Source organism: Lygodium microphyllum, chromosome 1 (assembly GCF_053477565.2).
Source record: "Lygodium microphyllum isolate KBCC chromosome 1, Lygodium_microphyllum_v1.1.10, whole genome shotgun sequence".
NCBI classification, from domain to species: Eukaryota; Viridiplantae; Streptophyta; class Polypodiopsida; order Schizaeales; family Lygodiaceae; genus Lygodium; species Lygodium microphyllum.
The window spans coordinates 3,573,478-3,645,566 of NC_141135.1; the positions used below are offsets into that span (position 1 = coordinate 3,573,478).

A 72,089-nucleotide genomic window follows, 5' to 3' on the forward strand; every position below is an offset into this window, starting at 1 on the left:
ATGACCTACGTGGAGTGTGTAAGGAAATCCGAGCTATAGGGTAGATGGACGGTTTCTTGAGGCAAGCTTGGTAAGGAAAGATAAAATCTCTTGGATCGTTTAAAATATATAAGAGTGAATATTGTTCGTATGTTCTTTATGTTTAGAGCAGCACATCGAGGGGCCAATCCTCTCGGTGTAGGAGAGCTACATTGGGGCCACGGTATTCAACCGGAGGGATGCCTCCTCTATGTTTGTATTACGATGGTATATTATATCAAGATTTATGGGATCTCCCTTTGAGGATTAAGGAAGGGAAATCATTAGAATACATTCCATTACAAACACAATATTTCTAGTAGTGATTAGGGTAGCGTGCCCTTGGATGCTCCTGGCCATCTCAAGGTCGTGTGGGGTTGTCTTGTGAGTGTTATAGAGGCTCGGCTAGTGCCTATAGCCAATGTCAGGCCCATTTTAGGTCTCGACAAATATCCGCATTGGTAAATTACAGCAAGGAAACTATACATCATCTTCATGACAGAATGAAGACAAAAATGAGTGTCTGTTTGTTATGCGGCATATGATGAATGTTGTTACAAGAAAGGGGACACATGATGATGTATGGTATGTCAATTCAGGTGCATCTAATTATATGACCAGTCATGTTGAATGGTTTGAAGAGATGCAAAACTTACAAAATCCAGGTTATATATGCAGATATATGATAATTCATGCAAAATCCAGGTTATATCTGCAAACATATGATAATTCATGCCGCCCAATTCACACATTGAAAAGGCTCCCTTGTTGCATGATGATGAGACAAAGAGTCTAACACATGTATTACATATGCCATCAATCATAAAGAATTTAGTGTTTATTGGCCAAACGGTAGAGCAAGGGTTACATGTTCAATTTAATGCAAAAGGTTGTTTTGTAGAAGACTTTAATAATAAGTGCAAATTGGCCACAAAAGGAAGTAGAGTTGGCCACATGTTCACTTTAGATGCTAGAATTTCTGCAATGAATGCTGCTATGTATGCTAAAGGAAAAGGAGTGGTTGCAGACATTAAAATATGGCATAAACGTATTGGACATGCAAATATACAAAGGCTGAAATTAATGCAATCCAAAGGATTGGTTATAGGGTTGCCTTCTTTTAGAGTTGCATAATTTCATAAAGTATGTGAGCATGTCAATTTGGTAAGCAGGCAAGACAACCCTTTTCGCATGACAAAGATGTGAGAAAAAATATACTTGATGTTGTGCATACAAATGTTTGGGGATCTACACATAATATATCTCTTGGTGGCAGCAAATACTTCGTCACATTTATTGATGATTGTTCAAGGAAGCAATGGGTATATTTCATGAAGGAAAATAGTGATATATTTAAGCACTTCAAATCTCTCAAGGTAGCTGTTGAAACAGAAACATGCTTAGAAGTTAAGTGCTTGAGATCAAATGGAGGGGGAGAGTATCTCTCTAATGATTTTAGTGGCTTCTTGAGGTCTCATGGGATAAAGAGATAGTTTACTTGCAAGTATACCCCACAACAAAATGGGGTTGCAAAAAGAAAAAATAGTCATATTGCAGAAGTTGCACATGCATTGATGGCTGAAAAGAATATGCCAAAACATTTTTGATTTGAAGTTGTTCATACTACTATCTATATTATGAATAGAACTCCCATAAGCTGCAGTTCATGGGATGACCCCCAAAGAATGCTTTGCAAGCAAGAAGCCAGATGTGTCACACTTAAAAGTGTTTGGCTGTATTGCATATGTTCACGTGTCGAATGAGCTATGAAAGAAGCATGATCCGAAGGCTGAAAAATGTATTTTTATTGGATACTCTTTAGAGCAAAAAGGGTATCGCTGCTATAACCCTATCACAGCTAAGTTCATAGTGAGTAGGGACTTATTTTTTATGAGATGGCAAGTTGGTACACATCTACTGGTGATGTATTAGATGATGATAATGATCATGATAGCTATGTGTAGAAAGAAAAGCAAGAATCACGGAGCCTTAGTGAACCAAAAACATCATCTGGTACTCAGCGACAGTTAGCCCTTGGACTAGGAGACTAAGGAGTAGCCCCACATCTTCAAGTGGATCTACAAGTGTTGCAGTAAAGACAAAGGAAAGAAGAAAGTGTTGGATGGTAATGATGCATCTACTAGTCATTTGGGATTTGATGGAGATTCTAGTAGTTCAGAGAGTCTAGATTATGAGCTTGCTATTCCTTCAGTCAAGACACCAGGTGTACAAAGAGCATATAGTAATGTAAAGGCTCCACTAAGTGATCCAGTGATACACAGGTCTAGCGGGTCAAATACCCTACTAAAAGATTTGGTTTTGAAGATTATGCAGCTCACCATTATGCTTATATGGTGAAGGTAGTTGAGGATATTGAGTCCACTTGTTTTTAGGATGTTCTTGGTCATGCTCATTGGGATGCAGCAATGGATGAGAAGATGGCTGCATTAGAAGCCAATAAGACTTGGGATTTGGTACCCTTGCCTAAGGGTAAGAAAGCTATTGGCTATAAGTGGGTTTACAAAGTCAAGCATTATGTAGATGGTTGGGTGAGTAGATATAAGGCTAGGCTGGTTGCAAAAGGCTATGCTCAAACATATGGCATAGATTATGAAGAGACATTCAATCTAGTTGCTAGGATGGCAACTGTTAGATATGTGATTGCCTTGGCAGTGATCAAAGGTTGGAGTTTGCAGCAAATAGATGTTAAGAATGCCTTCTTGCATGGTGAACTACAAGAAGAGGTGTATATGAAGCAGCCAACAGGTTATGAGAATTTAGAGCATCCTACACATGTGTGCATGTTAAAGATGAAGCAAGTACCTAGAGCATGGTCTAACAAGATCAGAGAGTATCTTGTCAATATTGGCTTTTATATTTATGATGTCAATCACTCACTTTATGTGAGAAAGGGAGATGCAGGTTTGGTCATCATAGTCATCTATGTGGATGACTTGATTATTACAGGTGACAGTGTGACAATGGAATTATTGAAGTTAAGGACTCCTTGAAGAAGAACTTCGAGATGAAGGATTTGGGTCAGCTGAGATACTTTCTTGGTATTGAGGTGATCAAATGTGATGATGCTATATGGCTATCCCAAAGGCAGTATGGCTTGGATATGTTATCCAAGTATGGTATGATAGCATGCAAGCCTCTTTCAGTACCATTGGAGCAAAATGTAAAGTCGAGTGCTGACGTTGGGGATGGGATAGAAAACCCTACTATGTTTAGGAGGATACTAGGGAGTTTGGTTTACATGAATATCACAAGACCAAAGACTTGAGCTATATTGTTGGCCTTGGTAGTCAGTTTATGGAGATGCCTAGAAAGCCTCATTTGGATGCAGTTAGACCTATACATTATGGAATTTTTTATGAGGCAAGTAAGGATGTACAAGTGTTTGGATACATAGATGCAGATTGGGCTGGTGCATGTCAGACAAAAGATCTACCAGTGGATTCATGTTTTCCCTTGGTAGTGCAGTAGCTACATGGAGTAGTAAAAAGTAACCTACAGTTGTTTTATCGAGTATAGAGGCTAAGTATAGAAGTGTTGCTATGGCAGCATGTCAGGTGGATTTGGATGTGCAGGGAGATGGTCCAGTTGTCATTCACTATGACAACATGAGCAGCATACAACTAGCTAGGAATCCAGTGTTCCATGTTAGGACAAAACACATTGAGGTGCACTACCACTTTGTAAGAGAAAAAGAACTTGCAAGAGAGATTGACTTGGTATATGTAAGCACACAGGATTAGATAGCTGACATTTTCACAAAGGCATGAAGCTTCGAAAGTTTCGAAGCTTACTTGGAATTGCAGAAATAGAGTTGAGCTTGAGGGAGAGTGTTGAGATGGCAAGCTCAACATGTGCAAACATTGATGGTGGACCGCCTGGCTAGATGGGTCCGTACATCTACACTTAGCATGCCAGTGGTTATTATGATTCTCACATGTCCACTGACTTATCACTTAGTTTGTTACATCTACCAACAACTGACATAGATATAGCACTAGTCGATTAGTATAGTTAATTATGCATTGTTTAACTTAGTAGGCCACTTTCCTTTATGTTATATCTTATCTATATTTTGCATACATTGTATTATGTGTGAAAGAAGAAAAAAAAACCAGCAAGAAAGCATTTTGGCCTCTATCTCTCTTCTTGTGTTCTTGAGTGAGCTTCCTCTTGTGTTTACAATGTGTGGTTGGCGCATCAGCTCAAGCAAGTTCCCCCACCATGTGATTCTTAAAAACTCATACATTTTTCAGCTAAATGATACACCACCTCCTCCTTAAATGGTAATTCTAAGGTTATCGGAATATGTATCTAATATTGCTCATCCTCAAGGAAGGGAATGTACCTAGCCAAAGGTCAAGTGGTTGGAGGGTCGTTAGTGTCTCCTTTTAATAGTGCAGAGATAGTGTTAATAGTCCAATGGGATTGTCTTCTAAGACTCTATCTTATAACAGACTACATCCTTTTGATTACCAAGAAAGACTCAACCATTGTCATATTCTTCAATGAGAAGTGCATTGTGTATCCGAGGTCGACCAAGAAATGGTTCTAGTCAACTCCTCTCATGACAACAAAGTTTACCTTGAACTAGACTCCTACAATCTTGATCGGCCAATCCCTTAAGACTCCTAGAGGTCTAACTTTGAATTCATTGGCTATAGTCAAATTAAACTATACTAGTCCAATCAGTGGATTTCCACATGCTTGAACAATTTTGGTCAACTATAATCACACCATTTGTAGTGTCCATGCTTCCAAAGGTTTCCATAGACAAGTCCACATGTTGCTTAGCTCTTTTCCAAAATGTGTTGATCCCTAAGGCACTTAGGATTGTAGATGCACTAAATCTAGCCTATGGTTTAGGGTAGGATCATTCAAGTTTGTGCCTCAATCCACGCTTTCAATCCTTGCAAACCATTCGACTACCTTTGAGTAGAGTTCCAAGTGGAGTGGTCACTTTAGTTGATACAAGTGTTGTAATTACCTAGATTTTTGTAGACATATCATGAGTGATTTTCATCATGAACTAGAGACACCTCCTACTCTATGAGGCATGTTCTGCTTGGTATCTAGGTTGTGATCTCCTTTTCTAGTCGTGGCCTTGCTTGGAGAGATGCATCAAGTATGTGAGACTGGTACAACTCTTCCTATGTTTCCTTTACCCATTCTTTAACTTTGCCAATAGTAACAAACTACTAAACTAGGTCATGATATGAGTTATCTTTGGCATTATTTAATTTGTGGTTCGATGTGTTCTTACAATACTCTTTGCACTAGAGATGGGAGTAATTTGTGGGATTAATGAGAGGCCATCACTCTTAAGCTTGAGTTCAACTCTCTTCCCTAGATTCTTAGCATTATTTTTACCAATTATTGAGTTATTCATTGTTGTTGGGCCTTTGATACTTACTCCCCCAACCTTGCTTTTGGTGTGGGTAATAGCATGCTCTAGAATGGGAATACTATGTTCATTGTTGATCATTTCTACTATGAATAGGCTTAAGGGTACTAAAGGCATAATGTCGTATTACCACTTGCCTTGCATTGTGGATAATCAAAATACATGTGTATGACTCCGCATCCTTGAAGACATTGGTCAAATTTGTTTCCCTTAGCTTGCTCATGTTTTTATGGACAACTTGAGGAAATATGTCTTAGTTGTCCAACAAGCAATGGGGTCTCTAGTTAAAGGTATACCTTACCCATGGCCTTGTCCCAACATCATAATCAATAGAAGCCTATAATCCATGACAATCAAGTGTTCTTCATCATCATAAGACAAAAGGATTTATGTATTCTTACTCCTCCATTGGTTCTTTGATGAAACAAATAGGGTTGTTCAAAGAGAGGGAGAGTGATAGACACAATATGGATCCATACTCAACAAAGGACAGTGTATCCTCATTTCATCATTATTCCTTGTTGCAAAGTAACACAGCTAAGTCACACACATAATTGAAGCAAGATAGGTCACTAACTGACCACACACCATTAACTATGGTTGAGTCAAACCGACTCACTTATTGAACCACACATGATAGATGACATATAAGCTATAGTTGTCCTAGAGTGTCGATGTATGAGCTTGACTCTTAACACTCCCCCTCAAGCTCAAGTCAACTGTTGCACTTCTCTAAAGTAAATAAACTTATCTCTACCAAGGGATTTGGTAAATATATCAACTACTTGCTCTTTAGTCTTTGCATGAATCACATCTATCTTCCCTACAAGCACCGTCTCCTTGATAAAGTGATAATGTACTTCAATGTGCTTTGGTCTAGCATGGTAAAGTAGATTTCTAGCTAGAATCACACTACTCATGTTTTCACAATGTAATGTGACTGATTTGTCCATCTGCAAGTCATTCATCAATTTCAAGAGCCAAAATATTTCACATACAGCTAGTGTTACACCTCTATACTCTACCTCTATGCTAGAGAGAGTGATTGTAGGCTACTTTTAGCTATTCCAACTATTCATACTACTTGCAAGATTGAAAGTATATCCACTTGTCGACCATCTATAATATGAATAGCCAACCCAATCAACAACAATGTATCGTGTCACCTCAAGAGGCTTTCCAAACTCATAGAATAGCACATGCTCAAATATACCCTTAACATACCACATAATCCTCCTAACTAGATCCAAGTGAGGCTTTTCATGGCTTCTACATAAACTAACTAATCGGCCCCACTGAGTAATTGAGGTTAGGATGTGTAATGGTAAGATAGATAAGGCTACCCAACCATCTGCATGCGCATTGTAACATTATCTATCTCATTGCCAACATCAACTCCAAGCTTTACATTATGGTCTAGCAGGGTTTCCATGGGTTTATAGTCTAGCATTCCATATTTGATTAACATATCATGTGCATATTGATTCTATAGTAGCCAAATCCCTTCAGGTGTAGTCATTACCTCACAAACAAGAAAATATTTTAGCTCTCCCAAGTCTTTCAATTTGAATTTTTGTTGTAGTAGAGACTTAATTTCAGCAATACCAAAATCATCATTCCTAGTGGTGATTAAGTCATCAATATCATGTGCATACTACTTTTTAGCAGTCACCAAATCCCATCAAGTGTAGTCACTACCTCACTGCCAAGAAAATAATCCAACTCTCCCAAGTCTTTCACTTTGAATTTTTCTTGTAGCATAACTTAATTTCAGCAATACCAGAATCATCATCCCCAGTGATGATTAAGTCATCAATGTATGTCCTATATCTATATTTTTAGTGAACAAACTATGATATGTATGTCCCATATAAAATCCAAGTTCCTATAGATAAGAACCAATTTGAGCATTCCATGCTATTGGTGCCTATTTCATGAGAAACTATATGGGCAAAAACTAGATATCACCCATTTAAAATTCTTTGGATGTATTGCCTATGTGCATGTGCTAGATGAGAAAAGGAAGAAACTAAACCCAAAGGTAGTCAAGTTTGTGCTTTTTGGCTATGCACATAATAGGAAAGCATACAAATGCTATAACCCCTCTACATGTGAGACATTGGCTAGCAAAGATATTGTATTTGATGAGTTGGTTTCTTGGTATGGCAATCAAAATGTGGTTATTTCTAATGGACCTACAAATGATACTCATGGTGAAATTTATACCTTGGATAGTACCATTGTTAGTGGGCCTACATGCGAAAACTCTTCTACTATCAGTCCATGGGTAGTGTTGCTTGTGCAGTCATGGTTTTATGCCCACTGACACGGATATGTCTATGAGGGAGAGATTTGATAAAGGAAAAGGAAAAATGTCTTAAGATATTATTAGGCCACTTAGTTCTAGTTATGAAGAGCCCCCACTTGGGAGTGATAGTTTAGATAGTGAGCTTGGTGTACCATTATTGATTACACCTAGAGTTGGGCAAAATAGGTATGTACCGCCTCATGAGAGGGAGTCTCATAGTGCACCCTAGCTAAGGAGATTAGAGAGAGTCAAAAAGCTTGTTGATAGGCTAATCTACAGTGGATATCCAAACATTGTGCTTTTATGACAAAAGTAATGGGTCATAAAGAGCCTACAAAATCCAATGAAGCAATTGTTGATGAAAATTGGTGCACAACTACAGATGAAGAATATATTGTGTTGGCTAAAAATTATACTTGGGATTTGGTCAAATTACATGAAGGTACAACATCCATTGACTACAAATGGGTTTACAAAATAAAATGAAAAGAAAATGGGTCCTTGGAGAGATACAAAGCAAGGCTAGCTACCAAAGTTATGGGTAGCAATATAGACTTGATTATGAGAAGGCTTTCATCTCAGTTGCTAAAATGGCAACTATGGGAATTGTTATTGCTTTGAAAATATTTTTGAAGGTTCTCTACATCCAATGCATTTGTGAAAATGTTAGCTATTTGATCCCATGTGCTAACATATACCAAGTCAATCTCACCTACAAATACCTTCTCTCTCAAAAAGTAGTAATGTATCTCAATGTGTTTTGTCCTAGCATGGAACATTGGGTTCCTAGCTAGCTATATGATGCTCATATTATCATAATGAATAACAAATAGACCATCTCCCTACACATCTAAATCACCCAATAACTTCTACAACCATAGCACCTCACATGCTGCCATAGCAGCACCTCTATACTCAACCTTTGTACTTGATACAGCAATTGTAGGTAGCCATGTAACTATTGCACTAACAAGGGAAAACATGAATCCACTGGTAGATTCTCTGTCAAACATGCTACCTGCCCAATCAGCATATATGTATCCAAATACTTGTATATCCTTACCTACCTCATAAAGAAGTCCATAATTCAAAGTAGACTTCATATACCTCAATATGCATCTAACTACATCCAAATGAGGCTTTATAGGCATCTACACAAATTGATCGACAAGGCCAATAAGATATCTCAAGTCTTCCCTCGAGATAGTCATGTAAATCTGACTCCCTACTATCCTCCTAAATATAGTAGGGTCTTCTATCTCATCTCGAACATCAGCACTCAACTTCAAATTTTTCTCCAATGGTACTGAAAAAGGCTTACATACTGTTGAACCATGCTTGGACAACATTTCCAAGCCATACTGCCTTTGGGAAGGCCATATACTATCATCACATTTGATCACCTCAATACAAAGAAAGTACCTTAGCCAACCCAAATCCTTCATCTCAAACTTCTTTTTCAAAATGTCATTAACTCCAACAATCCCATTGTCACTGTCACCTGTAACAATCTAGTCATCCACATAGATGCCTATGATAATCAAACATCTATCTCCCATTTTCACGTAAAGTGATTAGCATTAAAAATATAAAAACCAATGTTGACAAGATACTCTCTGATCTTGTCAAACCATGCTCTAGGTGCTTGCTTTAATCCATAAAGAGCCTTCTTTAACCTCCACACATATGTGGGATATTGTAAAACCTTGTAACTTACTAGCTACTCTATATAAACCTCTTCTTGCTATTCACCATCATGCAAGAAGGCATTCTTGACATCCATTTCCTACAAACTCCAACCTTTCTTTACTGCCAAAGCAATCACACATCTAACAATTGCCATCCTAACAATTAGACTAAATCTCTCTTCATAATCTATGCCATATGTTTGAGCATTGCCTTTTGCAACCAATATAGTCGTATGCTTGCTAACAGAATCATTTACATTATGCTTAATTGTGTAGATCAACCTAAAGCTAATAGCTTTCTTATCCTTAGGAAATGGTACTAAATCCCAAGTCTTATTAGCCTCTAATGTAGCCATCTCCTCATCCATTGTTGCATCCCAATGAACATGACCAATATGTGCTCGATATACACATGTTGTCCTGACTAAATAAATAGCAAGCTCATCATCCAAAGTCTCTGAACCACTAAAAAATTCATCAAATCTTAAATTACTAGCAGATGCATCATTACTATCTGACACTTTTTTCTTCCCTTTCTCTTTTTCTGCAACACTAGTAGATGCATCTGAAGATGTGGGATTCCTCCTTAGTCTCCCAGATCAAGGACTAATTATAGTTGTAGTACTAGATGATGTTTTCTGGTCTAGTAAGGCTCTGTGATTCTTTCTTTTCTTTATACAAATAACTATCATGATCATCATCATCATCCAATGCATCAACGCTAGATACATACCAATTTCTCATCTCATCAAAAATAACATCCTTGCTCACTTTGAACTCGCCTATGACAAGGTTATAACAATGATACTCTTTTTGCTCTAAAGAGTATCCAATAAAAATACATTTTTCATCATTTGGATCAAGCTTCTTTAGCAACTCATCTAGCATATGAATACATGCAATATAACCAAACACTTTTAAGTGTGACATGTTGTCCTTCTTGTTGAAAAATCATTCTTCAAGGGTCATCCCATGAACTGCAATTGTGGAAGTTATATTCATAATATAGACAATAGTATGAATAACTTCAAATCAAAAATATTTTGGCATACACTTTTCATCCATCAATGTTGTGTAACTTTTTCAATATGTATACTTTTTCTTTTAGCAATCCCATTTTTTTGTGGAGTATATCTGTAATAAGTAAATTGTATCTTTATCCAATGAGACCTCAAGAAGTCATTGAACTCATTAGCGAGGTACTATCTCTCCATGTGACCTTGAGCACTTAACTTTCAAGCATGTTTCTATTTCAGTAGCAACTTCAAAGGTTTTGAAATGCTCAAATACATCACTCTTTTTCTTCACAATATATAGCCATAGTGCTTTCTTGAATAATCATTAATAAACATGATAAAATACTCATTGCTACTAAGAGATATGTTTTGTGTAGGCCCCCAAATATTTGTATGCACAGCATCAATTATATTCCTACTCACATGTCTATCATGCGAAAAAGGTTATCTTTCTTTCTTACCAAATTGACATGCTTCACACACTTTATGAAATTCTACAACTCTAAATGTAAGAAACCCTATAACCAACCCTTTGGATTGCATATTTATGTGTCCAATACATTTGTGTCATATTTCAATGTCTGCAACAAACAATCCTTTTTCTTTAGCATACATAGCAACATTTATAGTAGGAATTTCAACATCTAAAGTGAACATTCAATCAACTCTACTTCCTTTTGTGACCAACATACACTTATCATTAAAATCTTTTAAAAAATAACCTTTTATATTAAATAGAATCTGCAACCCTTGCTCTACCATTTGACCAATAGACACTAAATTCTTTGTGATGGATAGCACATGTGATATATTTGATAGACTCTTTTTCTAACCATCATGCAAAGATAAAGAAAATTTTTCAATGTGTGAGATTGGATGGCGTAAATCATCACCTATCTCCACATAACCTGGATTTTATAAATCTTATATCTCTCCAAACCATTCAACATGACTGCTCATATGATTAGATGCACATGAATCAGCATACCATACATTATCATGTGTCCCCTTTCCTATAACAACATTCATCATATATTCCATAACAAACAAATGCTCATTTTTGTCTTCATTCTATCATGAAGATGATGCATAGTTTCCTTGTTGTGATTTATCACAATGAATATCATCCTTCTTAGCATAACAATGGATTGCAATATGAATTGTTTTACCACAACAATGATAAAGAATACCAAAATTGCTAGAATATCTATTCTTCCATCCACCTCTTCCTTTAGACCTCTAAAGTTTTCATGGGCTTTTGAAACCTGCATTTCACCAAACTGTTGATTTAACCTATTTTGCTAGTTATCACCAACACATCCCATACCATGACAGGTTGAAGAGGATTTTCCACATCTACTTCCTAAACTTGAGTAAAATGCTTGGACATATCCATCACTTATTTCAAATGATTCACCCTACATGTTAATCTCTTCAGATCATGAGAGAGACCAACTCATCGAAAACTGGAAATGGATTTCGTAAATACACAGAAGTGACAAAGGATTTTCAGGTCTTCTCATTATTAAGGATACCAAAAGTCAATGAAATCAAATCATTATCATCAATTATTGCATCAATAGCTACTAACGCATTTGTAATAATTCTCACTTTTAAAACACACTTATTTATAGACATCTTCCCTTTCTTCAAAGTGTTCAACTCTTGCTTGAGTTGAATCTTTATATCTTTGTGTTTATTAAAAATATATTCTCAAATATTATTTAAGTTACATGTGAAGTTTTTGCATTTTTATATGTCTCAACATAGTGCTATCAATGATTGTAGACAACCAATGCATTACCTTTTTGTCTTTTGCATTCCATTATTTTCATGCCTTTAATTCTTTTGTAGTCGCAAGATTACTTAGCTTTGGCTCCTTTTCTTCACCTGAAACAAACTTATAAAGGCATTTTCTAATAAGAAAATTCATCACATGAAACTTCCATTATGGATAATTGTTCTTCTCTAGCTTCTCAATGATGGGGTTTCCACTATTCTCAATCATTTTCACCAAATTGATACAAAAAAGCAAGCAAGTCTTCTACAATCTTTTACAACAAGTGTACAGCAACACATAAAACAGTCTTTTTCACTAACTGATCAACAATACATGCAATTTGCAACTTGTTAGTAGAAAAAACTTATGTTTAGGCAAATAGTTCAAAACTTACAGATTTGAAATCTGTAACCTCTGCACCTTCTTTCGAGATCGACATAATCAAACTTTCAGTATACCCTGAAACTACTATCTACAACCTTAGAGGTCTAAAATGGGACTCGAAATGATCTCAAATGGCCAAAAAAGTAAAAACAAATCTCGAAGGACGTATCTCAGAATTTACAATGCTTTGCTCACATACCAAATCTCACAACAATTTGAAATTTTTGCTTTGCCTTGCTTTTGGTACCTCCACAGGCATTATCCAAGAGAAAGAATGGAAGAATAAGAGAGCTTCTTACCAGTTTCTTGCACTTGAATCCTTGCTTCTTCTCCTTCACTTCGGCTTCAAAACTAGACTCCCTCAATGGCACGACTCTAATACTATGTCAAGAATCACATGGCGAGGGGATTTACTTGAGCTACGACACCAAAAATTCACCATACACACAAAAGAAAGCTCACTCAACCACACAAGAGGAGAGATGGAGGCCAAAATATTTTCTTATTGGTTTCTTCTTTTTCTTTTACACACAATACAATGTACACAAAGTATAGATAAGATACAATATAAAGGAAAGTGGTCAACTAAGTCAAATAATGTATAAGTGAACATACTAATCGAATGGCACTATAACTATGCTAATTGTATGTAGGTGCAACAAACTAAATATAATAAGTCAATGGCAATGTGAGGATCATAATGACCACTGACATGCTAAGTGTAGACGTGTCAATCCATCTAACCCCGAGGTTCATCATCAATGTCTACACATGTTGAGCTTGCAATCTCAACTATCACATTGTTTTTTCTCTCTCCTACGTTCTCTTTGTCTCCTCCTTTTCCTGTGTTTACTTTCCTCTTTTTATTGTGCACTCTCATATGGTATTAGAGCCATGTATGGGAGACAAAGATCTCAAAAAGGAGCATGCTATCTGTAACAAAACTTGCCAAACATCATCCAATATCATATTGGGGAATATGGAACTTTCCCATAAGCTTGGGACACGTGGTCAAATCTTTGGATTAGTCATAACTTGAACACTATAACTCCAAATTGAGCGCTCTATAGCTCAATAGATTCCATTTTTCAAGCGCTTTCCAATGATAGGTCACATCATATGGTTTTGAGAAACTTATGGATATGTTATTCTGGTGCCACCTTTTTAGTATGCAAGAAATGGGAATTGGGAGATTTCCAAACTCACTAATATTGTGTTATCCCCATGTGTTATAGATCTTGCGCTTGGAGTCAAATAAGGCAAAGCAATCTTTTTCCTTAGGCTATGCTTATGAGGGTAGATTTGTGTTTTGCTGGCCTTAACTAGACTAGCTGGCACCATTAGTGTACTCGAGCAACATCAAACAGGCTGGGCAGCCATTCTATTGGCTGGGTAATACCAAAAAAGACTTGCATTTTCTACAAGTAGTCCCCCATACATGTGTTGCAAAACTAGGCCCTATATCACCTATGTTTTTGTGCAAACAGTCCCTAGCACACTTGGTGCAAGAATAGGCCCTAGATTTCTTGTCTTTTCTACCAAGAACCCCCCTTAAATCTATGTTTTGCTATAGGGCAACCTCCTTTCTGCTAAGTGATAGCCTTTAGGATTAACATCAACTTTTTCAACTAGCTGGGCGGTACTGGTTCTCTGTTGGGTAGCCTGGTTACAAGTGAATATCATACTTTCTCTATTGTATTTCAAACTAGCTGGTCTTTTTTCACCAAGAAAACTTCTTTTTGATGTTGCATGGCATCCATAGTAGGCCAACATTAGGACAAATTGATGTTTATTGTAGGGACTCAATTTTCAAGCACTCTTGGTCCTTTACCAGGCCCTGGGTTTCCAAGTTGAAGCCCTATTTTCCTATACATTTATTGGTTCCTCTCTCTACTTAGCATTGTGTGTTCCCTTTGACATCACATACTCCACATCTACCTTTCCCCTATCAGTTTTCTTCTGTAGTATGGCTCAACAAACCCCGATTATCCTAAGGATACCTCTTACTGGTCATCTTTATTCTAGTGGTAGCATCTTCTTTGTTTTCTTACATGTACTTTATTGAAGGACATCTGTGGTTGATGTGTATGCTTGTGTCACCGATATGTGATGTGTTCTATACTAGTTTTCTCACTTCTCATAGCTAGGAGACACTCACTTGGGAGGAGCTAGTTCCATTGATGCTTGAGGAGGATGCGCACCACAATGAGATAGACTCTTGCAAAGCCCATGCACATGGTCATGCTTATGTATTTTTATCTACAAGTACATAACAAACCATGCAAAAGAAAAGGAAGAGGAAGAAGTTGGAGTCATCTTTTGACTTTGATACATATGTAGAGGATATCCCACATGTCCTCATTGTGGGAAGACCTTGCATCTCGAGGAGAAGTGTTGGAGGATATACCCTACCTTTGTTCGGGAGAAAAGGGTGGGATTTACATCAGAGCCTTTTTCTATCTCTACTTCATCATCCACTATTTCCACTAAGTTAGTGTTTCAACACATTTATCAAGTGGAGGAGCCTTCTTTAATTGTCTCAACTTCTGAGAAACCTTGTCTCTTTGATAGTGGTAAATTGAGTCCTATGACTCCCCAAGGTGATTTGTTATCAGATCTCCATATGTTAGAGGGCATTGTCACTACTGGTGACATTTCTTCCATGCCTATTAGTGATGTTGGCACCTTGCCTTTATTGTCTAATTGTCTATTGAGCTCTATTTCTGAGGCCCTACATGTTCCTAAGCCGGGCTTCTCTGTCCTCTCAATTCGTGGCCTTCTTAGACTCAACACCCTTGTCCCCACCGAGCTATCCAACTTTGTTGAGGATTCTTCTACAAAAGCCACTTCTATGACATGTTGGCAAGAGAGAGGGCTATCTATATGGCATAGATTATAAAGAGACATTCAGTCTAGTTGCTAGAATGGCAATTGTTGGATGTGTGATTGCTTTGGTAGCAACCAAAGGTTGGAGTTTTGTTGCAAATGGATGTCAAGAATGCCTTCTTGCATGGTGAATTGCAATGTGTATATGGAGTAACCAGTAGGTTATGAGGATTTAGAGCATTCCACATATGTGTACAAGTTAAAGAAGGCACTCTATGGGCAGAAGCAAGCACCTAGAGGATAGTCTGACAAGATCAAAGAGTATCTTGTCAACATTGGCTTTTATGTTTTTTATGATGATCACCCACTTTATGTGAGATAGATAGATGCATATTATGTCATCATAGTCATCTATGTGTATGACTTGATTATTACAAGTGACAATGACAATGGGATTGCTTAAATTTACGAAATTTTTGAAAAACTTTGAGATGAAGGATTTACGTAAGCTAAGGTACTTTCTTGGTATTGAGATGATTAGATGTGATGATGGTATATGATTGTCCCAAAGGAAATATTGCTTGGATATGTTCTCCAAGTATGGTATGACAACATGTAAGCCTCTTTCAATGCCATTGGAGAAAATGTGAAGTTGAGTGCTAATATTGGAGATAAGATAGAAGACCCTACTATGTTCAAGAGGATAGTAGAAAGTCTGATTTACATAACTATCACAAGGCTAGACTTGAGCTATGTTATTGGCCTTGTCAGTCAATTTAGGCAAATGCCTAGAAAGCCTCTTTTGGATCTAGCTAGATATATATATTGAGGTAGGTGAAGTCCACTTTGCATTATGGACTTTTTTATGAGGTAGATAAGGATATACATGTGTGTGGATACACATATGCAGATTGGGTTGGTAGTATGTCTAACAGAAGATCTACCCGTGGATTCATGTTTTTCCTTAGTAGTATAGTAGTTACGTAGAGCACCAAAAAGAAATCTATAGTTGCTTTATCAAGTACAGAGACTAAGTACAAAGATGTTGCTATGGCAATATGTGAGATGGTATGGCTGCGAAAGTTATTGGGTGATTTGGATGTGCAAGAAGATGATTCAACTGTCATTCACATTGACAACATGAGCAACATACAACTAGCTAGGAACCCAGTGTTTCATGCTAGGATAAAACACATTGAGGTGCATTACCACTTTGTGAGAGAGAAGGTACTTTTGCAAGAGAGGTTGACTTGGTATATGTTGTCAAGAATTGTGTGGTGGGGGGAGTTGCTTGAGTTGTTGCACCAAACACATAAAATACCACAAAAGGAAGTTAGCTCAAAAACACAAGAAGAGATATGGAGGCCAAAACATTTTCTTGTTGGTTTTTTCTTCTTCTTCCTCACACAATACAATGTACACAAGTATAGATAAGATACAACATAAAGAAAAGTGGCCTACTAAGTCAAACAATGCATAACTGACTATACTAAATCAATTGGCATTATAAGTATGTTAGTTGTAGGTAGGTGCAATAAACTAAATATAATAAGTGATAAGTCAGTGGCCATGTGAGGATTGTAATGACCATTGATGTGCCATGTAGACGTGTGAATCCATCTAACCAAGTGATCCATCATCAATGTCCACACATGTTGAGCTTAGCATCTCAACACTCCCCCTTGAGCTCAACTATATATTTGCAACTCCAAGTAAGCTTCAAAATTTTTGAACCTTCTTTACACCCAATACCTTTGTAAAAATGTTAACCATTTAATCTTGCATATTGACATATACCAATTCAATCTCTCCTATAATTATGCTCTCTCTCATAAAGTGATAATGCACCTCAATGTGTTTTATCCTAGCATGGAACACTAGTTTCCTAGCTAACTGTATACTACTCATGTTGTCATAATGAATGATAAGTGGATCATCTCCCGACACATCCAAATCACCCAATAACTTTTACTACCATACCACCTCACATGTTGCCATAGTAGCACCTCTATACTCAGTCTCTGTTAGTATTAGATAAAGCAATTATAGGTTGCTCTTTGCTACTCCAATTAACTACTACACTACCAAGGGAAAACATGAATCCGCTTGTAGATCTTCTGTCTACCAGTCCAATTTGCATTTGTGTTCCAAACACCTATATATCCTTATCTGCCTCATAAAAAAGTCCATAATGCAAAGTGGAGTTCGCATACCTCAATATGCGTCTAATTGCATTCAAGTGAGGTTTTCTAGTCATTTGTATAAAAAAATGACTGACAATACTAACTTGGCCTTGTGATATTAATGTAAATCAAACTTCCTATTATCCTCCTAGACATAGTACGGTCTTCTATCTCATCCCCAACATTAGCATTCAACTTCACATGTTGCTCCAATGATGCTAAAAGAGGCTTACATGCTATTATACCATACTTGGACAGTATATATAAGCCATATTGCCTCTTGGGACAACCATATTGTTATGAAACATGGATCTTAAACACAGTTTAGCCATGGAGGCTTGAACTCGTAAGCAAGAGACATGAAGATTGATGACTAGACACAAACTTTCACTCAAGTGAATTAGGTTCCATGATAGATTAGCTTGGACTCATAAACACAATCTTGAGTGGATGGAATTACAGACTCTAAGTACAAAATATAATTGTATTTCATCGAAAAGTGAACCAAGTGCACGTCTTTGTAGCTTTCCAGCTTCTCCACTCTCCTCACTATGCATATGAGATACAAGACATCTCTTCCTGGAGGAGCATACATCATTTGTTATTTCTCAACACACCCCCCCTCCAATGATGAGTTCCTACACTTGCTGGCTTTTGCCCCCCCTATATGATGACATGGCCCAGGAGACTAGCTCAGGGGCAACCTATTCAAGTTAAAGCTTGAAACTTTACATCTTTGGCAAGAGTTTTTGCAAAGAAAATCCACTAAGGAAAACAAATTCCTTAGAAAAATCTGTCAGAGTTGTTGATGGTAGCGGAAGCATCTACTTCTTCTTCTTCATTCTTCATGAATTGGTTCTAGTGGTGGTCATTCTGCATCTGTTGTGCTCTTTTCTTGTGAAAATATTCACTAGCTATATGACTAGTCTTACCACGATAATGACTTGTCATATGACTTTTGTTGTCGATATTGAATCCTCGACCCCTTCCTTTGGGTCCAACAGCTCCTTTGGTGTATAAGAGATTTTCCCTAGATGATGGAATACCATCTTTTGCATTCTTGTTCTTCTATTTGTTCTCTTCATCAAGAAGAGAGTGCTTAATATCTTTAAGTGAGAGACTAGGAACATTGCTTAGTATTGAAACGAGGTTCTCATATGGTTCATGATTAACACTGGCAAGTAGCATTGCTATTGCCTCATACTCATCAATGGTCTTTTTAAGAGTTACTAGCTGAGTTTTAAGGCTCTTGAACTTATTGATGTGTATAGTCATAGATGAGTTGTCTTTTACATCCAACTTATAAAAATGCATAAGTAATTTTACCTTTGAGTTCTTTGCTTGTGAACCAAAAATCTTGTCAAGTTCTTTCCATGCCTTCTTTGCATCCCTAATGCCAGAGATGTGGTATAATACATCATCTGATAGACCCCAAGCAATAATGCCTAGAGCTTTGTTGTTCATCTTCTTCCATGTTGTTTTAGGCCGGTCTTCTGCAGCATCTTCATCTTTAGCATCTTCTACATCATCTTCTTCAAAGAGATCCCAGAGGTCTTTCCTCATGAGATGATACGTGGTTTTCTCCTTCCATGTGTGAAAGCCTTCACCATTAAACTTTGCTATCTACTCCAATTTAGTCATCTTAGAAGGAGGTCTTACCACGAGAACACTCGGGTAGTGTCTACCCTTTTACACAAAAATTGAAACTTGCAAATGGATTTGATCAATAGGGCTTTGAATTATTACAAGTGTTGAGAATAGGCTTTTGAGAAGCTGAGGTAAAATCAGTGAATGGCTTGTTCATGAGTGAGCTAAATACATAAGTGCCAAGAGACATTGATTGAGTATTAAGAGATACTATTGATGTTGAATCTCCTTGTTGAGCTAGATGTTGCTCAATGATATCCTCCCCTTATTGATTTGGAGTGCTGTGGACTGAGCTAGAACTCTGATCAGAGTGGCAGCAACTTGAATTAGTTGGAGAAAGTGAGAGACTGAAGTGTAAGATGAACATGAACTACACAAGCTATGGTTGCCTTGTATTAGGGTTTCTGTACCCGATTGTTGTTTCATATGTAGCAGCACGTACACACAGTCAACTAACAAAAGATTTGATGGAGAGAAGGTTTATATACCACACTTTAAAATCCCTATGGTCCTGAGTCAGATTGTAGCGTGTGTAGGTCGTGCAACTGTATGACAGCGCGTCAGCGTGCAGCCTGGATAGATTCGACGAATTTCCATAATGATGGAGATATAGCGCACCAATGTCAACAGCTGATGTGCCAGAGAGAAGATCCAGGAGCAGATGAAGAAGTTTGCAAAAGAGATCTTAGTGAGATATTTTCTGTATTGCGAGATCCAGGGGCTCCAAGGTAAGTGGGTGCAGGTTGGCTATGGCGGCCAAGAAGTGATGTGTGAGAATGAAGTAGGAGATGAACTCGTACACTTGTCCTGAGCTAGAGCTGAGCTGTGAGAAGTTGGGGGAGCAGGGAGAAGAGCTAAACTAAGCTCACCATGGCTCTGATACAATGTTACAAAACATGGAACTTGAACACAGTTTAGCTATGGAGGCTTGAACTCGTAAGCAAGAGACATGAAGACTAATGACTAGACACAGACTTTCACTCAAGTGAATTAGGTTCCAAGATAGATTAGCTTGGACTCATAAATACAATTTTGAGTGGATGGAATTACAGACTCTAAGTACAAAATATAATTGCACTGCATTGAAAAATGAACCAAATACATGTCTTTATAGCTTTCCAGCCTTTACATCACCATTTTCTCTCAGTGCATCTAGTGTCTTGACTGAAGGAATACCAAGCTCATTATCCAAACTTTGTGGACCATTAGAATCTCCATCAAATCCCAAATGACTAGTAGATGCATCATTACCATCCAACACTTTCTTCTTCCCTTTGTCTTTACTTACAACACTTGTAGATGCACCGTAAGATGTGGGGCTACTCCTTAGTCTCCCTAACCAAGAGCTAACTATAGATATAGTATCAGATGATGTTTCTAGTCCACTTAGGATCTGTGATTCTTGCTTTTCTTTTTGTACATAACTATCATGATCATCATCTTCATCCAATGCATCACTACTAGATGCATACCAACTACTCATCTCATCAAAAATAGCATCCCTAATCACTCTGAACTCACATGTGATAGGATTATAATAGCGATACCCTTTCTGCTCTAAAGAGTATCTAATAAAAATATATTTTTTAGTATTTGGATCAAGCTTCTTTCACAGTTTATCTAGCACATGAATATATGCAATACAACCAAACACTTTCAAGTATGAGACATCAGGCTTCTTGCCTATAAAGTATTCTTCGAGGGTTATCCCATGTAACTGCAGCTGTGGGAGTTATGTTCATAATATAGACAATTGTATGAATAGCTTCAGACCAAAAGTATTTTTGCATTTTCTTTCTATCCATCAATGCTCATACAACTTCTGCAATATATCTATTTTTTGTTTTTGCAATCCCATTTTTTACTATGGGATATATCTGTAAGTAATCTATCTCTTTATCCATGAGACCTCAAAAAGTCACTAAAATCATTAGAGAGATACTCTTCTCCTCCATCTGATCTTTCAAGCATGTTTTTATGTAAACAAAAATCTTGAAAGTTTTAAAGTGCTCAAATACATCACGCTTTTCCTTCATGAAATATATCCATAACTTTCTTAAACAATCATCAATAAATGTGACAAAGCATTTACTACCACCAAGAGATATACTATGTGTAGACCCCTAAATATCTGTATGCACAACATCAAGTGTGTTTCTACTCACATCTCTGTCTTGTGAAAAATGTCTTGCCTGCTTACCAAACTCACATGCTTCACACACTTCATGAAATTCTATAACTCTAAAAGTAAGAAACCCTGTAACCAATCCTTTGGACTCATTAATTTTAGCCTTTACATATTTGCATATCTGATACATTTATGCCATATTTCAATGTCTTAAGACACTTATTTTTCTTTAGCATACATAACAACATTCATAGTGAAAATTCCAGGATCTAGAGTCAATATGTGGCCAACTCTACTTTCTTTTGTGACCAACCTATACTTATCATTAAAGTCTTCTACAAAACAACATTTTGCATTAAATCTAACCTATACCCTTGCTCTACCATTGGGCCAATAGACACTAAATTTTTTGTGCTTGATGGCATATGTATTACATCTGGTAGACTCTTTGTTTGCCCATCATGCAAGGACAAGGGAACCTTTCCAATGTGTGAAATTGGGTGGCATAAGTTTACAAATAACCTAGATTTTGTAAATCTTATATCATATTGAATAGTTGTATGATTAGATACACCTGAAGAATCGGCATACCATACATCATCATGTGTCTCCTTTCCTATAAACAGCATTCATCAAATACCACATAACTAATAAACCCTCATTTTTGTCTTCATTCTATCGGGAAGACAATGCATAGTTTCCTTGCTGCAATTTACCATTGCACATATCATCCTTCTTAGCATAACAATGGACTGTAATATGACCTATTTTGCCACAATAATGACAAAAAATACCAAAATTTTCAGAATCTTTGTTCTGCCATCCACCTCTTTCTCTAGAGCTCCCCTTGTCTCTAAAGTTTTCATGGCCTCCTGAAACCTGTATTTCATTGATTACTAATTTAACATATTTTACTAGTTATCACTAGCATGTTCCATACCACAGCCTCTCGAAGAGGATTTACCACCTTCCTTTTTTTTAACTTGAGTAAAATTCTTGGATCTATTCATCACTTCTTTTAGATGACTCACCTACATATATGATCTCTTCAATTATCGTGAGAGAGAGACCAACTCATCAAAATATAGAAATGGCTTCCGTACATATATAAAAGCAACAAATGATTTCCAAGCCTTCTCACTATTAAGGCCACCCAAAGTAGATGAAACCAAATCATCATCATCAAGCATTGCATCAATCACTGGCAAAGCATTTGCAATGCTCCTCACCTTTAAAATATGCTCGTTGATTGACATTTTTCCTTTCTTCAACATATTCAACTCTTGCTTCAGTTGAATCTTCCATGCCTTTGTATTTACTAAAAACATGTTTTCAAAAATTATCCAAGCTGCACATGAAGTTTCTACATTTTTTATATATCCCGGTATAGTATTATCAATGACTACAAATACCCAATATATCACATTTTTATCATTTACATTCCATTATTTCCACACCTTTGATTTATATGCAGTCGCAAGGTTACTTAGCTCTCTGGCTCCTTTTATTCACCTGAAACGAACTCGTAAAGGCATTTTCCAATAAGGAAATTCGTCGCACGAAACTTCCATGATGGTAGTTGTTCTTGTCCATCTTCTCAATGATGGGGTTTCCACTATTCTCTACCATCATCACAAAAATGATACAAAACAACAAGTCTTCTGCAATCTTTCATAACAAGTGCAGAGCAATACACCAAGCAGTCTTTTTCATTTATGACTACTCAACTAAACATGTAATATGTAACCTATTTACGAATAAAACTTATGTTTACTTCTTGGAAAATATCTCAAAACTTACAAATTTGAAATCTATAACACGTGCACCCACTTTCAATCGACACAGCCGAAATTATAGTATACCCTGAAACTATTTTCTATAATCTTATGTGTCCAAAATGGGGCCGGAAATGGTCTCAAATAGCCAAAAATGCAGTGAGCAAGTCCTAAAGGGCTTATCTGCATAATATACAATGCTTTGCTTGCATATCAAATCTCACAGCAATATGAGAATTTTGCTCTGCCTTGCTTCCGGTGCCTCCACATGCACTATATTCAAGAGAAAGAGTGGAAGAATTAGAGAGCTTCTTACTCATTGCTTGCTTACTGAAATCTTTGCTTCTTCTCCTTTACTTTAACCTTCAAATCCATCCTTTCTCAATGGCTTTGCTTTGATATCATATCAAGAATCACGTGGTGGAGAAACTTGCCTAAGTTGTTGCACCAAACACATACACCATACACACGGGAGGGAGAAAGCTCAAGAACACAAGAAGAGAGATGGAGACCAAAACTTTTTCTTATTGGTTATTTCTTCTTCTTCCTCACACAATACAATATACACAAAGTATAGATTCTTGTACAACATAAAGAAAAGTGGCCCACTAAGTCAAGCAATGCATAACTGACTATACTAATTGACTTACGCTATAACACTAACTATGCCAGTTGTAGATAGGTGCAATAAACTAAATGTCATTAGTGATAAGTCAGTGGCCATCTGAGGATCATAATGACCACCGATGTGCTAAGTGTAGATGTGTGCACCCATCTAGCTAGGTCCATTATTATCAATTTATGCATGTTAAGCTTGCCATCTCAACATATGTCAACACAGAAAATCACATAGCTGACATTTTCACAAATGCATTGGATGTAGAGAAAATTTAAAAATCTTGAAGCCTACTTGGAGTTGCAGAGATATTGTTGAGCTTGAGGAGGAGTGTTGAGATGGCAAGCTCAACACATGCGAACATTGATAATAGACCCGCCTAGTTAGATGGGTATGTATGTTTGTAGTTAGCATGCCAATAGTCATTATCATCCTTACATAGTCAGTGAATTATCACTTATTATATTTGATTGTTACACATATCTACAACTGGCACAATTATGGTGTTAGTCAATAGTATAGTCAATTATGCATCGTTTGACTTGGTAAGCCACTTTCCTTTATGTTGTATCTTATATATACCTTGTGTACATTATATTGTGTGAAAAAGAAGAAGAATCCATCAAGAAAATAATTTGGCCTCCATCTCTCTTCTTGTGTTTTTGAGTGAGCTTCCTCTTGTGTGTATGGTGTGTGTTTGGCACAGCAACTCAAGCAAGTCCCCTTACCACATGATTTATGACCGATACATCATTCTTAACAGATGAGTCTCCAACCTTCTCCTTGTCTTTTCTTAATACTTATAATTTACTTGGTGGAGTGACTTGCTAACCATAATCTACCACTCCAAGATCTATCACTAGACCCATGACTAGGAGGCTTTTGTGGCCTACTCAAAGTCTATAACTATAGACTTGTTTTCCCCACAACCACACTCTCGTATACATCAGCCCCAACTATGCCATACAAATTGCTATATCAACTACTCATGTCAGCAAAGACAATATCCTTGAAAACTTTCAACTCACATATAACAAGGTTATATCATCTACATTCCTTCTACTTAAAACAATATCTCACAAATACACATTTCTTTACTTTAGGATCCAATTTACTATGCAAATCATCAGGAATATGCATATAAGAAATGCATATAAATACTTTAAGATGGGCTAGATTTTGCTTTTTACATGTTTACTTCTCAAGTATCATACCATATATAGCAACTGTAGGTGTCATGCTCACAGGATATACAATAGTAGCAAATTGCTTAGATCCAATAATAATAAGACAATTCTCTTTCAGACATCCATGCTTGAGCCATTTCCAACTCCATTTTACTATGAAATATACCTACATGTAAATTATCTCTTAATACCATTTTTCTATAAAAAATAGAGAATGCATTGGAGATATACTCTCTCCATTCATTCAACTTTAGGCATTTAATATGTAATCTTGTTTCCTTCCCAGCTAAAGCTTTGCTTTTAAAGTGGGTGAACACCTCACTTTTCTTGTGCATAAAATCAATCTATACTTTTCGAGTATGATCATCAATGAAAGAGAGATCATACTTGCAACCACTCTAGCTATAATCTTTGTAAGACCCCACACGTTAGAATATATCAACTCTAGTGGCTTATTACATACATGCTTTCCGTATGAAAATGCATGTCTTGATTGCTGTCCAAATTGGTAATACTTTTCAAACATTGTACATTTACATTACCAATCCACTTATGCCAAATTTCAATGTCATACAATATACCACAATCTTATGTAAACATGGTAGCATTTCAAGCAAACCTATATTAAGAGTAGATAATCTGCCAACATACTTACCTTTTGCAATTAACCTATAATCATTTCTAAGTTTCTTTATATAAAAATCATTAAATGTGAACCGAACCTACAATCCATGTTTCACAATCTGACCTTAGAAACCAAGTTCAAGGGAACATTTTTCATGTGGGTGATGGGATGGACTATATCATCCCTTGTCTCCACGTAGCTTGAAAAGTTCGGATTACACATCTCTCTAAACCACTCTTCATGAGAGGCCAAGCTAGTAGAGTAAATTGTTTATTGAGACTTGGTTTTACTTTGAGAAGAAAAGGAATGCAAGCCAAGGTTATTCTCTTCAAATATTAGTATACAAATCATATATTCAAAGTCAAGGATATCATCCTTGGTATTTATAAACGACCCAAAGCTTTTTGTACTTATCTCCAAGTCCATCTAAACATACTCACACAACATCATCATCATCCACCATATCCAAGAGCTTTCACAATACTCATTATCTTTAATACATAGTCATTAATGAAAAAATTTTCTCTTTTAACTTAATTGAGCTCTGATTTGAGCTGCAACTTTCTAGCCTTTGTGTTTATGTCAAACAACCTTGCAAAATCCTTCCCTATAATAGCTACGGTTTCAGATTCTTGCAAATACCCTATCATACTATCATGATACTCATAGATAGCTAATATATTACTTTACTATGTATCTTCTTCTAATTCTCCTTAGTATTTATATGTTTTGAGATAGCATTTTATTAAGGGACTTCAAGTACCATAGCCCTTCAATGTAATTCCAAACGCATTTGTCCTTTAAAACTTTTATTATTTTAAACTTCCATGTATAATCAATATTCTTATCAAGATTCTTATTGACAATCAAGTTCAAATTATTAGAATATTTTTATAAGCAACTTTATTAAACCTAGAATCTGCGAACCAAGCTAATACTAAGCACACTACAATCAAAATACTAGTCTTTTCACTGGCTATAAAGTAATAACTATAATCTGCAATCTGTATACAAACGACCTTTGCATCCTACGACCTAGCAAATATCGCAAACCTTATGGATCCAAAATCTTTAACCTCTATACCTATAAATAGCAAACATAGTCAAATCCACAATATACCCAAAAACTACTTTCAACCAACTTGCAAGACTAAAATGAAGGCCAAAGCAACCTCAAATGATAAAAATCACTACAAAAAAACCCTAAAGAGTTAATCTCTAGTGTGTGTATATATATATATATATATATATATATATATATATATATATATATATATATATATATATATATATATATATATATATAGCTCTTTGAGCTCATCAAGTTTTACTACAATCGAAGATCATAGCCCTGATAACCTAATGAGCCTCCAATGACTATATTCCAAGGCAAATCGAACAAAATGAAAAAGCTTTTTACCCATTGCTTGCTTGCTTTCTTTCACACTCCATCACCTTCATCTCAATCTTTGATTGACCTCCACACAACCGTGGGACTAGTCTAATACCATATAACAAATAAGAAAAAGAGGTGAAGCAATTAAAAGCATACACATATAAAGAAGACTTTAGCACACAAGGAAGTAAAACCAAAATCTTCCTTTACACAAAAAAAGTTAGTCTATATCATGATAAAAAACTAATATGAAAGTACTAGAACACGTGTATACAATTACTAAGTGTAAACTTGCTAGTTGACAAATGAGGTAACACAATGAATGTACCATAACCAAGAGTGGACTACATGGATGTAGTCTAACTGTAGAATCACCGGTGTATCCTCCAAGTCAATTACCTAACATACTAGTGAGTAAAATCTTGCCATGTCACCAAGGCATATAGTGGATACAAGCTCATATGGAGCTCAATATCTCAACAATTGTTAGAGATTGTAGTGATCCTTCTTGTTTTCTTATTGATACTATGATTAGGGATAACAATCGCAAGTGAAAGAAAGCCATGCAATCAAAGATGGATTATTTGATAAAAAATGCTAGTTGCAAGTTAGTTTATTTGCCTAAGAGCAAATATACAATACCATGCAAGTGGGTACAAGTTAAAGGTATCTCCATTTGATACATGGCAATATCAATAGCCAAGGGATTCAAGACAAGGGAATTGATGAGGTCTTTTCGCTAATAGTCAAGATTACCACCCTTTGTATGATAGTTATATTGGTTGCCAAGGAGAGATGGAGCTTGTTCAAATGGACTTGAAAGGTAGCTTTCTAGTATGGAGATTTGCATGATGACATTTATATGCACCAATATAAAGGGCTTATTGTGAAAGGTAAGAAACAATTGATATGAGCTACCATGGACAAAAATATGAGAAAAAAGCATTCAAATTCTAGGGTTTTCAAAGCTTTGCATTTTCGTGTGACTTGATGCTTTGTATTACCTTTTACTGCCCTACTACTCCAACATGACACATGAGAACGATACCTTGCTTTTCACCCATTATCGCATGCTAAGCATTTCCCATACACTAGCCAAATTGTATGATGAAAAAGCATTGTGGTTGATCAATCCACAGTACATGTATGCCTTACTATATGATTCATGAGAGCAGATGAAACTTGCAAAGTGTAAACTGGAGAGTTGTTATGAGCAAAGTACATCCTATGATCTCTTTACTTAACATGCCTTCCTTGAGGTGGAGACTTAAGTCATTTGTTAGAACTTGGATCGACTTTTTTCATTTAGTGTTCAGAATGTCCAATTTTATGGCAACTTTGACATCATATCCAAGATCTAATTGCTGATTCTTAGTAAGTAATATAGGACCGATCAGTGTTCCCCAAAAATGGAGATTAAGTAAGATTAATTGCAATTTTTTCAAAAAGACCGAATTTGAAGGAGATTTTGCACCCCAGAAACATTTCAAAAAGACCAAATTTGAAGGAGATTTACATGATCTGATTCCTCCAAATGCACTTGTATGTATTTGTACCAGCAACCAAAATGGGTTTTCACGAACTGTGGGACCCACCAATATGCTATCCTCACCAAGTATCAATCATAGGGTCGAGAATCAAGATAAGGAGAACATCTTGATAGACAAACCAGAGAATCAGAATATGTGAACTTGCCAGCTTCAATACTTCACCATCAGTTAAGTGGTTCAGTTACAGACAGTCCCAGCTAGACTGTGGAGCACTTGTACTTCTTTGTAAAATTTTTCTTTTTAATATGATTAGTCACACCTCTTTTCAAAAAAATGAAAGAGTGGTTGTTTGATTCCTTGCTCCAGCCATAGATGGTCTGCTCTGTATCTTTAGGTGGGTGAAGGGTGTGGCATAAACACTGTCAGAAATGTTCTTTTGATCAATACAAATAATTAGACATCACTCTGCATCACGCTATGCAGAACAGCAACAGCAATTGTACATTTGTTATCAGCTCTATTTCAAGCTGTACCTCGCTGAAACAGCAATCGTCAAAACTTCATCAGACTAGTGTTTCTGGTATGTAAAATGCTGGTTTCACACTTCACACTACAGGTAGGGTTTGGAAGATCTAGGCTGTTTCAACTTGGGTTGAAATCAATTCTTAAGAGCCCCTGATGCGCCAAGATTCTAGTCAGCATGGATACCTAAGAACTGGTTTAAAGATCTGACAAAAGCCTGAGGGTTCGATGGCTCATAAGGAACTAGTGAAGCCAAATCCATGTCATTAATTGTCTTAACCAGAGTACCTGGAGACGCATAAAACAGATAATTAGATGCAGCTAGCTCTTCAGCAAGTTCGGCTTGGTGATTGTCCATCAAAGCTTCATTAACAACAACAACAAGAGGCTTCCCCAGTCGGAGTGCCTCAAAGATGCTTCCAGAACCTGGTACATGGTTTCAGTAGTATTAACATCTATTTCCAAAGACACATTGGCATGTTCAAGCCTCATTTGCAATAAAATTCTTTACCTGCATGGCTGATAATCAACGAAGCTGAGCTCATATGCTTCATAAGGTCAGGTGCAAATGTAAAATGTTCAATGTCCACGCCTTCAATGCCATCTGACGACTGTAACCAGCGTGAACACAAGTGAACATTTGCAAAGAGATCGAGACATGCATCTTACTTCCAATTTTCAGCTACATGTCAACCAAACAGACACAGTAAACTGGGCAGAGAAAATTATGATACTATCTTGCCAATTCATAAGAGAAGAATCTGCTGCCTGACCCCCAATTTGTATTATTCAATTGTGAAATAAGACTCACATTTGAAAAACAACCAGCATTAGGCAATTTGGTGATCTTCAACATATTCCCACAAATTGAACTCAAATTGAACACTAACTATGAAGATTAGCAGAATGACAAAGGTAGCACAAGGTACATATAAGTGCATTCATTCTAGGCATCTCCCCTATGTGCTAGAGGCTTTCAGAAATTAGTGAACCTTGAAATCTTTGGGGTGTTTTCTTCCTTACCTTTCAAGGGTTTGGCTTGCTGAGTTGAAATATCAAACCTCTCCCTACAATGTCAATCTTACCGAGCATCAAATTAAGAAAAACCAGAGTCTTACCAACAGCAGGCAATGATGCAACACCAGATTGATAAGCAAATCTTTACTCGTTGGGTTGGATAAGTGACACTTTCAGGACTATTGCAAGAGACACACAACACAAAGAATGTACTCAAGCCTTGCTGCAGAACACACCTGTGGAGATCTCTCTCATATGATCTCCAATTGACAAGCCATCTTCATGAGCTTGGAGAGGTTGAGGAAGTGTTGCAAACCTCAAGTGTAAATCTTTGCAATTGGATACGCATTGTGGGTGCAAATCCACCTCCACTCAAGAGTTAGAATCACATACAGTATGGTAAGGTTCAAGAACTCTACAAACCTTGTCATTTTGCAAACACGGTTATAGATGTTGGACATGGTAGACAGTATTTGCATCTGTCTAATATTACAGGTGTTGCCAAGCATATCTTTATGCTGAGGCCAATATAGGTGACGATTCAGCTGAATTAGCAGGTTACTGATAATAGTAGATTTTTGGGTTTTGCTACACAATGTCTGATGAGCGATTTGATCAGATTATCAGTGGCAGGCTTGACAAGCATAACTTCCATACTTGGAAGTTCAGATTAACCAATTTCCTTATGAGTGGAACTACATTGAAGGAGATAATGCAGAGGCTCCAAAGTTACCGACATAGTTTTTTTATATGGCAATCATATATCAAACGCATATAAGGATGAGATTATGAATGGAGTATCGGAGCTGAATCATATGTTGCCCTAATTTTTTTTCAACTAATCAAAAAGTATGTATTTAAAAACTAGTCATTATATCCCATCGATACCCTTAATCAACATGACAAGTAACAGCTAGAATTAATTATTTAACCCTATGAAGTCATCTACACAAATTGACTCGTGAGTCAAGAATCAATCAATCATTTCCCAAAATAGAAGATTCACAGAACTCAAGAGTCTAAATTTGCAAGACTAACACCAATGTTCAAACCACAAATGACTAAAAAATGTATGCACTTCGTTTTCTACAAAATGGCAGTTTGAAGAAGAGAAAAAAGAAAGCAAAAAACTTTTTATTTTAACCCAAATATGATCGAGTATGATTGCCCCTATTCATACTCATATGGAATCCACATATGGAAACGTATAGAATCTAAATCATATTCGTTGGAATGCAAGTATGGTTACCGAAGCAAAATGCTACACCTGAGCAAGTGAAGGCATTTAAGAAATGGAACCAAGGTGCTTGGAAAGTTATGTATTGACTTTCCATCAATGTTTCAAATAACATGATTTGTCATATACAAGATCCATATAGCCTTGCAAAAGCTTGGAATAACTTGGTCAAGTTGTTTGATACAATACCAAAGTCATAAATTTACAGTTGAAGTTTGAGTTAAATAATGTCAAGCATAGCAATCTATCCATCAAAGACTATGTGTTGGACATTAAGAGCATTGTTGAAGCTCTTGGGTCTATTAAAGTGCAGATTGATAATAACAATATAGTGGTTGCATGTTTGGATGGTCTAGACAAGTATAAGCAATTTTGAACCCCCATCAACACACGAGATAGCATTTCTAATTTTTCATATATAATATCTATCTTGATAAAAGAAGAACTTAGGTCTTGTTGCATCCTTGTAACAAAGAAAGAACCATTCAAAATAGGTGCTTGGAGGAGAAGGTCATAGAGGTACAGGATATAGCGATGGCGCTATTATGGGCAAAATCAATGACAACCTTATGACTCACACATACAAGTGGTAGAGACCAGTCGCAAGGCAAGGGAAGCCATAGATGACGTGGCACAAAAAATACGAATTACAATAACATAGAATGCTATAATTCTAATCAAAAAGGTCATATTTCATATAACTATCCAAAAAAGAAAAGAGGTAGAATTGTGAGTGCGCAACGGAATAAGGAACACAAACACAAAGAGAGAGAGAGAGAGAGAGAAAGTAAAAGATAAAGGAAGAAATATTGCACTGACTGAAGATGAATACTAAATACAATGATGAGGATTGATTAGTCCTTGCATGCAGCCCAAGGCATAAATGAGGGCACCAAATCAGGCTGAGATGATGGCAGCACCAACATCGAAGAGTGTTTAAGAGACGGAGTATACTGAATCTGCAAAAGAGTGATCTACCAAGTGTAGCCACCTCCACCAAAAACTAGCAAACTGCATACAAGAGTATGTCCTAAATTTTGTCGACTACAATGGATGAAGGTACAATTGCAATAAATGCAGTCTGACTGCACAAAAAAAATGGAAAAATGATGGCAATCTCTCCCAAGCAATTATGGACCAAAAAGATAGTGGCAGGAGGTGTTAACCAATTGACAAACCATTGAAATGCACAATAAATGTATCTAAAACAGAAGAAATGCACTCTAGAATGCCAAAGCTCCCATGTCTCCATCAAACTATGACAAGAGCTCACAACCAAGAGATGACAGACTAACATGACTAAAATAGGCAAGCTAACATCCCAACTTAGAGCTTGGGAGTGTTTGAAGACCCAACAACCTCATGTGATGAAGTACAGAAGCCTTGGGCAAAGGCTTCATGAAGAGATCCGCCACACTGTCCTCTGTGAGACAATACGCCACCGCCAGCTCAGAATCCATGATCTACTCACGAACATAGTGTTACCGAACCTCAATGTGCTTTGTGCAAGCATGAAACACCGGTTTCTTCACCAGAGCAAGGGAACTCTGATTGTCCATGCGAAGCTCTGTAGGTCCTGTCTATGGAAAGCCAATCTTTGCCAACATATGACAGAGCCAAATTGCCTCCATATTAGTCGAACATAAGGCACAATACTCGACCTCTATAGAGGAAAGGGCCACAGTAGGCTACTTCTTGCTACTCCAAGAGATAGCTCCCAATCCACGAAAGAATGCATAACCTGTAGTGAACCGTCTCAAATCCACATCACCTGCCCAATCAGAGTCACTCCATCCAAAAGGAGTAAACCGCTCTGCATACATGCTCCCGTAGAATCGAGTCCCTTGTTAATACTAAAGAACACGTAAGGCTGCCCTCTAGTGATCTTGTGTACAAGTTTGCATTAAAAAAGAAAACAAAGCCACCACAAAAGAAATATCCAACCGAGCCTGAATGAGCCAAATAAGAGAGCCAACAAGGCACCTATAACGGGTAGCATCTAGAAGGGGATCTCCTATTGCCACAAGCTTGGATTCAAGGTCCATGGGGCAAAAAACGGACTGACATTCGGCCATACCAAACTCCAAAAGTAGCTCGCAAATGTACCTATGTTGAAAAATGAAAATGCTTTGTGCCATCTGATAGATCTCCAAACCAAGAAAGAAGTGTAAGATCCCAAGATCCGTCATGTCAAACTTACGTCTCAAAATGCCCCAAGTACCATCAACCTCTTGAGTATCGTTCCCTGTAATGATGAGATCATCCACATACAAGATTACCAAAACACATCTGACACCCTCAACATGTACATGCAGTAAATGCTTGGGTAGAGCCAAAGCCACTGGCTTCCATCTCTCTTAGTCACTCATCATGCTCCAAGACAAGCGATGAAAGCTCCTCCCATAAGAGTTTTTTGCAAGTCCTCAAGGTGATAAGGCGAGTGTAGAAGACATCAAACCAAGGAGATAGTAACTGAGTCAAGAGGATCATAGCCATATTCTCAGAAAAGATCTTCCGTCCAACAGAGGCAAGCTCACCTCTCATATCTTCCATGTTCGTAATGTGCTCCTTCATAAAATGAGAGGTATCGAGAATGAGCATTCGCAACTTCTCAAGGGAAAGCTTGTGGGCAAACATCTTATGTTGATACAAAGACGCAAGCTTACTCCACACTTCCACAGAGTCCTCAACCTGCGAACATGCACAAGAATAGAGTCCTACAAACTCATGAAAAGGAAGGATCTGGCTCTAGAGTTGAGCTGACCCCATAAGGCTGCACAGTCCATGGAGGGCACATCTATGGGATCCTTTTTGCAGTCACCCAAAAATGCTGCATTTTGATGAAAACAATGTGGAGGCCAGAAAGCAATCAACTATAGGAGATATAGATGTGCCACCTAGAAAAGAAAAGACTATCGCCTACAAGCCAAAGAAGTGCTACCACCTCCAAAAGAGGAAAATCGGCTGCAAAATCTGATGTGGCAGCAATAAATGTTACCACTTGGGGAATAAAAGTTGTGGTTGAAATAAATAGCTGAGGATTCAACACTAGGAGTGTCACCTCTACTGGAAACCTCCTGAAATGGTTGCGTTTGCAACAAACATAAGATGTTGGGCTTGCATTTGATGGCTAGGTATGCTCCTCTACAAAGAAATCTGCACTCTATGCTCTCACTTAGGCGATGATACCATGTGAGAGTGCACAACAAAAGAAGGAACATGAACATAGAGAGAGAAAGAGAGAGGGAGAGAGAGAGAGAGAGAGAGAGAGAGAAAGCAAAAGATGAAGGAAGAAATACAACACTGACTAAAGATGAATGCTGAGTACAATGACAAGGACTGATCAATCCTTGAATGCAACCCAAGGCATTAGTGAGGGCACCAAATCAGGCTGAGATGATGGCAGCACCAATACCGGAGAGTCTCTAAGAGACAGAGTGTGCTGAATCTGCAAAAGAGTGATCTACCGAGTGTGAAAGGTGTGCTATATATAGCCACCTCCACCAAAAACTAGCTAACCAAAGGAGATCAAATTTAAAGTATTGCACAATGCTTCAAATTTATCGTGAGGAAGGGCTTTGGTAAAGATGTCTACCACATTCTTATTGCTAGGACAATAGACAAGACTGATATCCCCTGCATGTAGCCTCTCTCTCTGACAAAGTGATATTGTATCTCCATGTGTTTCGTGCATGTATGAAACACTGGGTTCCATACCACTACAATGGCACTTTGACTGTCTGTAAACAAAGGAGTAGGCTCCGTGACAGATACATCAAGATCAGCCAACAAAAGCTATACACATTCAACTATAGTAGCAAAAGTTGCCTTGTACTTACCTTCACAAGACGATGCGGCAACAGTGGATTGTTTCTTGCTACGCTAAGAAATGCAAGAAGAGTCAAGAAAGAAACAATTGCCACGGGTAGAGTGACAAGAATAGAAATCACCAACCCAATCAGAATCACTACAAGCATGTAATTGGGCAAACCCCCCCCCCTTTGGCATAATCTGAATCCAAGAGTCCTGGTGCCCTACTGTAATGTCCCCATTACTTAGTTTATTTTAATAAACAATGTGCATATACATTCCAAATATTGATTTATGTTGAAAACAAAATGATAAAGATTGCATATTTTTAAAACTATCTCTAACAATGAAGATAATTGATGAGATATTATATGCCAGTTCATGGAAGGAAGGCTTGGAAAACCCTTCCAAAGCTTATTAAAACTATGTTTGTAGTATAAAACAATAAAAAGAACTAGCCTAGTGGATAGTCACTTGGTAGTTAAGTGCACTTGGGTGACGACACTGCCGAGATGGGTGACCTCCCGAGAAGCTTTTCCTACAAGCTAGTGGGAGCTTCTCCCGCGCAGCCAACGAAGCCTACATAGCCCATTGCCAAGTATGCCTTGGCCACTGCCTTGGTCATGAGCCTTGGAGTGACGCCCGCCCGACGACGCGACGCGCAGTGCACACCATATCTTTATCTCCACGCTACGTTTCAAAAACGCAGCCCCTCTCTACATCGATGATGTCATTGAAAATGCTAAAAGCAAGCGTTCTCTCTTCCCCCCCCCCCCCTCCAACATCATCAAAAACGCTAAAAGCAAGCGTTTTTTATTTTACTCCCCCCTCCCCTCCCGATTACTACATAAACAGGGATAGAGCGTTACGTCAAAATAACAACCCATGCAAAAGTCTCTCTATTGTTGACGCAACGAAGCTCTGCTACAATCAGCCGAGCCTCTCTCTTTTTATACCTACACGGCAGCACTGCTCAAATCCATCAAGCTTCTTCCATTGCTCCCAAGAGACGTTGAGATGTTGAGGAAGGTCATGCTTTGAGAGCTCCCCAACGTGAGGAAGTAGTTGTTGCTGAAGCGCAAGCGGAAGTTACTCTGTGCAAGAATAGTAGTCGCCTTGCTAGGATCAACTCCAAACTGCGAGAAGAGAGCTGAAAATCAGGCACCAACTGATGTAGACAACAATGGACAGCTTTGGCTAAGATCTCCTCCACGAACGGGGTGTGGGTAGCAAGTTGAAACACCTGAAATCTACAAAAACGAGATTAAGAGCTGAATGGAGGACAGCATACATATTTATAAAAAGTTTTGGCCCTCCCAAGTGGATTTGTGCTTATGGGACACAAAAACTCTCTAGGATCGTGTTTCTTTTAAATAAACTAGGTTTTTTCATTAATTAAGCATGTTTGGCGCTGTTTAAGTAAAGCTAATGTATTTTTAGCTCAACATTTCCTCTCAGACCCAACAACGATGCCATGAGAATAGAGGCCATTCAAGCCCTTGCTTTGTTTATCTTTTACCCCAAGGTGTCCCATCCCAAAGCAGCCAAAGCATCGGACAAAGGGTGCACATCAGCTAGCCAGTGACCTACTAAGACTACAGAGGCGATAGTTACCTTACCAAGGGAGCCTAAGTGATTATCCCAGAGAGGACAGGCATCGGACAAAGGGTGCAGATCGGCTGCCCAGTGGCCTACCAAGCCCTACAAAGGTGGATGAAACTAGCTATGGAATTTTTTTTAAAAGGGCTTTTTAGGTTTGATAGATGAATATCCGTGTCCCAAACGGGAGAGTGATAAGGGATGGTCAAATCCAAGATCTTCACAAGACAAGCATACTATCCCTACCATTACTAGGTGTCGGTGACGAAGAAAATGGCTAAGGTATATATATAGCAAATAAGCAAACCAAGCAACCAAGCTAGGAAAGACTGCCTTGGAGACTGCTATGTGCAATGCCATGAAGATTGTGGATCCTAGAGTTGACCACTCCAAAAGACCGAAAAGAGATAAATGCGCACAGATGCATGTTTACATGAACAAAATGCCAATGCATAGGGTAATGCAAAGGGAGATGCAAGATGTCATGCTCATGCAATATGCTATGCAATAGTACTACTTGGACAATGCCCTCGTAGGGGAATTGTTCACTTGTCCAAGTGCACTTTTACAATCATGTCATCCTGACAATGTGGATGAAGTTATAAATGTCCATAATACAATACAAAAAAATAAATAAATGTAATATCTAAAAAAACTGTAGCATAATCACTGTCACTATCAAGAGTAAAAGTCGCACCCTCTCTCAAACTGGAAGGGAAAGCAAGAGGGAAGCACCCTCTCCCCATCAAGCTGAAGTAGGGGAGGGTGTACCCAAGCCAATCCTAGCTAACAGATACTGAAGAACCGGCCGATTGACTGCTTTGATCAAGATATCTACAAAATTATATGATAATGGCACAAACTCTAGGCGAATAGTATCTAGCTCAACCTCCTCTCTAGAAAAGGAAAGTGGACTCCCACATGCCGTGTCCATGGTGTAATGATCAGATTGTCCGCAAGGGCAATGGCACTCTGGTTGTCGCAGTAGACAACTGTGGGAGAGACACATGGAAAGTGAAGCGCCACCAGTAAACTCCTTAGATAGATGGCCTCGATGGTGTCATTAAAGAGAGCCCGATACTCAACCTCGGCTGTGGAAGCCACCACCGTCTCCTGCTTACGGCTGGACCAAGAAATGGGAGCCGTGCCCAAGGTAAAGAGATAGCCGCCATGGGAACGCTGGGTGTCAGGATCTCCTGTCCAATCAGAATCAGTGTACCCCTTCAAACATAAACCAGAACCATATATCAGGCCATAAGAATAAGTACACCACAAATAACGCAACACACGAAGACATGCAATCCAATGTCACATCCTAGATGCTCTGAAATACTAACTGAGTATGCTAACTGAGTAAGCTAAATCTGGCCGAGTGTGAATTAACCAAAGAAGTTTTCCTGCAACAGAACGATAGGTATATTCATTGAAGGAATGTCCTAGGGTATCCTTCGACAAGTGGACAATAGGATCTAGAGGCATGGCCACTGACCGTGTCTGATCCAAAGTATACTGTTCCATGAGTTAAAGTGCGTACATCTACTGTGGCACAAAAATACAGCCCCCAGAATAAACTACCTCCATCCCCAAGAAATAGGACAACAAACCAAGGTTCGTCATCTCAAATGTAGCTTTAAGCTTAGCCTTGATTTCCGCTATGGCAACAGAATTTGAGCCTATGATGAGCAAGTCATCAACATATAGCAGGATATAGCTAACCCCCTCTGCAGTAGATCGAACATATAAGTTCAGGTCATAAGGGGTAGAATGGTATCCATGAGTCTCCAAGAACTCGTTCATCCTATGGAACCAAGACCACGGCGCTTGCTTCAACCCCTAAATAGCTTTATGCAAGCAGAATACCTTATCCCTAGGGTTCCTTGAAGGAAAGCTCAGTGACTGCTCCACATAGACTTCCTTCACCAAGAAACTATTCACAAAGGCACTCTTGACATCCATCTAATATATCGGCCAACCGTGGTGAGCGGCTAGCATGAGTAGCAACAGAAAGGAAGTCAAACGCGCAGTAGAGACAAAGGTTTCTTCATAATCAATGCCATGCTTCTGTCGAAACCCTTACACGACAAAGCGAGCCTTGTACTTATCTAAAGTCCCATCAGCTTTTAGCTTGGTCCTAAAAATCCACTGTGTTCCGATAACTTTCTTATGGCTCCGACGATCCACCAATGTCCAAGTCTCATTTTGGTCAATACTCTCTAGCTCCTTCTCCATGGTCTCTCGCCATTGAGGGTGCTGAAGAGCCTCATACCATGTATCCCACTTAGAATGCGCCATATAATCAACTGTAAACAACGACATAAATGATGCCTGAGGAGCAAGCCAAGCAGATATTCTAGGTCCCTCCGACGTGGAATCCGATGGTAGGATCCGCAAATCCCACATGGTCTACTGGTACCAACAAGGTAACGGGTCTTGAGGAGGGGGCTTGGAAGCAAAATAATCTGTTAAAATATCAGGAGTGGAAAGTAAACAAAGCTCAGTATGTACGATCTCTGATGATGTGGAAGGAATCGGATCAGAATCCAGTGCAAAGGACTAGACGATATCCCTCTCGTCAAAGACGACATCCTGCCTAACGATCACCTTGTTTGTCTGAGAATCAAACAAATGATAGGCTTTCACTTCAAAGGAATATCCCACAAAAATAAGAAGATCAGCTCAGGGAGTGAGCTCAGGGTCTTCTGAGGAAGAGCTGCAATCGGGTACCAATTAAGAATGTATACCGAAGTGGTAACAACCTCAACCCAAAGACGCTCAAGGAGCTCTGCTCCGAACAACATAGAGCGTGCCATTTCCATGACTGTTCGGTTCCTGCGCTCTACGACTCCATTCTGAGAAGGGAAGTTAGTAGAGGTGAGCTGGCATGAGATACTATGCTTCTATAGAAACTCGAAAAACTCATGGGAGATGAACTCACCACCGCTATCACTCCTAATGCAACCGACACAACGACCAGTTTAGTTATGAACCAGCAACACCCAAGAAGAAAAATATGTGAAAGCATCTGACTTATGCTTGAGAAAGTACACCCACATGTATTTGGAATGATCATCCACTATCAAAAAGAAGTACATCGCATCGTTCAAGGCGGCAATGGATGTTGGCCCACAAAGATCAACATGAATCAATCTAAGAGGCGCCTCAACACGATGCGAGGTTTGCTGAGGGAATGGGATACGGTGCTACTTCTCGAGCTAACATGCTTTACAGACATCTCAAGCTAGCTTCAAGCGTGGAACGCCCTCAACCAGCTCACAGTGTGACAACTCATAAAGAGAGTCATAACCAAGATGCCCTAAGCAAAAACGCCAAAGACGCTCATTATTCATAGGCTCCCGAGATGTGGCTAAGGCCTGGAAGCTATGGAACACAGAGCCCTCAGCTGTCGTCTCGGCCACAAAATGTGTCATGTGATATAGGCCATTAGGCTGTGCCTCACCGTGAGCAATCACTAAACCAGTCTGAGAGTCAAGGACCTCAACTGCAGTCGTCGTAAAAAAGACTGCTTGCCCCAACCGGCAAAGCTGCTAAACAAATAACAAGTTCACCCCAAGCTGAGAGACATGATATACATTGTCTAGCGAAGCTAGATCCACACCCTTGTCACTGGCAAAACTGATACAACCTTGAGCTTGAATCTTAACCGAGGAGTTGTTTCCTACGCGGACTAGCCCGCCCGGCTACATGGGCTCGGGAACGGAAAATGTTTGTTCTATATAGAAGTCATATGATGTGTAGCTCCACTATCCACAATCCAAACACGAGCTGAAGTGCTCGACTGTGACAAGTGGGCCTCTACAGTAACCTCATCAGAAGGCAACTCACAGATGTGGACAAGACTCGCATCTGATGTCTCTATGGAGACGATGTGGGCCTCTACAGACCAGTCACACAAGCCTTGGAGTTGAGAATATTGTCGACTAAGATGGCTGAGTGGTGACAGTATGAGTCTAACCCTTAAACTGCCCCTTGCCATCATCCTGTCTCCCGTGCTCGGGGTTGCCTGACTAAGGGGTGGGGGTCTGTGACTAAGGTGTTGGTGTTGTGTCTCTTGCCTTTGATCAACACTCGTCGTCAAAATGGCCAGCCTTTTGACAATGTTGACAATATCTATTCTTTTTAGATACATTTTGCCACCCAGGTTTGAGAGATTGGGATGTTTCTTGTGATTCTCGGATTGATTTTGCTTTTGATTTCGATTTTGATTTTGATTTTGAGTGGAGGTTTGGTTTTGTTTTCCCTTCCCTTGTTGTCATTTTTGAGAAAGAGCAACAAGAGTCCTCTGAAGAGGAATTCATATGAAACTAATCAAAGAACCGTGCATGACGTAACATCTGATACTCAAATTCATAGAATGTAGGCATGGTAGGCTTTGAAATTATACCTTCCACAAAATTGAAGTATTTCCTAGAGAGTTTATTTAGAAACAATGTGACCTGATCGTCAAAGGACTTGGGAGTCCCCGTAGTGGAGAATTCAGTGAGAAGACGCCGATACTCAGCTAACTTGACTTTCAAGTCATCCCGGTCAATGATTTTGAAAAGCTAGAGCTCATGGTCAAGATTGATACGACGGGTCCTATGCTAAGACGCATAGCAGACAGTCAAGTGTACCCATTGCTCAGACGTTAAGTCAAAATGCTGAAGCTGAGAATAAGACTCATATAATAAACCCTACATCAGCTCGACAATAGCGGAGGCATTCCTAGCCTTCCATGAGCGGACAACCTTGTATGGGACAAGTGCAGGATTGGGTTGCAGTTCCAACCCCTACACAAGATTCCATAGGTTTTGGGAGTCAAGAACATGCCTCATCAAGTTCGACCAAGTGGTAAAGTTTGGCCTGTTAAAACGAGTCTTGTCATTAAATACATGCTGAGCTAAAACCATGAGGTATCGAGTAGATGGGGTAAAATGGATGTGGAGGATAAGATGGTGAGGGGTAAGATGGTGGAGCTGGATATGTCTGATAGGTAGAAGGAGGGGGTAAAGGTGGGTAGCCAAAAGTAGGTTGAGTGTCCAATGAGTGCCGATTGAGGCGGAGACACTGGAACATGAATGTTTCCATAAGGTGCTGGTGTAGATGGAGGCACTGGGACACGGAAGCCCTGTCCAAAGTGAGGCTGGGGCACAACAGTATGACCAGAAGGTCCACTAGATAAACCCATAGACGCAAATTGTGAAGTCAATTGATCCACACTCGAGAGAGACTGAGGGGGATACCCAAGCTGCAATGATCCCGAAAATGTGTGTGAAGTAGGTGGAACACCACTCAACTGAGGTAAGGATGAGGTTCTAAAAGATATGTCTATATTTCCATAACCCCCCGATGTGATGTGAGGTACGACATGAGGTGTCTGAAATGAAAATGTAATTGGTGTGAATAGAACTAGACAAGCAGCGGAAGAATATGGTGGGATGGGTGGGTTTTGAAAATGCGGTGTGTGAGGTGCAGATACATTTTGTTCATTTTTAGCATTTAATGATTGAAAATGAAAGTGTGAAGATGATGATGCACCATGCAATGAAGAAAAAAAAACACCAAATGCATTCTGATTTTGTGAAGTAGACTAAAAAGAAGGGAGGTTAGAAGAAGAGGTACATGGCTTTTTCTTATAATCCCCACGACGTGTGTTAACATACAAGAATTGGTCCTCAAGAAAACCTTTTTCGTAGTCAACAAACTGGACTCTTTCTTCCCCATGATTTCTACCAAATATTGCAAAGCAGAAGAGGTAAAAGAAGAAGGAATAAAAGACGAATCTAAAGTACCTTGCACCAGAGTGGATGGAAGAGAATGAAAGAAAGAAACATACTCCATGTCTTATTCTCCAAGAGAGGGGCCCATCCCTGATGGAGGTCTCGACGGCCCTGCAACATCATCAAATTTACACGCAAGATCTGAAGAGAGAAATTCATGCATACCTTCATTTATAAGCTTTTCTTGAAGGGCAATCCTTCGATCGAGCTCCTCAATCTTCTTTTATCTATAGGCTATAATCAGTTTGTATTCTTCAAAGGTCAGCTTGCTTAGCTTTTCTTCCATGTAATCAGAAGTGTCTTCCACCATGTCGGAACTTTATGGAGCAAGCTGATCGGCCCACTCTCACTCGGTTCTCGGCATAGTTGGTTCTAGAGACTGAATCGGTGTTGTGTTCAAAGTCATTTAAACCTATTGTTGTTTTTGCTTCTTGTGTAGAGCTTTTAGATCAAAGGCCTAGGTTTCTCAGAGAGTACCAGGCTCTAATACCATGTAAAGAAATACCCTAACACAGAAACATAAACAGAAACCGTACGGCAAAGCACGTACTGATAAAAGAACACAGTTAGGGTTAGGGTAACTCAGAGACAATGAACACAGTGAATGAATGAAGTGATATGACTACTGAATATACGATACTCATGCAATCAACACACTATGCAATGAATAAATATTGAACCTCGAACTCCTATATCTCAAGGATCAGAGCAAGGGTAATGAGCTAGAGAGTGTTGTACTCCGAACAGATCCCGAATCGCAACAAGGCAACCTCTAGATGTCGGACACCAGTAAACACAGTAGTGAGAAGCTAGATCTGATGCAGACAGCAGTGAGGAGAGAGAAAGACTAAAAACGCAGACAAGATTGACTGCAAGAGAGAGAAAGACTAAAAACACACGCTGCTGCAAGAGAGAGAAAACTGCCAAATGCAAGCTGGGCATCTCGATGACAACCTGTAGAAGCTAGGCGACAGCTAGAGGAGAGAGAAAACTGCCAAACATAGGCTGTAGATGACGTGGTAGGCAATACGATAGCAGGTCTGTGCAAGAACAGCAGTCGCCTGGTTGGGATCAACTCCAAACTGCGAGAACAGAGCTGAAAATTAGGTGTCAACTGATGTAGACAGCAATGGACAACTTTGGCTAAGATATTCTCCGCAAACGAGGTGTGGGCAACAAGCTGAAACACCTGAAATCTGCAAAAATGAGATTAAGGGTTGAATGGAGGGCAACATACGTATTTATAGAAAGTTTGGGCCCTCCCAAGTGGATTTGTGCTTATGGGACACAGAAAGTCTCTAGGATCGCATTTCTTTTAAATAAACTAGGTTTCTTCATAAGTAAAGCTAATGCATTTTTCGCTCAATATGTGAAAGTGCTACTCAAATCCATCAAGCTTTTTCTATGGCTCCCAAGAGATGTCGAGATGCTGAGCGAGGTCATGCTCGGAGAGCTCCCCAACGCGAGGAAGTAGTCGCTGCTGAAGCTCAAGCGGAAGTTACCTCCAAATCCGTTCAACCCGAAGGACCGGTTACTCCACAACAAACCGAGGTTGCGGTTATACCCTGTAATCACGATGGATGGCCGAACGGAGATAATCAGGTTTAGTACATAAAAAAAGAATTGCTTTTAAGCTATTAACTCTACAACTTTCAAATTTTTCTACTTTATGTTATTGCTTTTTTGCATCTTACAATAAAATGAGAAATAAGTTAGTAATGTTAGAAAAGCCCATAAGATAAGTCTGTTACACAAATTACGATTAGTTAAAACGTACTTAAACTTACAAAAACATGTTAATATTATCAATTGCTTTTTAGAAAAGAACACGGAAATTAATAAAGAGGATAGATTCTATGCATCGCATGCATTGACAAGTGTGTTAAAAATGTTTTATGATTATGACTGCTTTTGGATTTGTGAATAATGAATTATGTCTCTAATGATTCCGTGCTCGTAACAGCCGGACGAGTTGTAGATTGTGATGGTTCAAGACATTAGGGTCCCCAACCCAATGCTCCCTAACACTCTGCGGAGTATGGAAAAACTCACCTGCGGGTGGGGGTCCTATGCTCCTAGGGAGGTAGGTGTTTTTGGTTTTTGATCACTCAAGCACCTGAGAGGGCAAAGGGCCAAGTAATAAGTGCCCTTACTATATATGATGACTCTTGAGGCTCAGGGAAGCTTAGAGGGGCTCTGAGCCAGTAAATTCCTTGTTGACCGTGGATGGAGTGCGATCACATACAACCCAATCCTATAAGATTGAAAGGCCCTATCCTAATCTGGACAATATCTTTTTGCAGAAATATGGTTTTGTATCACTTTGTGGAGTGATGGTTGTGCTTGTTATTATGAAATAAAGTATTTGATTTCCCAATTGTTTGTTATGTGCTAAAGATTGAGTTTAACGAACCCAGTTTAACTAAGTAATAAAAGGAAGCTGTTTTATATATGTCCAGACAGCGTGATAGTATGCTTTGCTAATTAAAAAACTAAAATAAACCCAATCGAGAAAAGTGGGAGACTTCAATCTTGACGATCGAACGCCTATGGCTGGGTGGACCTGATAAGTCGGGTAACTTTCCAATACTAGATAGAGCTGATTAAATCGTGACCCTCCCAATATCGGTAGAATTAGTTACCAAGTTTTACACCGTTTTAGTAGGCTAGAGCTGAGATTTTACCTTATAGGTAAGGGGATCGAGTTACACTCTCCCCCATCTCTCACTCTCTTTGAACCAAGTGCGATGTTAACCTCACTCCTGCCTTTGATTGATTACAAAGTGGTCTTTCTTAGGTAATCCTTAGATTGCTCTTAGGGGTGACTTGTTCACACTTCCCTTGTGAAGTAAAACTGAGATTCCCATGTTTAACTAAGTCCTAGGTTTCCCATGGGAAGACTGAATGGTGATGTGCATGGATATGAATTTCGGTCGACTACTAACAGGACTCCTCCGAGTCTGTTGGAGGAGACAACACCTCACACGTGGTATCAAAGCCTAGGTTTCAAAAGAGCTTTTAGTGTCAGGTTAAGTAGTCAACATATAAAAGGAATTAATAAGATAACCATACTTCTTTGAAGAGAACTGTTGTTGATTATCTTGCACTAACACTAGCATACACATTGTGGTCACATGAACTTAACGATGAGGAAGCTACACGTTTACGGGATATTTTTCCCATCATGTATCAAGTAGCCTTAGGATCGAATAATTTCTCATACCACAAGGCTATATTTGAGATAATGGAAATGATCTTTATTCCTCCAATTGTATTGCAACCTTATCCTAACTCATGGTACATGAGAGATTTCTAGCCAAGAAATAGGTCACATATGGGGATATATTGTGGGCGTAATATCCTTCATCATTATGTAACAATGGAGGATTCGATGGCTGTTGAACGATTACTAAACATTAGGAATGAGCCTATACCTCAAACCTCGTGGGTATATCGGAAAGTGCTACAAACAATACCACATGAGAGAGTTGTTATAGTGCCAAGAAGACCTTATTTTGACACAGGATATTTTGATTACCCCCAAGAGCCACCATATTATGTTGTTTGCCATGTACATGAGAATCCACCAAGATATGAGAATATAGACCCTGATACTTTTCATGAGAAAAGGATCCATGAGATGGTGTATTGGTAGATCATAGTATGATCAATATATCTTTGTAAATACTTTTTATAAATATAAAGTCTCATTATTAGAGCGTGAGTTATGAGCTTATGATGATAGTTGAGTTGCTTTGACACGTTAATGATGAAGTACACTTTATGCGATTGATTTTTGGAATCATGTATTCCACTACTTGCCAGTCAAACATGTTGAAATTAAGAGAGCATAATGGCTATCTCAGAGAAGACTCGTCTACGGAGTTGTTTAAGGATAGTTGGAACCATCCAATAGTCAACTTGTCTTCTTTGGGCAAAGAAGGAAACACAAGCACCTGTACAACAATTGCCATGTAAGGCATCTTCACATCGGTACACCAAGCCTTATGGGAACCGTAAAGGTGTTAGAAGTGGAGCAGCAATGGAAACATAAATAGATGTTGTAATAAATTGCTAAAACACAAGACGAGAGAAAGGAACACTAAAGAACACAATACAAATGAGAACTCAGATATATGCTCGGGAAATGAAATCCATATATCCAACACGAGACAGTTGCATACTATAGTGAGTCACTGACTGCGTGGGCACCGGCACTACCTCCTCTACGGAATCTCCACACACGATGGCAGATGCGTGACTGAGTGAGGAGGAGCCTGAATATATGGAACAAAAATATGTCATCAATATGATCAGGTCGGTCAGCATTTAATGCTGGTCGACCAGCAAAAATGCTCAAAATGGCCATAAAATGACACAAATAAAAATGCCTAAAATATTCTAAATAATGTGTCCAACCTCTAATGCACCATGACCATGGATTCCCCACCTTTGGCCAGATCGCCAAAGTGTCCCCCATGTGAGCTCATGACTAGAAACCAATTCCGAATTTTGTCAAATAAACAACCCATCATGAACCTTGATGTCAATCCTAGCTCCAAGATTTGAACGTATCAAACTTCAATCGATACATCAGGGAAGTCCCTCTTTGGATCCTGCGCATCTGTATAGATGTATAGATGAGGCGCGACTACCCCATCTCACCACCCTCTCGCACTCCCTCTCTGGCACTGGAGAGTCATGAGGGATGCCATCATCACCGCCACTAGAAAGCAGCTCAAGAAGGGGCCACCAATCCCTTCCTGCAATCTGACGAAGCTAATCCGTTCTACACCTAAGAATTCTCCGTGGTCAAAGGATCAGAGTCTGAGTCTGAGGGAGATGATGACTCGTCAAAGGAGTCAACATCCCACATTGCCTTCTTCTCCTCTTCTTCCTGGAAGCCGCTAACTCTTTGCAATCCTTCCGTGAATGACCTTGTCAGAGTGCAGCGGTGCGGAAGCGTAGGACTGAGAGAGAGAACGCAGAGAGAGAGAAGAGAGAGAGAGAGACAATGGAAGATGAAGATCTGCTATATAAAGTGTGTTGTATACAAAGATATGCAGATATGTACACGGGCGCAGTGCGCTGGACTGCGTGTCTCCACCTCGACGATGCAACCTGCTGTTCACCTCGAAGTCCGCTGCAGTCTGCACTGTCTCCTGTCTGAAATCTGCGAACAGAGACGGAATCTGCACGTGCCACCAGTCTGTAATCTGCGAGCAGAGAAGTGCGGAAGACTGCTGAAAAACTCGGCTATTTATAGCCAGAATCTGGGCGAAAAACAGGGCAGGTCGGCTGCATTTAACGAGCAGAGAAGTGCGGAAGACTGCTGAAGAACTCGGCTATTTATAGCCAGAATCTGGGCGAAAAAACAGGGCAGGTCGGCTGCATTAAATGCAGCCGACTAGACTACAGGCAGTCGGACTGCCACGTGGTAGTCCGACTGTACAGTCCGACTGGACTGTGCAGTCCCGGTCATGCGATGATCTCTAACACCCCCTCTCAGAGCCTGGGCGGGGCAAAAGCCTGAGGGATCTCGAATGTCTCCGAAGTAGAGCCTGGGGAAGTGCCTTCGTAAACAAATCTGCAAGATTGTCCTCCGTCTTGCAGTACTCTACAGTGATGGTCTCATCCAGAAGCTTCTCTCTAATGAAGTGGTACTGGATCTCTATGTGCTTCATCCGGGCATGAAAAACAGGATTCCGTGCCAAGGCAATGCAACTCTCATTGTCACATTGCAACAAAGTAGGACGAGTCTGGGGGTAGCCAAGCTCCTCCAACAATCTCCGAAGCCACACGGCCTCACGTGGTGGAAGACACGGCCCGATACTCCGCCTCAGTAGACGAAAGGGCTACCGTGGGCTGCTTCTTGCTACTCCATGAGATAACACCTGCACCCGAGGTAAAACAGTAACCTGTAGTAGACCGCCTGTGGTCCACATCACCGGCCCAATCCGAGTCACTCCAACCTGCAAGTACAAGATCTGAACCATCTGTCCCTGCGGGATAATGAATCCCTAAATCAGATGTCCCCCTCAAATACCGAAGTATCCTCTGAGCAGCCTGCCAATGCACCGTCTGAGGTTCACTCATAAACCCTGTCAAGAGCCCAACAGCAAAACAAAGATCAACACGAGTGTTGAGAAGCCAAATCAATGATCCAATCAACTGACGATAGCGGGAGACATCCGCCATAGGGGAAGCTGAATGAGAAGTGGCCTTCCAATTCGGATCCATAGGAGTAGAAAGGGGCCGACAATCCTCCATCGCAAAAGAAACCAAGAGCTCCTGTACATATCTCTGCTGAGAGATGAAGATCCCCCTCTGAGACTGATAAATCTCATGGCCCAAAAAGAAATGGAATAGACCCAAGTCCGTCATCTCGAACATCCGATGTAAAGCTGACTTCGTCTCTTGGACCTGCTGTGCATGATCACCTGTGACAATCAAATCATCAACATACAACACAAAAAGCACACAACCATCCTCGAAAGTGTGAACATAAAGCTGCGGATCGGCCTTAGAACGCCGATATCTCAACTGAGACTGAAGGAACGAATCAATCTTCTCATTCTATGCACGCGGAGCCTGCTTGAGGCCATACAAGGCCTTCTTCAACCTGTAGACTTTCCCATCTGAAGATCCAAAGCCAGGAGGCTATTCAACATAGATCTCCTCCTTCAAATCACCATTGAGGAACTTCACATCCAACTGGTAAACAAGCCATCTCCTATGGCCAGCCAAAGCAAGAACAGCTCTAATGGTCGCCATACGAGCAGTGGGGGCAAAAGTATCATGACAATCAATCCCTGGGCGCTGTGCAAAACCTCTAGCAACAAGGCGAGCCTTGTGCGTATCCAAAGAACCATCGCTAAGGTATTTGGTCTTGAAGACCCATTTGACGCCAATCACCTTCTTATTCGGGGGGCGTGGCACAAGTGACCAAGTGCCATTCCTCTCAATAGCCTCCAACTCAGCTTCCATAGCTTCTTATGGTGCGGACCGTAAAGCCTCCTTCACGGAGGTGGGCTCTCGATCCTGCATAACACGGGTCATCAAACAATAGTTAGAGCAAACAAGCTCCGTAGAATTGACCTGATGCCTCCGTGACCGCCGCGGATCATCCTGCGGTCCCCACTCCTCAAGAACCCCCTCGATCCCTGAATCACGGAGTGTGTCACGGGCCCATCGAGGAGGAGGCCGAACCTCCCCTCGTCTCTCTCCATCAGCTGAAGACTCTGGAATCTCCACCGGTGGTAACTCCTCAGGGGTGACCGGTGGAACAGTAGACTCTGTGTCAGAAACAAAATCATAATCAAAAGGCACGGGCTCCAATGGAACTATAGCAGGAGCCCAACTCTCTCCTGGATCTCCAAGAACGGGATGCTCCTCACCCGTTGATATGGCCGGAACCTCCACAAACCGCACATCGCAACTAGTGTACACATCCCGCTTGATGAGATCATACAATCAATAGCCTTGGGACTAGGAGCTGTAGCCAACAAATACCTGTCGTCGGGAAGCTGCTTCAAATTTATCACGGTGAGCCTTGGGAATGTGAACATAGGCATCACACCCAAAGACCCTAAAGTAAGAAACATCGGGCTTAGTCCCAAAGTAAGCCTCAAAAGGTGTCATCCCATCAACGGCCGAAGTGGGGGATCGATTAAGGATGTGGACTACAGTAGCCACAGCCTCGGCCCACAGAACCTGAGGGGTCTGTCGGTGAATGCCATTTTCTTGAGGAGTGTTGGTATTAGCAAACTCCTGGTGAATACCTTTATCTGCACAAAAACGAGCAAACTCATTAGAAACAAATTCACCACCCTTGTCGGATCGCAAGGTCTTCAATTTCCGGCCCGATCGGTTCTCCTCAAAGAGAAGCCAATCCTTGAAGTAGGAGAAAGCTTCTGACTTCAATGCTAAGAAATAGACTCATGTCATCCTGCTGTAGTCATCTACGATCAGCATGAAGTACGAGCTCCCACGCAAGGACTCGTTCCTCATAGGGCCACATAGATCCGTAGATACAAGCAATACTGGTCGGTCAGCAATAAATGCTCAATATGACCATAAAATGACACAAATAAATAACGCCTTAAATATCCCAAATAATGTGCCCCTAGCCTTTGCATGCACAGACGCACACATGAGCTGACATATCTACTAACATAAGGGAGGGACGAGGAGCAGGGTGCTCCGAACAAGGAGTCTAAATGGGTGACTTTTGTGAGAGTGCGCAACGGAAGAAGAAACATGAACACAGAGGGAGAGGGAGAGAGAGAGAGAGAGAGAGAGAGAGAGCAGAAAATGAAGGAAAAAAATCCGCAGTGACTGAAATGAATGCTGAATACAGAGCTGTGGACTGATCAGTCCCTACACGCAGCCCGGAGCGTCAGTGAGGGCACTAAATCATGTTGATGATGATGGCAGCGCCGAAGACGGACAAAGATGACGGAGTCGGAGTGTGCACCTGCCGAGGAAGGAGGGAATATGATAATACTGTGAGAGTGCGCTGCGGAAGAGGGAATACGAACACGGAGGGAGAGAGAGAGAGAGAGAGAAAGCAGAAAATAAGGAAGAGAAATCTGCATTGACTGAAATGAATACTAAATACAAACGGGAAGGCAGAAGGAGATGACAAGGAATGACAAACATGACTGCTAACAAATACAACTAACTACCAAGTGGGAAATGACTATAAATAGCCAAAAAACACAAAAACTGGCTGACCTGAAATCTGAGGCCAAAAATATGTCCCCGACCAGCATTCAATGCTGGTAAAAATGCCAGAAATACTCAAAAAAATCCCAGAAAGGGTGGACAATGTCCGCCGGTAGGTGAGGCAAGCTGAAGAATGCACAAACTCCCCCGGGAAATGCACATAAAATCTCGACTAGAGGAGAAAATGCACTGAAATGCAATAAGCTGAGTGCTCTAGAATGAGCTACCTCCTCTGTCAAAACAAGTGATAGACAAGTCAGAGCTCCTAAAGTCCTCATTTGACTCAGACTAAGGCTCACAAGCAAGAGATGACAAGGCATGATAAACATGACTGCTAACAACTTTGACCTCCAATAATCTCACCATCTCTTAGAGGAATGATAAGAGATCTCATTCTCTGAGTCGGAAAAGCCGAAGAACTAGGGATGAGACATCTTCCAAACCTGCTAACACCCAAAAAAAGCTGCGTTTGGTAGTGAGCAACGCTGGACAGGAGGAAATCAGCCATAATCGAGATATAGATGTGCCGCCTACACAATAGATTCTATCACCTACCCTACACATGGCTAGCTGAATCAGTGAGGACACCAGATTTGGTTGAAAATGATGATAGCAGTAGCAACGCTAGAGACAAAGGAGTATGTTTAAAGTCGAAGGAGCAGAGCCTACAAAATATGATTTGCCACAGCCAACCTACCTGCTAAATAGCAAAAAATGGGCCAAACTGGCTGACTTGTCCACATGGCAAATCTAGTCAACTAACTACAATCCAACTACATTTAATGCAATTGTAGGCTGCTAATGTGGCAAAAAATGTAGGAAGAAATGCCAATTGATTGGATAATGTTGTGCATGGTGACACATGCTGGGAAATGCAAAAACTGAACCAAAAATGCACACTAAGAATTGCTAGAGCTCCCATGTCTCCATTAGTCTTTGACGAGCTCACAACCGAGAGATGATAGACTGACAACACAAAAGTGACAAACTAACAAACACCTTTGCCCGAACGGGTACGTTTCACTCCCTTCACAGTGCAGATTCCTTCTAGATGCTACCACCTAATCAACCAAGACATTGCAATCATCTCCAAGCTCCACTCCATTGGATTTGCATGATTCAATATTTTTCATTCTTCATTCTTCATTCTTCTTATGTGTTTTCAATTTTCTTTGTCATAGTGTTTGCTATACACTTTATTTCTCCCCACAAATTTTACATTTCTCAGCAAAGACTGGTATAGAAAACATCATATTTTAGACATAAGATTTGTCAACACCATCATAACCATTTCTTCAAATGTTATCTTCCTGCCAAGGGATACAAGCTCGTCTCATAGTTCCTCCATTTTGTTGATATGATCTTTCATGGTCGGAGACTTATCAACAAAAAGCATTTGAGTTACTTCTTGAGAGTGATGCAATGGGCAAGAGTCTTCACCTAGTACAAAGAAGATGGCTTGGTTCAAACCACCCCAATGACGGAACGGATTCTTCTAACATGTACAAGGACTGAATCATGGCGGCTTATAAAGAGAAAGAAATGGGCTTGAGAGTTGAGCCTATCTCAAGTAGCCACCTAATCGACAATCGATCCCCAATATTGGGATCCACCACTAGATAGCAAATGGGGGTGGTGACGAAGTTCCATATATCAAAGGCATCTAAAATATAATTCACTTTGCAAGACCAAGAGAGTAATTGAAACCATCCAGACAATCCTTCTCAAGCAATGTAGGAAGAATATGCACTTGCACAGATGGTGCTATAATGGTCAAGCCAGGTTCGTTTGTGGGAGCTCTTGTAGAACTAAAGTGACAAGGGGGGTAAATGAGATCGTAAATACCTCAAACTTCTAGACCAATCAGATTGCCAATCTCTCTTAAATACAAGCTCAGATTTTCAGTCTTCTTCACACTGATCCTCACAATCTTCACGACAATTTGTCTGATGAGAACATCGGTCTTCAAAGACATGATCATAGGCGTATTGATATTCATCATTAACAGTTTCTTCATCTCCTCCTACAATCTGCTCCATCTAGTCCCCCTCACTACCCTGCATTTCTGGCACTCATGCAGGGGCCTCAATCCATCACATGTGTCTTGTGTTTAGGTTTGTTTTCAAAATTTTATGTTCCACTTCCATGTGCACATTCACAACTAAAATATTGTTTTTAGCTAGATTCTCTAACTTAAAATAGATGGCAGAGTAGTAGGGAAAAGTCGTGAAATAGATGTAATATTTAACCATTCAACACATTCCCGGCCTACATTCTATACAAAATTATTGTAAACTAAGACTCTATAAGAAAGCTCATCAGGAAATTATATTGCCCTCGCCACACCTATAGTTATAAGCTAGGTCTGCATGGTGGATATAGTTGTCATCAAGCTCAAGCTTGATGATTGCTTGGGCTTTGTCATCACTCTTTTGCCATCACATGAGATGTATCACATGTGTCTGCATGGTGGATATAATTGTCATCAAGCTCAAGTTTAATGATTTCTTGGGCTTTATCATCACTCTTTTGCCATAGTGCTGCACGAGCAACATCTCTAGGTTTCTTCTCCTATCCACTTGTTATTGAGCATAGACCTTTCTTCATGAGGATTAGCTTTATCCTTGATTGCCGTGGAAGCCCATTCATTTGAAGTGGCATGACAGTGAATCTTTGCCCATACTCGATGGTAGTAGCCGCAACAAATAACCAACAAGTGAGTTGAAATTGGATGTGTCAAGAAATTAGTGTCAAATAATGGACACTAACTAATATGATTTCAAGTCTTCCTCATCAGCATTACAACAGAGCTAACCAAACGCAAACACTGCATGAACTTTAAGCCGAGACTACAACTTGCCATATAAATGGACAATTCACCCTAGCTGCAGCAGGTAAATATTCGGAATGGCACCTAGATATTCCAGATTTGCAGATGAAACAGTAACATTTTAAACATGGTAGCATCAAAATGCATACAGGATCAACAAGTGTTGCAAAAGCTGCTTCCTTTTACTAAAAGTTCTGTTAGTAAGTAGTACCTGTGTTGGGATGTAGCTGCCCCGTCCCCGTTGGATGAGGAGAGAGGAGTAACCCTTGCTGGCAATGGCGGCTCTGAACTCGGGGGTGTCCACTACTTTGATAAGCTCGTCAAATGATGTGGTTCCGACTGTTACAAACACCCGGCCCATCCTCACGCATCACCTAGAAGCAAGGTATTCGGTACACAGAGGGGCCAATTTGCAGCCGCTTTCAAGACTTGAATAATACGGTTAAGCTTCAATTGAAGAAATAGTTATACGATTCGCAAATGCAAGTAACTTGCTTCGCATTTCCCTCTAAAATTCTAATCAAAAATGTTTTTTGTAAACGTTACTTCATCCTTGTTATTTATCTACAATAGAACCTACAATGGATCTTGATGATTAGGGGGTAAATGATTGGTTTTTGGTCTACGTGTGATCACATGTGGCAACTTGAGATGCAACAAAGTCACCAACTTGTGATGGTTCTCTCTCTCTCTCTCTCTCTCTCTCTCTCAAGTTTGAATTAATGTATAGAAATATTTACATCAGGCCTTCTGGCCAACCAAGCACAATCATAACCTTTTCGAAATACATCAAACGTTTAGGCCAACCAGACATAAATGCCAAGAGTTGTCATGAAGCCAAAATCCTAACAAGAGAGCACAATGCACGAACAAAAACTCTTTGAAAATCTAGCAAGAAACAATCCACAAGAACAAAGGAAGGGGACCATCAAGATGGTACAATAGGGGTGGAGAGAACAATGTCCATGTATGGAGCAGCCACCTCTCCAATAATGAGGCCAGTTGAAATCACAGAAGAAATATGCCATAATAATAAGCCTCACACTCATCCCACATGGCCATGAATACTTGAGACCAAATAAAAAATAAAGATATTTCTGGTCCACCAAATGTGCCACAAAGAGCAATCCATCGCATGAAGGGAAAGAGGCAATGATGATGAGACTACAACCTAGCTGAGGAAGGCATCTTGCCAAGGACCCAAGAGCGGACTAGCATTCTTTGACCTGTCAAAATGAGGTCCACACTCTGGAAATGTAAGTCCCAAACTTGTATGGCAACCAAGTAAGAAATAAAAAGATGAACCAATGTCTCCTCACAAGTAGTACAAAGATGCATCTAACCCAAGATACCTTTCGGGCCCGCAACACATTGCCTATGGCAAGACCCCCAATGAGAAGCCTCCAAATAAAAACGTTCCCTTGATATGGAAGCTTTGACTTCCATAACTAAAGCAAGCAATCCCTCCAATTAGCCACACTATCATGATTTGACCAAACTTTGTTAGCTTTTTTAGTAATCCATCTCTTATCCTCCAGCATTTTGTGATAATTTTGATTAGCTAATCGCTTTAGAAAATCTTGGGGTTGCACAAAAGCCCATCCAACCATGGCAATAAGTAAAGGAGCATGCAAGGGAGAGTGTCTCCAAAGGCAGTCATCCAAGAATAGCCAACCTGATAACCAAATATCTACCAATCAAATCTTGACAAAGCTACAATTGGAATAACATACGCCAATGGAGATAGATATACAAAATGCCTAAATAACCCAACAAAAATAATCATACATGCAATCTCTCAACAACAAATTCTCAAATGGAAGATGTTTCTAGCTAATTATAGCCAAGGCCAACCAAAGTGCTTCTACTCTAATAATTACGACCACACCAGAAAATATTGCCACAAACTACAAAAAACACAAACACAAAACTTATACATGGTGAAAAATGAGCCAATAGAATTCAAAACCATTTAGGAAAACATCTGAGTGAATGGATGACAAAGGCCACGCATTAATAATGCAACCTAGATTGGTAATCTTCAAAAAGAAAAGTTTGCACAATTTAGCGAATGTGATGGAAAGGACAAACCCGACCCAGGATAGTAGAATCTTGGATTGGGCCAAATCTTGCCAGCTTGTTAAATTTAGCCATTTGCAATTGCTTGTCTGGCCACTCAAGCAACCTAGAAGTAGCCAGTACCTTTGTTTTGTTGGGGTAAAAGGCCCATGTATACTGTGACCGCCCATTCTTTATTCATATATAATATGATAGTGCAATAAGGCTATCAGTTCAGTTGGACAGCACCCACATTGTGTGTGCTCTTCTCTCCCACATCTTCCTCTTATCCTTCTCCACTGCCATTGCATCCCCTTCAACTGGTATCAGAGCGGGTCTTCAAGAGCTCATCCCGGCCTTCCACACGAGGTATGAGATCTTCATTCTCACTCAGTTTTCAGCTTTTCACAGGTTGTGGGCAGCTATAGCTCACACCTCTTGGAGCTTCCTTCACCTAGATCTTGCTTCCAGTCTATCAAGGCTTACTGAGGCTTGGTGTAGGCCTTCTTTGGCCCCCATTTGTGTCCACCTTTGAGCCCCATTGTTGACATGTGGGACAGCAGACCCCCCAGCTAGCTCACGTTTTTTTTTGCGCATATTTCAAAATCTGGCCCAAAAATCACTCTTTTTGTCATATCTCGGGCATTCGGAACCCGATTCAGGCAAGGTAAGAGTCTAAGTTGAGGTTTTGGCATGCTCTGGACGCGATGGTGATGTTGGATTTGCCAAATTCTAATGATAGAATATTCTGCAATAGATTTCAGGTCTGAGACAGCATGTATTTGTATACCTATGGCTTATGTGATGCTTCTACTGATGTCTATTGATACCGGATCACTTGTGGATGTTATGCCTCTTATATGAGACGCATTTGGAGCTGATTTAGCTCAACCATTGACTATTTTGAATAATCCCAGATCTGTCCAAAACAGGGCAGCCACCTGTTACTTCAATTTTATGCTTACAGGTCTTGGCATTTGATGCCCGATTATGCCCGGTTGGTGCCTAAACATACGGGAATGTATGCCTATGGATTTGAGCTTGGATTGAGCACTGATTTGCTCAGTTTATAGAGGTTATATGCTGCTGGAAACTTTAGGGCTGAAGCTATTTATGCTATAGTTGGGTTATGCCTATTGGTTACGGGGTGCTCCCGGCTACTCGGTATGATGTCATGATGTATTTGGACTATGCCACATGTCTTGTTTATGCTCCGGAATACTTTTGAGCTGAGATTAGAGCTCGATTTCGGTTTGACTGTCACTTCTTTGTAGCTGGCATTTCATCTATGACATGGTTTATGCCTAGGCTACCCAGTACGGGTTATGATGTCTTGGCGAATGCTTTATGCTTTGGTTGTGGATGGCAGTTGTTTGAGCTCGTCTCGACATTCATTTGAGTATTCCCTTGAGCAGTTGGACATTGACTTGGCTTTTTGCGTTACGACCTTGGATGCTATATGGGATTTGATACTCTGATTATGGATCTTGGCTATTACTTGGATGCACTTACAGGTATTGAGTAGTGAATTGCTCCCTTGTTTTGGCAATTGCCTATTGAGCTGTGATTGCTCGTTTGCATTTGATATGCGGGATACTTACTGATCAGTGGACTTGGATAGTGCTTGGGATTTACAGTTATGGCTTTTTTGCTCCTCTGTTGTCTAGCTTCTATGCTAGTTGGGCTCTTGTTGCCCCCGTCCATATTAGAGAGCAAATGCTATGTATGCTTACCCGTCTATGCACATGGTCTATTGTTGTATACCTTACAGAGCCACTTATTTGGATGTTATTGTATAGATGTTTGGGATTCACCTGGAGCTTGACTCTTGCAAGATGCTTTGCCACTTGTCAGTCTTTACTTGACTTGGATGTTCCTTGGTGGCATGATGTACTGCAGAGCTATGCGTATGCATATGATTATGGGCTGATTTCATGGCTGAATATCATATGCTCTTATGTCATATGTCTTAAGCTTTACTGTATTGTGGTTGGTTATGTCATGCAGTTGGCTACGACTCTTCTTCATGTGGGAGCTTTTGCTTCCTTGATTGATGCCTTTATGTCCTCCCATCCATTGAGGTTTCATGAGCATTTGCAGCATGGTTCTACCACTGATGTACTAGCAGATGATTGTCTTTATGAGCAGGTTCCCTATGTTGGGACAGCCCTCGACTGCTTGAGCTCCGTGGATGCTATGGATAGCCCTATTCATGATGACTTGGATTCCTTGTCATCTTCTACAAGTTCTTCTACTTCAAATGTTGTTTGCTTCCATCGTGGGAAGCTTGGGCATGTTCAAAGAAAATTCTTTAGACGGATTAGAGAGCAGCAGAGACATAGATGAACTCGACATGAGCAAAGAGTCAATGATGCAGCAGGTATTACCACTCTTTCTAGTGGTGAGGTACATGTAGTTACCCATGATGATGTAGTTGAGCATGTCCTCCTATCATCTAGTTTCCCTACAACTTACTTGCTCAATGATCAGGCCCATGCCTTTGATTGGCTTTTCGACTCTATGGCACCTTGTCATGTTACCCCTCATAGAGCATGGTCCTCTTCTTATAGGGAGGTTGATGGATGTATTGATCTGGGCCTTGAGCAGACTTATGCTATTGTTGGTATAGGGAACATACACCTAGCTTTGCCTAATGGGACTTCTCTTATGCTCAGGGATGTTCTACATGTTCCCATGCTCAGTAAGAGCCTAATTTCTATCAGTCAGTTGCATGATGCAGGTTACTCTGTTTCTCTTCAGGATAGGTCATGGAAGATCTGTCATGGTTGCTTGGTTTTGGCCAGGGATTCTCGAGTTGGTTCTCATTACCCAGTGCATGTCTCTCATGTGGGAGATTCTATGGTTGCAGTTATCCGGATACCACATGCATTGTTATGGCATTATCGCCTAGGCCATACGCACCACAAAGAGATGGAGATCTTGTCTCGTTCAGACTCATTATTGCCTCCTATGTCACTTACAGATCTTGATGCTTGCCCTGATTGTACTCTTGGTCCTTGTTGAGCCCCCTTGGCTTATGGCGATCGTATGAGGCATGCTCCTTTAGATCTTGTCGATTGTGCAGTATATGGACCTGTCTTCCTAGTCACTTGGTGGAGCATCATACTTTGTGACCTTTGTTGATCATGCTGCCCATTGTGTTTGGGCTTTTCCCTTGGTGTAGATTGAGGATGCTGTAATTATGCTTGACAGGTTTATGGATTCTACTGATAGCAGGCATCAGTGCTTGCAGATGGATTATAAGAGTCATGCTCTCTCTCCCAGCTTTCGGACCTCTTGTCAGTAGTATGGCATTGATTTCTTGTGCCCACGGTATTATGGGATTGCTCATGGCATGTGTCTGACCTTACAAGCAAAGGTTGCTTCTATGCTTACCACAGTTGGGTTGTCTTATGGCTTTTGGGCTAAGGCCCTTGTGACAGCAGTCTATTTGGTTAATAGGACGTTGTGCTTGACCTTGGATGGTATTACACTCCATGAGGCATGGAGTGTCATGCAACCCTCCTATGATTACTTGAGGATGTTTGGCTGCCAAGCATTTGTACGTATGCCACATGAGCCTATGTCACGTAGATGTATCCTCCTTGGTTATAGAGATGGTGATTTTAAGGCCTACAGATTATGGGATTTGGATGCCCAACAGGTCATATGCAGCCGTCATGTTGTCTTCTATGAGACGCAGACACCTCTTAGCCCTCTTGATGAGCATTTAGTACGCTTTATGGCTAATTTTATAGTAGCTACAGTGCCATTACAGCAAGCTGTTTATGCTGAAAATGAGGCACTTATTGGCCCAGATGACGTAGCTATGCATAGGAGTCAGGGCCAGGATGTTGGTGGTCAGTTGCTAGACCCCTTGCAGGCTCATGAGAGCCGTTTTCTTGTAGTTTTGCAGGCTAGACAACTAGCCATATGTCAGTCTTCCGCTTCGCTGAGGCCACATGTAGTCTTGAGACCCCGTTGGATGAGTGTCCGGGATGTTCGCCCTCTTTCAGTGATTGACTCTAGAGAGTTTGACTGCTCTCCGCTGTCTTATATGCGCTGTGCTGATGCTATGCGTGACTCTGATGCTTTACAGCCATGCACTGATGAGTTGTGCTTGCTTCATGAGAAGCATTCTTGGATTGCTCCGTTGTATGGAGCTGCGGGATCGCTTATCTCCTGGATGTCATGGACTCGGGGATGCTTAACTCTTCTTCTGTAGAGGTTCCCAACACTTCTTGCACACCTCGCTTTCCGATTGGGCGTTGGGTGAGATGTTATGATTCCTCACCTTGTCTTTTTTTTTTCTTTGTTTTCACTCCCTAGCCACATTGGCCTTTTAGTGGGAGGTTGTTGGGGTAAAAGGCCTCTGGGCCTACCCATGTATACTATGACCACCCATTCTTTATTCATATATAATATGATAGTGCAATAAGGTTGTCAGTTCAGTTGGACAGCACCTACATTGTGTGTGCTCTTCTCTCCCGCATCTTCCTCTTCTCCTTCTTCATTGCCATTGCATCCCCTACATTGTGTGTGCTCTTCTCTCCCGCATCTTCCTCTTCTCCTTCTCCACTGCCATTGCATCCCCTTCATGTTTGCAAAGAATTTGCTTCCTTTCTGAAGTCTAGAGGGCGCCATACAGTAAAGTGAAGAGAGTCCTACCATGATGCAATCAATTGGGTGAGAATAGACTTAAGAGTTTTAAATGGTTGGGTGGAGTTTAGGATATTCCACCACGAGACCTAGAAAGTAGTGCGCCCGTGGGAAATGCCCACGTCCTCCATTAAAAACCTAGCAATATTGGTCCAAGGGTAATGCTAATAACACAAAGCCTATAAAAGAGCAAACTTCAAAGCTATCATGTGGATTTTCACATCCAACAAGGCAACATGACGTAATCGTTTTGGCAACATGTTGCCACAATACCCACAATACCATTTCCTTGTTTTTTCTAGAATATGAAGTAGATAGGCTTAGTAGGTCATGCAATGACTTTTGGATCTATGGAAGCAATGACAAACAATATGAAATCATGCTAATCATGGTTGTTTGGGCCACTTACAATCACACATGCAAAGGCCAACCTTGAGATTTCCGAAACACAAATTTATCATGTATGCAGGATTCAAGGAGACATCCAATTGAGCAAGGCTGTAGGATCCTCTCTCTCTCTCTCTCTCTCTCTCTCTCTCTCTCTCTCTCTCTCTCTCTCTCTCTCTCTCTCTCTCATAATGAGTATTTATATTATATCATATCAAATCACATGAGGAGCACAAAAGTCAAATGATAGGAAAGATACAAAAGTCACAACAAAGAAGTAAAAGAGTTTGTTGTATGCCAAGGAGCTAAATCCTCCCTAGGAAGAATATCAACATGTTGAATAGGATCTAGCTGCTGCCAATGTAGAAGACCCTTGATCCTCACAATATGTCCCTAGATGCCCACAGTGAAGTCAAAGACAATAGCATTCTAGGTAACCTAATTGTGCCAACAACCCCAAAATCAGAACAAATGGAACAAACTCTTCATATGTGGCTACACCAAGATGGGATATTTTGCCCTAGAAAAAACCTACTCACAGGGGTGTAGCAACAACCCAACCACAACTGTCAAAATATCCAATAGGAGGGTCCAAAATTTCCCAGCTAAAGGGCAATAAAAAAATCTGTGAGGTGAGGATTCCACACCATCCATGCAAAAGAAATAGTTGCCATTTGATATTTGGCACTTTGAAACAGCCAAGGCAAAGGGAACTCCACCAATGGGCACTCTCCAAAGAAAGACCTTGCATTTGAACATGGTCTTGTTTAGCCAGCCTTCCATTAGTCATTTTCCACTAAGTCTTAGTTTGATGCGTGCCCCAAACTAAATTGGCTTTGGTGACCCTAGCCAATGATGATCTTTAATCATGAAATGATGCACCTGGTTAACCAAAGGCTTTTGAAGATTGAGATTACTAGCAAGATCCCAATCTTGTCAAGGATGGGTAGAGTCAAGTGTAGGAAAGGCATAGGTTGCATTACCCTCTCAATCTAGCCCCATAAGTCATGGTATTTATGAGAAAACCAAAAAAGTCTCCTAGTTGTATGAAAATACATTAGACCTTGCAACTCACCAACATGGCATCAACAACAAAAGACAAACGAAGATATGTCACATGATTAAATTTTGGTCACTCCTCCTGTTCCCCATCCCAAGAAAGCAACCATGACATGACCAACAGTTCCAATTGAAAGGAATTAGCTACCAATTGATCCTCTATCAGATGCTAGCAAGCCTTTTGAAGAATGAGCTGCCAAGAAGAAACTAAATGATTTACCAAAAAGGAGAAGGATGTCGAGAAGTGGGCATTAGTATTAAGAATATGCCACCAATAGCCCTGCGTGTTAGTATTATCATGTACAAAACCCTAGTCTTCTAGGAAAAAACAAGCAATAAAGACCTAAGGCTGATGATTAGTGCACCAACAAAGAGCCACCATACGTGTCTCCGCATCTAGAATCACCTCACCACCCATGCTTATTGAGGTGCAAAGATGACTCCAAGAAATCCACAAAATACATGTATGCAAGTAGTCCTTTTTCCATAGCATGAAACGGATGTGCCCAATAAGAGGATTTAAGGAAGTGGCATTCCAAGGTAGAAGCAGCAAAAAGTAAGCAAGCACATGTAGCATGATAGCTTGTGCAACTTTGGGACATACATGAAAGGGCTTTGGCTTGGCATTTTTGATAAGCAAATTTAGAATCTAACTTTTGCAAGATCCATTCCAACAATTGTTTTGCATGAACATCAACACTTGAGGTATACCCCAAATGTTTGGTCACATTGCCACAACGTACTACCACCCCTCCATCTCAAAGATTGAAAATAAAATTTGTTGCAATTGGTAAGGGAGGATTTCCTAGCATTAACATGGAGGCCGTAAGCATGCCCAAAAAGATTCCAAACATCCAATGCCTTGCAAAGATTATCCCTTTCTCCATGTAGGATCATACAACGGAGCAACAAAATATTGTCCAAAAGAAAGGGAGAAACCAGTCAACTGCCTAGTGACCACCATATGGGGGGATAACATGGTGAGTTTCAAATGGGTCACCAAAGTAAAAAACAAAGGGCTCAAGGAATAACCCTATCTGACTAAGTATGCAAGAGAAAAAGGGTCAATAACAGCACCATTCAACATAACCTCCAAGGAAGCATCAACATTGATGGTATATATTGATTGAGATATATGCGGGCCAAAACCCATAACGTGGATAAGCTCTACAACATAGGAATAGTCTGAATAATCAAAGGCCTTTTCCAAATCCAACTCCACTAATACCACCTTCTAAATGGAATGCTTGGCATAGTCTATTCCCATTTGCACATTATGCAAGATGTTTCTACCTTTGATGAATACATATTGATTGGGGTGAATAATGTCAGGAGATGGTAATCCATAGTTGAACCAACTACAAGATCCTCCACAAGATGAGGAGTATGGTTAGTCACAAAAGCCCAAATACCAAATCTGTCAAAAATAAACTCCACTTTGCCAAACTAAATGAAGTAATCAAATCCATCCAACCAATCTTCTTTGGGTAAAGAATGTAGAATAGGCACATGTATAGAAGGTGCCATCCTAGGGCATTGGCCATATGGGAAACATGTATAGAAGGTGCCATCCTAGGGCCGAAATCATTGGCCATATGGGAGACATGGAGAGAAACTGCACTATTTGTAAATGTAAACACAAAACCTATCATATAGTCTACTGTGAGATCAACATCTACATATCCAAGGACAGATGCACTCTTCCTTCCATATGCACATAGGTATTGAGAGACCCATGAGACTGTAGTACTCATGAATGTAAAGACAAAACATGTCATAAATCTCCCAAAGTCTACATTCCCTGCAAAATCAACTTTTGCAAACCTAATTATAGATGTATCATTTATTCCAAAGCATATATACATAGGCCTAGTGTCATTTAAGTATCTCATGATACTCTTCACTACTTCCTAATATTTCTTGCTAGGGTTTCCTCTACTACATAGGCAATGTCTGGATGTGTAGCAACCATAGCATACATCGAGCTACCGATTGCAAACACATTAGGAATTTCGCTATTTCAGCATTCTGCTAATCTCATTTAAGGTTGTCCTCTTGGCTAAGTTCAAATATGAAGGCAATGGAACCTTGATTATGTTTTCCCCCTCCATCTTGAAACATTTCACAATCTTTCCATTGTATCCATTTTGAAACAAATAGAGTACCTTTGTGTCTCTATCACTCAAGTACTCAATGGATGTACTCCTGAGACAAGTAGAAAAGTCCCTTGGCACGATTGCGCATAATGCACATACCAAGTGTATGTGAGTATTGTTCCATGTCCTTCATCTCAAAGGTCTTCTTGAGCTGAGCCTTTAGAGCATGTAGCTCAGCATGAGCACTCTTAGCTATAAGCATATCATTAACATAAAACACCAAAATAATAAGGCTTCCATCATAAGCCTTCTTTGTGTATAAACATGGATCCATATCATTAACATAATTTACCAAAATAATAAGGCTGCCATCACGGGCCTTCTTTGTGTATAAACATGGATCCATATCACTCCAAGAATACCCCTACAAAATCATAAAGGCATCAAAATTATGGTACCACTCCGTAGGTGCCTACTTAAGCCTATAATGTCTTTTCTTCAATCTACACACTAGGTGTTCCATGCCTTTTTCTGCAAACTTAAGCTATTAAGATGATACATATAAATCATCATGCAAGTCCCCATGTAGGAAAGTCATCTTAACATCCATTTGATAAAGATTCAAATCCAATTGAGAAACCAATGCATAGGGTAGTCATCTTGACTGCTGGAGAAAAAACTCCATCAGAGTCAACACCATGCTCCTACTAAAACCCTTTTTAATCAATCTAGCCTCATATTCTAGCTTAGGGTGACCAAGGGTACTCTTCAACTTGTACACCCACTTGTATGGCAATGCATGTTTCCCATCATGCAAGGAACTAAGTCCCATGTAGTTCTTTGATAGCAAATCAAACTTAGATTTCATAGCCGTCTCCCAAGAATGAGAATCACCTTTGCGCATAGCCTCCTCATATATAAGTGGCTTAGTAGAGTGTGCCACCATGACATAATCCATAGAGGACCCATAGTGATTAGGAGGACATGAAGCTCTAGCATAACACCTCTAAGCTAACTACGGGGCTTGTACGACATGTCCTCTTTGTCTAGCAGCATGATCCTATGCAACAAGCAAATCTTGGGCCACTACATCATCAATTGTAGCTTGTCTAGTTGAGGCTAACTATTGTTAGATATGCTCAATGTCTCTCCCTCATAAGGTGCCACCAATGATCCATGGTGCTCAAAGTTGTAAGGCCCCCATTATGAGGAGAAGCCATATGTGAGCCTGGATATTGGTTGAGTCCTAACTTGTATGTTAGATGAGGTCTATGTGATCGAATGGCAAAAAGGTGACTATTGTGGGTCTAAGCTTTGGGTTAGACGGAGTAGATAAGTTGGTAGCAACTCGAGGCACATTGCATTGAGTTGCGGGGTAAGGGAGTTATTAGGGGCCCTAGCCAACGATAAAGGGAATATTCCCCCCAGCCAATGGTAAATGGAATATTCTTTGGAATATTCACTAGCCAACTAGTGGAGATGCACATGGAAGGTCAACAGACATTGGTGCTTATGGAAGGTCATCCATCATGACCCCCTTCATAGGCTATAAAAGCTAAACCCGTTCACAGCCATCAACCATCTATCTTTCATCTAGTCAGAGTTGTTGCAGCTAGCCTTAAGCTCTTCCCCTATCTTCTATCTAGATCGCCATCTAAGCTTCACAGTGGAAGCACACGGGTGAATAGAGCCATCTTTGTATCAGTTGTTTGGAGCTAAAGAAATTTTTAATTCTCCTCTTATATATTGTGTACTCTCTATCTCTTTCTCAGATTCTATTCGTTGCGCTGTGTAATTTTTACATGGTATCAAAGCCCAGGGGTCTCTAGGGATCGAAGAATGCTCGAGGCAAAGGCTTCAATAGCAAAGAGGAACTATATCGTCTTCCAAAAGCGGTTCTAGCGCATCAAGAAGCGATGCAAAAGGTGGTGCTGCTATAACAGCTATTCAAACACTGAGGATTCCTCTACCAACCTTCAGCAAAGGCAAGTTAGATGGTACAAACTACACCTTGTGGAAGTTCAAAATTACAACTATCCTTGATTCTTATGATGGAGACAGTGCTAGGGATTGACGCAGAACCATAGCCTACCCCTAACCATCAAATTCTAGTATGATGATTCCTTCGAATGCAAATCTTCTACAAGCTTGGAAATGAAGGAATGTAGATGCATTGTGTGCCTTAGTTACAAGCTATTCTGACAGTGTTCTAAGCATACAACCAAAGCATCAGAGACTTGGAATGTATTGAGGAGTCAGTATGAAACGTGAAACCAAACAAGGATTCAAAACTTGGAGAATCAACTAGCAATGGAGAAGTTTGCTAAAGTAGAGATGGCTGAAGCATTCATCACTTGGATTAAGAATCTACACGACTAGATGGCTAGCGCTGGGATACAAAAGACTAGCAAGGAGCTAGTGAGGAGCTAGCTCAGAGGTGTCTTTGAATTTGTCCACAAAAGTTTGATGGACTAGTAAGTGCCCTTAATACTCAGGTGAGACCTCAAGCTTTGACTTTTAAGGAGTTTTGTGTATTATTGATGGAGGAGGAGTTGAGGCTGAAAGCCCAAGAAGGAAGCAACAATGGAGATGTTGGATTCTCTACCAATGCAAAAGGCAAAGGTGGTTCCTCCACCAAAAATGATGGTGATAAAAAGAAGAAGGTCGGTAAGAAGAAGTTTCAAGGAGAGTTCTTCTACTACAAGAAGAAAGGACATGCAATCACAAATTGTCATGTCAAAAAGGTAGATGAAAAGAATGGTACCCTTAAAAGTATAGGGAAAGAGATCGCCAATACAGCTGAAGCAGAGTTGGAGTTATTCATAGTGACCATTGAGGAAGTGTGCTCCTTGGCACAAGAAGAATCTACCACTGACTTATGGGTGTTGGATAGTAGGGCCTCCTATCACATGACCAACAAGAAAGGTCTATACAGTTCTATGCAGCCTCTACAAGAATCCATCACTGTGACAGTTGAAAATGATGCAAAATGCCCTACTATAGGCACATGTACTATTTCTTTTGTTGCAGAAAATGGTGAAGTCAAAAAGCTTTCAAATGTGTTGTATGTTCCCAAAATTAGGAGAAATTTGTTATCAGTTGATGCCATAATTGATCTTGGTCATGAAGTGAGGTTCAAGAAGATAGGTGTAGAAATTCTCAATAGTGCTGGCAAAGTTGTTGGCAAAGGAGAAAGAAGGAACAACTTGTATGAGCTAAGTGCTCTTGTAGCCATCAATGGAGTGGGCACAAGTAAGCTTTGGCATGAAAGATTTGGACACATTGAATTTGCACTGTTGAAGGAGATGCATAAGTAAGGTATGGTTGCTCATCTACCTGTAATGACTCAATTGAAGGAACCATGTGAAGCTTTTATGATGGGCAATAGAGAAAGGTATTTCACATGAGAGTAAGAATAGAGCACGTGCTCCTCTAGAGTTGGTGCATGCTGACTTGTGCGGTAAGATGCCTACATAGGCCTTGGGGGGATCTTCTTATTTTATGTTGATTGTCGACGACTACAGTAGGAAGATGTAGGTGTACTTCCTTCATGATAAGGCTCAAGCTTTTGGTAAGTTTAAAGAATGTCTAAAAATTGTTGAGAATGAAACAAGGAAAAGTGTGAAGAAATTTAGAATAAATGGTGGTGGTGAGTTCAACTCAAAGGAGTTTGAAGACTTTTGCAAGAGCAAAGGGATGAAGTGTCAATTGACAACGCCTCACAAACCTTAGTATAACAATGTTGTGGAACGCAAGAATAGCATCATTGTGGAGATGGCAAGATGCATGCTAAAAGGCAAGGGATTGCCTAACCATTTTTAGGCTAAAGTTGTTAATACTGCAGTCTATATTCTAAATCAGAGCTATACAAAGGATCTCAAGGGAAAAACACCTCGTGAGGCTTACACTAGTAAGAAACCATCTGTCTCACATTTCAAAATTTTTGGATGTGAATGTTATACACATGTTCTAGACGAGAAGAGAAACAAGTTAAAATCAAAAAGCATAAAATGTATCTTCTTGGACTATAGTGATGAGTAGAAGGCTTATAAATTATATGACCAAGAGGCAAAGAAGATCATTGTTAACCCCAAGTCGAGATGGCAGAAAAAGGAAGGAAAAAGCAGAAAAAATATGGAAAAAGAGCAAAGACACGCAGGTGACCTCCAAAGCTAAGCCGGGGCAAAAAGCGCAATTTTAAATGAAGGGCGCCTCTAAAAACTTGGAAAACTCTTGTAAAAGAGCTCCAGGCTCCCTCCTGTGCCAATTGTAAAATACTAGACGGGTGTAGGCTAGAGGCATAAGGCTAGAAGAGGGAAATAGAAAAAAGACCTTGCCACAAGGGTCGGTCATGTAAAAAAGGGATGGGTGCCCGTGGGATTTTAGGGTTTGTATATATAAAGTTCAAAAAGTGAACGAGAGCTTCTTTGGTGTGTGGCTAACAAGAGCTCTCTTCTTCTTCTCTTCTCCTCATCTTCTTACTTGTGTGTGCTCTTGAGAGAGGGAGTGTAAGAGTGTGAGGGAGTGAGTGTGTGAGAGTGAGGGATCAAGAGGGTGAAGCTCTTCACCATCTCCTCTTCTCTTCTTCTCTTCTCTTCTCTTTCCTCATGTGTGCGGCTATGGAGAATGGAGCTTGGAGATGGAGGAGGCTTGAGGATGCTTGAGCTCGCATCTAGGATCATGGAGCTACCGAGGTGTGCGAGAGAGGAGGCAACTCGTACCAGCATCAAGGCAAGCTCACTACACTCATACGATCGACAGCGCATCGGCTAGGTGAGAGATAGCCATTAGAGCTCGCTTGAAACGCTTGAAGCAACAAGCAGTCCGTGGGTCTTGGGGGTTGAGCATGAGCTCCCACTACATTTTGGTTCCGTTGCCACGACCAACGGATTCAAGCTTGAGCACTTGCACGCCTCATATCGAGCATCAAAGTAAGGGATTCATCCCCGAAACGGAGCTTGAGATAGGTAGGAAGTTTGGGTGTTTTTTGATCTTCAAAACAAGTAAGTATTTTGGGATATTTTGTTTGTTTGAGGATTGGGAAACATGGAGAAATTATTTCAGTCTTTTGCTTTCGATTTTTGTTGCTTTTAGCGTAGGTTAGGATTAGGAAATCACATCGGAGAAGGGTAGGGTTTACTGTTGTAAAATAGAGCAAAACAGGGCAAAAATCATGCAAAAAATGGTAAAAAGCTTGCTTGTGATGCCTAAGATCAACAAGTGAGTGATTGGGGGTATCAACACTATACTCGGAAAGGGGTACAAGAGCCAAGAGGCCAAGGTAGAACTTATTTGTGACCATTTCAGTGAGAGAGAGAGAGAGAGAGAGAGAGAGAGAGAGAGAGAGAGAGAGAGAGAGAGAGAGAGAGAGAGAGAGAGCCATCGCACGATTCGATCCGATTGCACCATCGATGAGCCTACTGCTCTATTCGGGTATACGAATCCCTTTCCCTATCCCCCTAGATGGGATCTGGAGGTTTATGCTTGCTATGATGGATTAAATCGCAAGAATAGAGAGAAATCGAACTCTCGCTGTCAACGTCGCATCGCGTTCGGCCCGTCCGAGCGGTCGCTTCTGGGCCCAGTCCCAGAATCGGCCCTCAGCCCTTTTTCAGTCGACCCACTCGGCCCAGACCTACTCGGCTCGTCCGAGTCGACCATTCAGACCAACGACTAATTCGACCCTTGGCCTCGTTTGAGCCAAACCGTCCGAGCCATAGGATTCGGCCCTCGGTCACGTGTCATATTCGACCCTCCGCCCAAGTGCCTTGGGCTGTCCGAGTGACCTCGTTCGAATTGATTACTCGGCCCATCCGAGCCAACCTCTCCGAGGGACTTCATCCAAGTCTGCGCCTCGGCCCGTTCGAGTCTACCTTGTTCAAGTCCCGAATTCGGCCCTCGGCCCATGTACCTCGGCCCGTCCGAGTGACCCACTCGGACCCTGCAATTCGAACCAGTTGGGCCAAGTGAAACTTTTTATCAGATTCTTAGAAATTTGACTTGACCCGGCTAGAGCTCAGCAGCGCAAAATGTCGAAAGCCCTTCTGACACTCAGAACTTGATTCTGGCTCACAGAATAGTCGAAATCGTAGGAAGCAGCCGCTTAACAGCTTGAAGTAGGCAGCAACGAGACCCAGAGACCTAAATGCAAAGCGCTGAGCAGTTAAAACCTGATTGGCCAAAAATAAACGAGGCAACATATTAGAAAAAACCCTGAACCCTGTCAAGGCGACCATAAAATTGACCAACAAGCCTATCAGGCCCGAATTAAAGCGAGAGTGCATGAGACGCTTCGAGATTATTTGCTGCACTCACCTTGAATTCTGCACTTGAATGCACTTAAGGAAATTGAAAGTCTGATTGAGCACAAGTGCATGAGAAGCGATACGCACGCTGAGTGACCATAAATTGAGGATTGTATTCAATAACTGAAGGAACTCACTCAGATAAACCACTCAAGGAACCCACCAATAGGAGAGGACCCAAGACGTAGACAAACCATCAACGCACAAAGTGGGACCAAGCAGGTGGTGTCAATGACGTGGATTTGACAAATCTACTCAACCTGATCGATAGCTTGGCAGAGCACGACAATAGGACTATGGCAGAAGAAGGCTCAAACCATAGGTCTAATGAGGAACTCGACTTGAAAGTCTTCCCGGAGGCTATTCGGTTAGCTGGTCAGTAGCTACGATGCACATGTCCAGTATGAGCACTGCGGTAGGATGACAGATGATATCATCGCAGACCTAGAGGAAGAGAGAAAACTAGCCCACAAGGCTATGCAAAGCATAGTCGAATACAATAGGGACTAGCATGCTAGGAGCCAAAGGCAAAACACGGAGTTGTGTGAGGTACAACGAGTGCTGAACATAGCAGGTAGAAACCGAATAGATCACGAGAGAGCCCTAGAAGGAGACTTGACGTTGAGCGAGCTTCTCATGAAGCAGCTGCTAGATTACACGACAACAGAGCAAAGTGTTGCGGCACTAGCGACATCGCTACTCGCAGGATTAGGAGCGAACCAAGGCTGAAGGAGCTAGTCTAAAATCCCTATTGTCGCCAAGCAACTCGACAAATACCAACCCCACGACGATCCATATAGCTTTGTAGAGCAGTTCGAGCAAGTCTGCGAAGCCGAGCGTTCGGGCTCTGCTTAGGTGACAAGGGAGGGACTTGGTATGCAAGCCTAGATGCCGTAGAACGAGCCAACTTCAGTGGCCTCAAGGATCTCTTCATTAAGAGATTTGTCGAGCCTGGATACTCCGACAATCTGCTAGTACGCTTGATGAACATCAAGCAGAAAGAGAAGGAGGACATTCGTGACTACGTAACCCACTTGAGGAGTCTCTTCAAGAGAATCCCTATGGACGAGTGACTGACTGAAAGAGCAGTTTTGACTGTATTCATCAGCAGAATTCTAGACGAGGAGTTATATAAGGCTTTGGCAGGCAATTCGAGCTTGCAGTGAGACGCGCTAGCTAGAGTGTTTGAGGAAGCCATCAGAGTTGATGATCACCTGAAGGAGCGGAGCTCCAAGAGCTCGAACCTAGAAGAGACCAACTTGCGAAGCTCAGAGAGAGCGTCAGCCTCTATTGAGCAATCAATCCCATCATCCCAAGATAAGAGAAAGGCCACCGAGACGAAACAAGACTTGGCTGATGTAAAGATGGAGTTAGCCAAGTTTCAAGACATGTTGAGACGACCAACGTGCCCACACGTCCAATGTGTGTATGTGGCGAAAACCACTTGCCAGCCGAGTGTCAAGACCCTAGGTCAAGACCTTGTGCTAACTGCGGTAGGTTCGGTCATGATGTTGCGC

The 72,089-nt window shown here is 40.4% G+C and overlaps 1 protein-coding gene across 2 annotated transcripts; it reads right to left on the minus strand.

The window, feature by feature from the left end:
• Window positions 1-28,475: 28,475 nt before the first annotated feature.
• Window positions 28,476-54,516, minus strand: LOC148040781 (glycosyltransferase family protein 28). 2 transcript variants are annotated; one of them, XM_087666862.1, is made up of 4 exons: window positions 54,220-54,516; window positions 37,761-37,895; window positions 29,523-29,622; window positions 28,476-29,437 (listed from the first exon to the last, which is right to left on the minus strand). In XM_087666862.1, the coding sequence occupies exons 1-4, from the start codon at window positions 54,367-54,369 to the stop codon at window positions 29,181-29,183; spliced, it is 642 nt and encodes a 213-aa protein (XP_087522988.1). In that variant the 5' UTR covers window positions 54,370-54,516; the 3' UTR covers window positions 28,476-29,180. The 2 variants fall into 2 exon arrangements, with proteins under 2 accessions (XP_087522988.1, XP_087523059.1); XM_087666933.1 differs by lacking the exon at window positions 37,761-37,895 and having other exon boundaries at window positions 28,484-29,437; window positions 54,220-54,498.
• Between the last annotated feature and the right edge of the window lie 17,573 nt (window positions 54,517-72,089).

Bases quoted from the DNA above. Each gene is read 5' to 3' on its own strand.
- LOC148040781 (XM_087666862.1), bottom strand. From the start codon at position 54,369: ATGGGCCGGGTGTTTGTAACAGTCGGAACCACATCATTTGACGAGCTT. The intron at 29,623-37,760 runs GTTGAGTATCGG...CGCTGGTTACAG, and splicing joins TGGTGGCTTCCACAGCCGAG to TCGTCAGATGGCATTGAAGG. The intron at 29,438-29,522 runs GTAAAGAATTTT...ACCATGTACCAG, and splicing joins GTTGATTATCAGCCATGCAG to GTTCTGGAAGCATCTTTGAG.